Below are 72,089 nucleotides of genomic sequence, written 5' to 3' on the forward strand. Positions count from 1 at the left end.
AAACACAACATGTCTCCTGCTCTGAAATATATTAAATGGAGCAGTTTTACGCAGGGAAAGACTGTAATGTTTTGCAATGCGGCTGCCGAGCCTTTGGGATCAGAAATTCATATTTAAACAGCAGACTCTGTTATAAAGCAGCAAAAACACAGAAAACGCGTACGGAACTTAAAACTATAGACCAGCTACAAGATTTATGTGGTCACAAATCTCTGCTCTGCTTAAAATTCATTTAAATATTTATTACAAATTATTTTACAAGATGCGTTGCCGTAACTCAGGGGGTCGGGCTTGCCAGGTTATAAATTACAGTTCCTGGGGATAAACAACTGAAACTGGACTACAACTCCCATCACAACATGGTAGTCATGGGAGTTTAAATCTAGAGCCCCCTGAGGAGCTGCAGTGTGCCCTTTCCGTGACTTTGATTCCATAAGATCCAAGCAGAGATGAGTTGATGTCTTAGTTTCAAATTCAGGCACGTTTAACGCAAATGATGAGTTGTAAAAAATAGTAACCCTGGTAATCAGAGCCAATTTTCATCTGAATAAACCATCTGGTGATGATAGGAAGTCCAAATAGGACAAATAGTGTGAGCATTTATGAGACCATCTCTAACCGCAGAAGGACCAGCCATCACCTTCTCCATAACCACAATCCCCTCTACTGAGTCTAACTATCTCTTTAGTTTATTTAAAAGGAGAAATACTACCACAACAAGAGGACACAACCATAAACTAGAGGGGCAAAGGTTTAATGGTAACATCAGAAAATATTACTTTACGGAAAGGGTAGTGGACGCATGGAATAGCCTTCCAGCGGAAGTGGTAGATGTTAATACAGTAAAGTCATTTAAGCAAGCATGGGATAGGCATAAGGCCAAGCTAGATATAGGATAAGGGCAAGTACTAAAGGAAAGTACTCGGAGGTTGGGCAGACTGGATGGGCCTACTGGTTCTTATCTGCCGTCACTTTCCATGTTTCTATGTTTCTACAAGGACCTGCGCATGGTCAGCATCTCCTGCTCTGACATTTATATGTTTTCAAGAAGATGTGTGCACCAAGTTAATTTGCTAAATAGATCTAGCAGCGGCTAAATGACCCAAACTACCAACTTCTTTGGGAAATGAGTCCAGCGGGAAGCTCTGTGACAGTGATCAGTGTCTCTTCTTAACAGGAACAATGATTGAATTCTTCATTTCTGTGCACTCTTTGGGTAGCTCTAGAATTTGCTTTATTAAAGCGCAACCTTGGAGGCAAATATCCTCCCTACTCCCTAAAATATCTTTCCTCCTTTATGATTGCCACGTCTAAATGTTCCATCTATTAGAAGAGAAAATCCAGCATTGATTTATAGGAGACAACATCTTCAGGCCAGGGGTGGCGAGTGAAGGCGAACGTAGCCATCGACTAACATGCTGATAAAAGATGGCTTTGAAAAAAGAGAACTTCGGCTTGTTATCTGAAAAACCTTCAGTTATCGCGAGTCTTACACGTATTCATTGTCTGCCTGGCTCTTGTCAGACACATTAAGAAAAACCATAAAGCGCTTTCAGATGTTTAACAAGCGTCTTGATATTAAAGCGCTGCCTGTTCTGTCATTCGGTGTTGGCTCCAGATACAAAGTGCAAAATGTAACAGTGCAGGAAGAGTGTGAACGATGGCGCGAGTCTGTGACATCTCCCAGCTGCTCGTAGTATTGCGGGTTGGAAGGAACAATGTATCCAGACATTGGCGGATATGTTCTTCTATTTATATCGGCCGAGTGAATGAGGTAGATTTTCGTTCAGAACACGGTTGGGTGAATTCTCTAAAATGTAACTTTTTATATACGTTAGAAACCGTTTTAATTCTGGCTGATTTATGACATTTTAGGATTTTGGCAAAAGACTTTATTGCTGTTTGTGAAAAATAAAATTAGTAAATATTTGTCCATTTTCATTTTCTTTACACAATTAGAGATTTTTTTTACTTTTTTCTCGATTCCCTGAAATGAATAGTTTTTTTCCCTTTGTTTTGCATCTGAAAGGTCTTTCCGGATCGATGGGTTTTTGTTTTTTTTAAAGTTTGAGCTGATTCTGAACATGAATTCCCTTCAGCTCCATAGATAAATATAACGCCTTTTTTACCATGTTTTCATAGCTTTCCTTATTTAACCAATTTCCTCCTTTTACTTGCTTTTCCTGTAAGTTCCAAAACACCGGTTTCCGTAACTTACAATCCTTACGACTGCCCCAAAGACTTTTTCCAGGTCTTTCAATTGCCTTGCAGGCTTACCAGGCAAGATTTCATATGGGGCATATCAGCCCTCTTGCTCCGGGCTGTAGATACCCTTTGGGGCCGCTCAGGAAAGTTAACTTGTCGTTTATAAAAAGGAGAGAGGTTTATGGTTAAAGCTATAGCCCCTCTGCTAATTAACATAAAGCTGTTTCCGGGATAATTCCACTTTTTATATAGCAGAAGATTGAGAGGCCAAATTCATTTGAATTCCTAATATCTTAATGGTTTACATGGAGAAATTCCATTTGTTTCTTGGGCAACAATATTTTCCGCGCATGGAGATATTATTGTTAAAACGCACTGACTGCTAAGATTTGCCAGAGCTGCAGGCAATGCATGTACGATGTGCTTCCCAGGAAACCACAGCAAACGATCAAATCCTAAAAGTAATTAGTGAATCTGAAAAAGGTAAACCGACTATTTATGCATCCCCCGTTTTGTAATGATCACAGTAATTATCAAAAGTCTACTCATTAGCTTCATAACGGCCTTTAATTGAGAGCAATGAAATCTCAGCAGACATTAACCTATACCACCTCCAAAAATACAAATGCGGTGGGTCCAGACCTGACTACTTCATCTTAGAGTTCTAAAATCTAAAAATATGAAACTGGCTGAAATTGGCTATAACATCCCTTTATTTTTTGCAAGTTTTCTAATGATTCTTGGAAAAACATTGTAAATCTATCATTTTTTACATTCATCGGTGAAAGTTAAAGGGTTTGGAGCCTCTTAAAAGACTTTAGTGAATGATTGGTCATGTTCTTAACACTTCGTAGATAAGCGGGTGGGTTTAATTATCAGCCCTGCCCATTCTCTATAAAGCCAACATCCATCCAGTCCAAAGACGTATTTTCAGGGTTTAACATTTAGTAAGCAGCAGGGAATTAAGGTGAGAACAAAAAAAAAGGAGAACAATTGGGACATATCACTGATAAATCGACCCGAATTACAGAAAAAGAAGCAAATGAATTCACTCACTAACACAACTTTAGCTGATACCCCTAAACAAGCTCATGTGTTCTTTACAAGTTTCTGTTGGGCTGAGTTTGGTTGAGTTCAGTTGAGTTAGACCTTGAAACCATTGAGTTCTGTTGACTTGGACGTTGAGAGTCTGTTGAGTTGGGTTGAGTTCTGTTAACTTGGACCATGATAGTCAGTTGAGTTGGGATGAGTTCTGTTGACTTGGACGTTGAGAGTCTGTTGAGTTGGGTTGAGTTCTGTTGATTTGGACCATCATAGTCAGTTGAGTTGGGATGAGTTCTGTTGACTTGGACGTTGAGAGTCTGTTGAGTTGGGTTGAGTTCTGTTGACTTGGACCATGATAGTCAGTTGAGTTGGGATGAGTTCTGTTGACTTGGACCTTGAGTGTCTGTTGAGTTGGGTTGAGTTCTGTTGATTTGGACCTTGAGAGTCTGTTGAGTCAGGTTGACTTGCAACAGAACTCAAACAAAGGGTTAAGCTTTCAAATGGCATCTGTGTCTACAAGCATTTGATTAACAAGCTTTGTGTGTTATTTGCTTTTTGTGTTTTTTGCTTGCTTTTGTATTTCTATGGGATTATGACATTGACGTTACTGGAAATTACATTTATCAGCTAGACTTCGGTAAAATTTACATTGCCGTGAAAATCCCAAATCCATGAAACAATGTATCAGAGGGTGTGGTGTATATATAATCACACACCAGGTATTATAGGGTACAGTATATATATCATCAAAGACCATATATGATAGGGTACAGCGTATATGTCATCATAGACCATGTATCAGAAGGTATGTTATATATCATCACAACCCAACGATCAAAGCTCATATTACACATTTATCTTTAATATATTTATTATGGTCACACTGAGAAATCAACGCATGTTCTCTATGCTACAAATAGCCTCACCGACACTTACGGGCTGAACATTCTCCAACAGATCACAATATTTAGGAACTTTTAAGGCATCGACTCATAGCTCGTGTGTAATCGATAAGTTATAAGCAGAGGATGTTCACTTTAAGCTGATAAAAAGACCCAGAAAACATCCCCAGGTTTCTAATAAAGTGCTTAATATCAATCATGCTAATTAAAGTGGAGATGTAGGTCGGCTCCGTCCTGCAGGGCTCCGCTGCTCTGCAAGATCCGCCACGTAAATGTATCATAAGCAGAAATTGGTGACAGGGGCGATCAATCTGGGCTTTACTGTAAGTACATGCTGTTAACCAAACAATCGTCAAAAGGACGTTCTAAATAATCCCAGCGATTTGTGCGGCAGAGCGAAGGGGCCGTTATTTCAACTTCTACCTTAAGAGTAACAAATTCAGCAATTAATATCAAGACGGAAATCTGTTTATTCTGCGCGGTTTCTCCATGAAATATTAATGTTTGGGAGATAATCAGATTGTGAATAACCTAGCATTTTAATTCTAACTCCTTAGCCGCGCACATCTAGCCCCTGATTGAAGTTCGCATTACATGAGACGCGTGGATGCGTGATTCCCTCGTAGCCGGAATATTTCCCGTAACTGAAAATCTCGCCGGCGGCTTTAAAGTGTTACCATCAGGTTTATGTATATTTACATTTATTGTCTTTTTTTTTTAATCCAAATATATTTCAAACACACAAAATACTTTCTTTGAAATGTCAAGAGAGTTCAGTGAAGAAACCAAGAACATCTTGGAATAATCCATATTAACCCATGGGAAGCCAAAAGACGCAACGAGCCATTGATGATAACGAAGGCGGAAGGTTGTCTGCTGTCCGCGCTGATTCACAGAGGGAACACCAGAAACCCCGAGAAGGTTGAGTACTGCCACCCGCCGACCAGGTTCCCTTTCTCCAGCTTCAGGTACACCTTGTCCTCTTTGTCCAGATAGAGAAGGACCCCGTTGGTGGCCGCTTCACGAGTGACGTCTTTATCTCCAGCAAAAGCAGAAATGACTGGTTTTCCATTAAGCATCAAATTAACCTGAAGGAGCAGAAACAACGGACGGTTATCACTTAGTGTTTATTAATTTTACGCTGTGTGTGTGCTAATGCTTCTTTAATATCAATTCTTTGTGGCAATTGTTCTAGATTACTCAGGTGAATGGGAGGGGGAAATCAGTTAAATCTGCCCCTGGAGAATCTATGGAATCTGGCCCTTAAGGTTTGACCCCCCAGGTCTAAATAGACTAATTTCACACTGCGGAATTTACTATTAAATGGTTATATTCTATAGCTCCAACCTTTGTGATGCTTTGTGGTAGGTGCGGAAGGTTTGCCCTCCATCCTACCCCTCTGGAAAATGTAAACAATATACAGGGCAAACACTTCTTATGTGACACCAAGTTCTATGTCTGTGTAAACATCTAACGCTTCTTCAGTCCTCCACATAACTTGAAAGCATGATCAATTTCCCTAATTTGGCTCCCATTACTGCCCCAGTTGTGACATGGGTTGGTGACTAGAGGGTCAGAGGCTGAGATGGAACCGAAGTTTTACTTTACTGAGAGAGTGGAAGATAAATTCGAGGGCGTCCCAGCAGAGGTGGTAGAGGGTAATACAGTGAGGGGATTAAACATGCATGGGATAGACATATGGCTCCTTAATCTAAGACGAGACCCACGACTGATTTGATTCTTTACTGCAGGGAAAAATGGACAGACCAGATGGGCCGAAGGGGGCCGGTCTGCCGGCAGGTTCTGGGTTTCTATGTTTCTATTTCCCCAGGAATTGTTTGGTTTGGAATAAAATTTGCTGTTTTTCTGCATTCCCCCGTCTATGATATTTAGGAATGAGTGTCTTGATGCGTATAATGATCAATGATTAAAGTGCGTGGAGGCCAAAGATTTCCCAGGCACTCTGTCCTGGGGGCATTGTGTGATAAGACTCTATTATTAAGAGAATAGAGAATAGAGTCACTGGTTGGGCTCTGAGCTCTGCCCCGGGGTACGTTGTGTTCTTTATAAGATGTAATTGTTAATGGAGTCACCTGGCGGGGTCCGAGCTCTGCGGCACTCGGTGAATTCATCATAAAAGCAGCGGGGATGCTGTTCGGCAGCTTGGATCTTAAATTGTCAAAGCATTTTAGCAAAAAAGAAATCTAAAGTTACTTTCCCCGGGCCCCGGGTGCCTCGTTGGTTTCACGGCGCGGCGTCCGGCTTACCTGGATGGTCTGGCTCTGATAAACCTTTATGACGTGGAAGTTGAAGCTGTAAATCCCTTTCCGCGGAGCAACAAACACAGACTCCAGGGTGAAAAAGTTGCCGACATTCACTAAAATCTGTAAAACAATGAAAATCTGCATTTTAACTCTTTCATGGATGTGCAGTAAGCAGCGATGAGATAGGACTTGGTATCCCTGCTTAAACACAGGTGGGATCATCGTCGGCGCGTCTCCCTGTGACATTCGCTATCATGCGCCCAGCTGCACCGTGTTTATTAACCATTGGGATCAGCAAGGAACACACCACAAAATTATTTATTAACAGTTCACGTGTTTATGGCGTCTGAGTCCTGCACATGATACGAGGTTTATGGACGATTAGAGCCCCAAAAAAACATTATTTGCAGGAAAGGGAAAGAAAACATTTGTAAAATATTCCAGCAGATGCTGCAGAGCTACGGCGTGAAAATGTTAAAACTGACAATTTAAAAAATCAGCAATAACATTAAGACAGGGCCCTGTGTCTGGGAGCTTGCAATCTATTCGGAGGAAGGCGACAGAAGGAGAGGGGCTGCTTGAGTGAGGGCAATGCAGATAAATAGAGGTTTAATGCTCACATATGGATACTTTATAGAGGAGATAAATCTATATCATCCGTGGAAAATGTGGAGCAATAAAGAGAATATTCGCTTAACGAGTTAATCTATTAACACAAATTGTCACATCAATGGCGTTCATCACAGAGTGTACAACAAAGAATCTCGCTTCACCGACATTAGAATGAACTATTCGGGGGCAGTAAATCTTCCTCAAAACTTTTCCTCTAGGGAATTGAATTTCTCGTAGCCCCATTAACTACTTTAGTGCCAGAGCCCAGCTTTGATTGTGGTTATGGAGGCTGACAGCTGATATTGCGCATGACTTGCTGGATTTGTCAGGTTCCTGAGCCTGGGAATTTGGGGTTCGTGCTGGCAGACGCTGCCCCCCCAGATCCACAGAGGACACGTAGCTTCCTGGGTCCCTGTTAGTACAATCTCACGCTATCTTCTCCCAATAAAATGACACCGATGATGGGAAATTTATTAATAGATTCATTCGCTTTATTATCTTTTTCATGGAGTAAAAAAACAAAACCTGCCCTGAATGAATGAATGTTCTGATAATGTAAGGATTAACAATTAGCCTCATTTGAATGTGGCTGAATGTAATCAGACAAATACACGCTTGTGAACCCCATGTATATATTGTAGGTAAAAGCCCATAAACCGGGGGTCTTTATATTATTATTATTATTTATTATTATTGTTTTAAAAATGCGCCATCATACTCCGTAGCGCTGTACAATGGGCACTGATTTAATCAACATCGTTCAAAATTACACATTTAAAAAACATTTTACGCAGAAAATAAATCCTTCCAGAGTGTGAACAATTTACACGAAGTCTCCCGCGTGCCAAGGAAATGACTGAGAAACGATAACATCGACAATAATCATCTTAGAGACAAACGTCGGGGTCCGGGGCTCTCCCTGCGAACGTTTCAGCACATGCGGCAAAGAAAGAGCACAAACCTCTGTTACTCTTCACATAGAGTGATAAATAACAGAGTAATAAACAAAGAGAAATAAATCACTCATTAGTCCAATAATAAAGTTTTCTACAAAGTCAATCACTTCCGGAGCCGAGAGACCCCCCCCCCCAAGCCGAGAGATTTCATGGAGCCCGTTAGGACTCTGCCGCACTAATGTAGAGACTCTGTAACATGTTTATTTACAGCAAACGGGATATATAATTAATGAGATATTAATCGGAAAGTGTTTAATAAGGGGGGGGGGTTGCCTTCTCAGGATTCTCTTGTGCACCGGATCCCAGGCTCTTCCCATAGACGATATGCTGGGACCTGTTGAACCCACGGCCAGTGACCACTAATGATTCATTAACAGATAACGAAAGGTGTGCATTGCCCCATTTATAAGTCCCTGTGACTCTCTTCCCTCAAACACCTCGTCCCGATCCCTGAGCCCTTTTGCTCACCTGGTCAAAATATATAATCCTGGTTTTGTTGCTCATCTCCGAGGGTTCATGGTTGGTGCTTCTCACAGCTGAAAAAGCCACCTTGGAGTTGGCAGCCCTCACTGAGATGCCCAGGGGTGAAGAGGACGAGGATTTGGAGTCTGTGGCCGGGTTGGAGTCACACACCACCAGGCACTTGCCTTCCAGGACAATTGGCTCTGTGTCATTCTGTGCTCGGACTGGCCCCAGAGCCACCAGCAGCAGCACCACGGACAGCACCGTGGACAGCTCCCGACTCATGCTGCCACCTGTCTCACCCTCTGGCAGGAGCTCAGACCCTCTCCCCAAAATGCAAGAAAAAAACTCTGAAGCTCCTTCCGTCCACTTCCAAAATATTCTGAGCCCCGATTCCCTCCCTCTGCATCTAAAAGCCCTAAAGTGAATTATTGATGAGGAAGATCACAGATGAAGCCGGGATCTGATCTTGCCATGATCCCCTCTACCAGATGATCCTCTCTACCAGATGCTCCTCTCTATCAGATGCTCCTCTCTAGGTGCCGGAGTCCGGATCGATTAGAGAGGCAGCTCCTCGATGCTGCCAGGAGCTCAGATCCTGCGTCTGACTTCATTGCCAGAGAGAAACTGCAAATCCAGCCTCATCCTCCAATTCCCCAAAGCCTTATGTCATCACAGAGCAGCTCAGCCCCCAGCCGGGGTAACTCTCCCGCACTCTATAGTCTGCCCCATAATTAGCTGGAGAGGGGGAGCTGAAAGGACTTCCTCCCTATCAATTAAAATGAGATGTGTTAACTGTTTGTGAGCCTCCCGCACATTGCCTGCTGTCACACCAAAGGTTAAATCTCACATTGGTTTTGACTAAAAAACAGCAATAACGCAACAGTTAATGGGGGAGAAATACTGTGGGTGACAGAAAGAGAGCAGCAACAAAAGAGGGAGGGACACAAGTAGGCAGAGAGGCGAGAGGTGCGTGTAAAGACATACAGAGGGACAGACAGACAATATCACTTGTCACAAACACAGCAGCCCGGCCGTATCCAGAATAATGGATCGCGTTATAGACGTGCGCAGACATCGTCGAGTAAATTGAGATGGAATTTCTGCCGGATCATTAAGACTGATCATCGTAATGAAATCTGCAACGACCCCTCACAAAGTGCTGAAATTTAAAACAATTATCGGTGCTCTCGCTAAAACATTATTGACAAACTATCTATGAAGATGAATGGCCTTCGCTGTCATGAGCCAGCAGCCAAGTGGACGTTTCAGGGAACCGCTGCGAGGGCCGCACGGGTTACATGTTAAGACGCGTTCGCATGCTGAGCCGGGTCTGGGAAGAGGCTCAGGACGGAGGTAGATATTTCCCGTGATCCCGGTGCATGTTTACAAGTTATCGTGCGGAGAATGACAGCCGGTATGAGACATTCTTCTCTGATAATGAACGTGGAGCCATTTATCGAGCCGGAATCAGTTTGTTTTACGGCAGATCCCAATTTCACCAACTCTAAACGTGTTTTGGAATTTCTTCTTATAAATTAGAACAAGTTGAAGAAATTAAAAAGTGAAATAATATAAAGAGACGGAAACACAGAGGTGTTCCACTCAGTGACAAAGTCTCACAATCTGGCTCGATTACATGATCCTCAAACTGGGCCAAACCATTTGTTGGCCACAGGGAGAACATCGGGCCAAAGGCGGCCAACCAGATTCATCTATCTGTAATCCAAGAATTATTGTGTCTGCCGGATAGTGGTTGTCCCATGACTGACGACGTACATAACGCCAGCTGCCGGCTCCCAAGTGTTAGGAAGTTCTGCTGTGGGGGGGGGCTGTGATTAGAAAATCAGATTTTTCTGAAAAGGAAAGATGTGGAATTGTGTAAAAAGCCTTTTCCCGACAAGGCGTTAAAAGAGCGATTTTCTCTCTGCGGTAATTAATTCCTCCGGGGTGATCTTTACAATTTAGTTGTTTGAAGTCTCAGTGAATTATTTTTATTGCGTTGTCTTAAATATTTAATCAATTTTCTTTATTGTCAAAAAAGAGCAATAAGATACACAGATATCAAAACAGAGCACCAAGCGCACACATTACATGGCACATTGTGTTGAATTACAGGGACACATATTTAACACGTGGGTTATGATGCCATTACAGGTCCTATCTTTCTCTGTAAAATGATGCTTTAAATGCTACAAAGTATACAATTTTTTCTTGAATATTTAACCCCAATAAGACATTTGTGTGTAAAGGGGACGAACGAGACTCACAAAGAAGCCGACAGCACACGTTTCTTTTTATTAAAAACAAAAAAAACAAAATAATTTGTTTAAACATGAAATAATCAGAGATAAAGTCATTTATACATTTGCAGGAATCTGAGCCCAGGTTTAGCTCCAGATCCTGAGCCAGGAAAGGCTTTCCCTGGGGGCCGCTTGGCTTTCCTCATAAAACCATTAAATTCTGTGTATGGCTGTGGGATTTGTGGACGAGAGATTAACTCCGCGCATGATTCTCACATCGTCGCCTCGCCATCCGCAGCCAAGTCCTGGTTCGGGTTTTAGGGTTATACAAACTCATTTAATGGGTTAACAAACGGAAGGGTTCAGCAGAAAACTTCAGTTTACTGGGTGGTAGAAAGAAACACGAACCAAATGTATCCGTTTGATGGCAATTCTAGTGCAAAGCGTGACATTCAATTCTAATGGTTTCCATGGTGACTGCTCCACATTTTACATTTATTTTAGAATTACTGCCGTTTTGTGATGAATGTCAGTGAAACATTATTTCAATTTAATTATCTTTATTAATTCCACATTCTTCATTCTGCTTGATTCCCCGTCACGCGTTTAACCTAATGAAATAACCCCTCGCATGCTGGAGGTTCCTGGCTCACTTGAGTCTATTCAATCAAGAAGCAGAGGATTAGTCAGCCGCAGATCGTACATTAACAACGCTTCTGCCAATCCCGGGCTATGCAAAGGGTTCTCTCAACTAAACGGTATTTTCAGATTATGGATGTGAAGCTGGATCCGGCCACCGGTTTGTAGGAACCGCCTTTGATTTTGTTCATCTGTTACATCTTCGTATGACCATCTGGTAATTAACTCTACGTTACAGAAGTTTATTTGCTTACATTGTCTGCGATGATGTCACAAATGAGTTTAAACATCTCACAAAAACTGGGGTTTTGCACATTGTTTATTTCATGTTTGACATAAACAAGAAAAATAAGTAAATCTTTGCTGCTTCGGGAGTTCTTTGAAGAATTTGATTTACAAAAAACAAATGATATTAGAATATAAATGATAATAGGTGGAAGGGGCGAGTGGGGGTGCGTGTTAGACATTATTTTTTAAAAAAATCCTCAAAAAAGCAGGAAAAAAAGTAATAGATTAAAAAATGGAAAATGAGCTTAAAGGTAAAGCTCTGGCTTGAAGGGGCAAAAGAGTTTGCCACATGATTGAGACGTTAGCAAAAAACGAATAGCATTTTAAACATTTTTGTGAGATATTATGTTGAATTATCTGCCGAATCCCCCGTTTTGCAGATTGTTAGATATTTTCAGTCCCTGGTTGCAGGAGCGCACCCTGAAATTCCTTCAGAAAAGTGGAGATCCAGCCAAACAGCTCCTGGGAGTCCTGCTCATCGGCCTCCGCGAACGTGTGCTAAATTATAGGCATGAAAATAGTTACTAGAGCGGAAATCGACCCCCCCATTAATAGGGCATTACATAGTTTGCGTATGTCTAAGGTGTCCATTTAAATAGGAACTCGACATGGACATTTAGGACGGTTAACTTTACTTTCATAGATGACTCTTACTGTCCAGTTAAGAATTAAGATGCCTGAGAGGCAGAAGACTTCCCTCAAAGGCTCTTTAAGGGTTAACCTGAGGATGCAGATGCTTCATTTGCCCATCAATCCCCCACCCGCCGCACTCCCTACTCGAACTGTATCTAGTATGAGACACCTGATAGTTTGATTGATAGTTTTGCTTTTCTCTGCACTTTTCAGAAATACTGAATAAAGTGCCGTCCCTCCCGTCCTTGAATCCATCCGGCCCCTGCTGGGGAAAATGGCATTCTATTTGAAAAAAACGTGTAATTTATATACAAATTACTGATTTCTCAGATAATACATTTCCAGAACCAAAAATATCAAACTAAAACAATAGATGGTCCACAACTCCCAAGCCGTCGTGGGATGTGATCACTGGCGGCCGTCTGGTGAGCTCACCGGCAGCCGCCATGTTTATAAACATAGGTTCTGAGGATAGAGCTGCCGTAGGACATGGAAGCTACTCAGTTACACAACGTTTATATCCCGATAGATCTCCTGAGACCAAGCTAGGGTCAAATGTCCTGGCTTGGCCTGCACCACCCGGGTGCCAAAAAGAGCAAGGCTGACATCGCAAGCAACCTTGGCCGTAAGACATAGCATGTTAAATGTGGGGGCAGGGAATGGATAACCTGGATGGTTCTCAATTAGGCAAGACACCCCACCCCCCCATGGAACCTGGCGCTGAATGGTCAAGTTGAGGACACCCAGCCCTGCAGACAGGTTATAATAATAATAAGAGCGCTCACCAGAACATCGGCGTAGATCTTCTTTAGTTCGCTGGCCCTTTTAGCCAGTTTGTCGGATTCCTCCCCATAGTTTATCAGCACATTCTGTAAGGATTAGAATCTGTGAATATGGTGAAGGGTGAGAACACCCCGCAGAGGTGACACAGGTTACGGGAGAGAGTACGTCACCGTTACTCAAGGTGGAAACGGTTCGACATGAAGAGGCAGCCACAGAAGCCAAGGAATTACTGAGGGTTTTACTCATATTTACCAAAAATATTTTGGGCTAAAATCCTTACCATTTCCCCCAAATAAAACTCTGTTTAATGAGCGATAAATCTGTCAGTGGCCTGGTCCACGTACTCTCTACTTTCTTTCTGCAGGACGTACCTTAAGATCCTTCAGGAACTGGCTCTCGCTGATTGATCCTTTGCTATGTTTACTCTTGAATGTTTTCTGATATTGATCAATTTTTTCCAGTTCCTTGGCTAAAACTATAAAAATAACATGAAAAAGTTACCGAAGATTAAAGGAGAAGCGACCAACGTAGGAGATTCATGGATGGATAACGAGTCAGCGGAAGGATTAATAACGAGCCATTTTGCTGTTTATTAATTGCTGGATTATTGATGTCTTTTGTCGTCACGTAATATCTTCTCCCCTGTTCAGTGACTCTACCACGGGCTTATCTTGCAGCATTTTAATTTCAAACAGAGGACATTATTTTGTGACGATTCATACAAAAAATGCAGGGTCTTTTGAGGGCCTCTATACCTTGTTAACCCTGTCATGTGATTATCTATTTTCTTTGGCCCCCTGGACGGACAGTTTGCTTGGTTATAAGTGAGTTAAATACTACAAGTGGCCATTGTGTTCACTTAGAACATCGGACACTAAAGGTCAGAAGAGAAAAGACTCAACAAACTCCTACGAACGTCTCGACTCAGAACTAGAACTGAGTGTTTTCAATGTTTCAGTGGATACATTAAGCACATGCGCAGCACCGTAACCTCGGCATGATACTCCACCGGCAGAAAGAAGGGTTTTTTTTTTTATTGATTCCGAGCCTCACGTAATGCAATCAATAAACGTATTTTTTATGCCTGGAGTCAGCAGACTTTTTGCATCTCCTGTAATCAGATGTGATGCATGCGCAAGGATAACAGAGAGATACCCGAGCGGTGTCGAGATGACAGTAGACCCCCCCCCCCATCAGTCTGCATTCAGCACCGGTTACAAAGAAATCCCGAGTCTCCTTTGTGATGCTAAAATCGCTCAGAGCTGCAGGCTTCTGGCTCCAAGAACCTGTTGTGTTGATTAATGACTCTACAAATGATGCCGTAATTAGATCTAATGATGGTCGTGTTTTATCGACACGCTGATTCCTCGGTGGCCTCCCAGCATGCAGGGGAACCCCACGAACATCGCTATGGAACCACGCAGGCCTTGTGTTAATGTAATGTCCTAGACCTTGTGAGCCGTTGTCCTGTCGCCATTTCTGCCCAACCAGACTTCCAGATCTGAATCGGAGGTTTCTGGAAACCCAATTTTTTGGATGCTGTGGTTTTCGATAAAGTCACATCTCACCGGTCGGGGATCGGACCTACCCCTAATTTCTCTTCTCACCCACAGTGGTGTCAGTGTCATCTTTACTACCTATGTTACTATTACCCCAGCCACATCTCTAAGAGGCGGCATCTCCCATAGCGCCTGCAGGGAATTTATAACCAACCCGTTCTGGCATATTTTTTAACCCATTTATCACCAACTACAAGAGCAGCTCATTGTAAACTTGAGTTCCCTTTCTGCCTCCTCCATGGCTGCAATTACCCCACTTGTTGAATCACTTGAGTGTCTGCGTCTAGGCCAGTCCCTGGTCTTTAAAGCTGTCTAGTGAATAGCCAAAGAAGGATGAGAACCCAGGAACATGTAAACCTTAAGCTTTAAGGCAGGACTAATACTTCCTTGACATAATCAGGTCACCTTAATCTTAGGGATAAATAATGGCTTTTTATTCCCGACCTGCAGCATGATGTGGTTTCTCTGCTCGGTCTCTCTGGATTTGCACAGGTTTTATCTCAGAATTAAAGCGCCGGGGAGGGAGAAGCTAAATGTCCAAGTTATGGCAGCCGTGGACTTTAACAATTTTTTTTTTGATAAGGAATAGTGAGTGGATCATGTAAAGGGGCCGCTAGGCATAGAGACACTGGAAATATCCAACAATATCGATAGATAAATGATGGCTTCCACACTAGAGTGCGACATCAATTAATAAACTAATAAAGTGCTGTTTATTCCAAGCTGGACGGGGAAGCGATTTTGTTGCACATAAACACTGTCTGTGCAGGAGGATGTCGTAAAACTATACAGGAAGTAAACAGTGCAACCGATAACTGTTCCCCCAACCAAGGGCATCAATTCTGCTGTTGTTTGCATTTGCTGTCAGAGCCTTGGGGACATCATCAAACAACAACGTTTATATTCCTTTTTAAAACAGAAGGTTACGCTGCATTATATGACTACTGTAGGGTATAAACGTTCTACCGTCTACTCAAAAAAGAAACCTCTGAGGTGTTTCTGGAGTAATTGTGTTATTTTGCTTTAATTATAAACAAGTGTGTTTGTGATTTACATGCCAAGAAGTAAGAAAGAGAGTGTAATTAAATATCCATACCATTAGCGCATGGATTCTAGTTCCTATTAATCATCTCATTGGTCATTTCTTAACCATAACAAGATTGCGCTGTCTGGAGAAGAGCCCAAAGGACTCATGATTTACGTACCTTCCACCTCCGCATTAAGACCTTTGACGGAAGCTGCAAGGAAATGAATACGGAGAGAGGGGTTTCAATCAATGCTCTTCAGTTAAGATTTTATGAATGTGACAGAATATGGTTTTCATCGGCTTACCACCAGGAACAGCTTCAAATTCTGTCAACTCTTGAGGAAACTTGGCCAAATGAGGCTCCTGTAACAAGATCTGCTCCACAAGGGCATGTAGCAAGGTGAACTTCTTCTCTCTGCTTACGAGCTGGGACATCTAGAGGCAGGAGTCGGTGGTAATTGACAGGCCAGGCAATCAATTCATAAGTAATAGGAATATTAGAGAAGATTGTGTTCATCGGCCACAGCTCAGTATGACAGATACTCGCTGCTTACAATGATAGATACACACTCCGCGTCTCTCCTAAACACTCTTTGAGTTGGAGGTTAAACCTGAGCCTTCACCAGTTACATGGATCGCCGTCTCTCTGTCGTGTTTGTGTAATAATTGAAGGACATGCGTGTCTTTCATTTGTATGTGTGTCTAAAAAGGCAGGTGGTGGGGAGCATGTGATGGGTCTGTGCCCCTCCAATATTTTTTTAAGCAAATACATCCTACTTACTACCGATAAGTGGGGTACTGGGGTGTCTTTGCCCCCAAAGTTTTTTAAATGATTGTCAATCCTCCCATCACACTTAGCAAGGGATGGAGGTGAGAGGGGGGGGCTTTGGTCAGAAGGGGGCAGCATGGGATCTAGATGAGCTGCTTTTGGTGAATTTCTGGGTTTTTTGTGAATCTGCCAAAAATATAATCTTGACTGAAACTTCCCTGAATTAAATCTCAATCCCGATTCAGAATGATAAATTAAATCTAGATTTCCACATTGGCATAATGTGGAATATGTATAATATAATGTTATAATATATGTTTCCGCATAACCGGGAACTCCGCTCATAATTTCTATGCATTCATTTTCATTCCATTTTAACCAAATTCTCCCCAATTTATTCTCCTATTGACAATATCAGCACTCAGAGGTTTCATTTTCCTCCAGAAAACATTGTGAGGATATTTTTGGTGTTTTGTGGCTCTTTCTGCAATTCCTCTAAAGCTTTCTGGATCTTTGGAATAACTCGTGGAAAGAAATGACTTGGTCGGCATTTCACTTAGTGATGAATGAGGCATAAAAACTGAAATAACGGAGATTCTCACCGTGTTCCACAATCATTGCAGAGGCAATAAATCACTCAATGGCTCATAAATATTAGTTTCCTGAACACACACAGGAAAATGCCGTCCTAACACAGATTAATCCCTGGGATTAAAAGGCTTTTTGAATGAACCTGTTGATGCAGTTAGGCGTTAAAATAGACAGTAAATTGGGTTTTTGACCTTATTGATTTTAAATAATCGTTTATATCTACAAATAAAATATTTAACAAAACAGTTCTTTATCATATATTAAAAGAAAATGGTTCTGAGGGCCCTGTATAGAGTTTAATGTTGATTATGGATGCCTATAAAGTTCACTGCTGGTTCTAAGGGCCCATAAAGCTCCCCTTTGGATGTGACGGCCCCGTAGAGCTCTTTATTTGTTCTGATGGCTTGTAAAGCTCCCCTTTGGATGTGACGGCCCCGTAGAGCTCTTTATTGGTTCTGATGGCCTAAAAAGTTCACTGTTGGTTCTGAGGGTCTTGTAGAGCTATGGAATCCTGATTTGAAGTATCTTAATTATGTTTTTCTTGCCTTCTTTTGGATCAAGAGTAGGAAGGTTAGTTAGAAGGGTTGAATTTGATGGACTTCGGTCTTTTTTCAACCTTATGTACTATATATATCACCATGTTCCTTCACTAACCCAACAATCTCAGGAGCTCATGAAGAAGTCACTATTATGCGGTCATAGGGCTTCTGATACCTAGAGTCTTTGGTGCCCCATCCTGCATGTACTTTGGTTGTAGTTCCCCTAAACCCTGTTTGGTGCTCCTTTTTTATGTCTTTCTGCATTTTTATTGTCTAGCCCCTTTGGATTGTGCGTCTTTGTAGATAATTCCCTAAACCTAACCTAAACCTGCAGGATGACTCCATGAGAACATTAAAACATAAGAACAGCAGCATATTATTATTATTATGAAAATATTATTAAGAAGGCAGTAATTTCCCAAAAAGTAAAATGGCTCCAGACAACAATGAAACCAAACAGACCAAGAAGATAAGAGTTGGAAACTCAGCCAAATGAGGACGTTTTTTACCGGAATACGGCAGCCGTAAACATATAATTTCCCACAAATGGTTACCTGTATCCAACAGGCTCTTCCGAGCTCCAGGCTGCCTTTAAATGCAGAGTGGATTATATGAAATTATAGTGATATAGGCCTTTTTAAATAAATGCAATACTCACTTTTATCAGAGACGCTAATCGAAACCCCTTTGCTTTCTCTTTGCCAGCATTTTCATTCAGACAGTTACCGATGGCCAATACATAATGGAGAACGCCTTTAAAAGCCTGGCTTTTCAGCAGCTGATCACATGCTTTGATTTTCTGGGAGAGAAGCTGCAGACACGCACACAAAAAAATCCATTAAGTCACATTAATCATAGGTAACAATAGTGTGCGGGCGGCTTCATCCGCCGTGGGGGGCCGGACGCGTTTCCACGCCAGGAACAGCCGGGGCTAATGCCTCCATCAGCCAACAATTGTGGGGAGTGCGATAATGCGCTGGCAGCGGAAGAGTTACAAGTCTGAAAACAAAGTTACTTTGTAGCTAAAACTCTTGCGGTTCGGATTCCGAGTCATTTCAACCCAAACAACCAAAAGTTTTAAGATGAAAGATGGAAAAGTTATATGTAAGCGCACGCAATGTTCTTATGGTTACACTTCTAAAACTCACACATAGAAAGAAGTGCGTAAGGTTCCGCGGGAAGCGCGTCTCACGTCCTGCTGAATTTAAATGATTATTATAAAAGTATTAACCCCAAACTTTTTAAAGGAAAGTGGCTGCTTTATACTTTATTCTTTGTAAACTAAAAATGTTAAACTGGGCTTAGATTGTGAGCCAGGATGGGCGCCTTATGCGCATTATTGATGATAATTTACAACCTGCTTACTTGGGGGGGGGGTCAGAAAAAAACCCCCAGTAAAAATGTAAAAAATATAAGCAGCTAGCAATTACAGAATAGAAATAATGATAATTAATCATTCCGCTGAAATGGCTGGCGTCGACCCCCCCTGCGAATGATCATTTCAATGCATCTACCCAGAATTCCAAGAGTCCAGCCGATTCCATGGCTGCCTTCTATTACACTTTGTGACCTTCAGGTATTTTTCCCTCTGAATGCGATGAATAATTGTATAATATTGCGATTTCTGAGCAGAAAGTATTTCTCTTATTCAATGTGAGGGCAAGATATCAAGGCCAGACCGCAGCATCAATACGCGGCTGTAACCGCTTCACGCGACGCATGCTTATATTCACTCAATATTCCCATTTACGATGATTTATAGCCTGTTATTTACTGTATCTGTTTGCAAATACAGTGCTCAGCCGCATGTTTGGGGTCCCCCCCAGATTTTGTTGAAAATTAGATTTTAGAAAATAATGCTTTTGAGTAAATGATCTATTGTTTAAGCCTCACCTTTTGCAGATCGTCCATGTACGCCGGCAGCTCCCGGACGGAGATGATAGTGTCCAGTCTCTGACACAGGTCGGGGATTTTGCACATCTGAGAAAAATATTTTAAAAATTCAATAAAACAAAAAAGAAAAACAGAAGATGACGCTTGTAAAAAAAATTATATTATTGTTATTCACAGAATTGACAGGTTTGGAGCCGCCCCAGAATTGTAAGGGAAACAAATACATTTCTATAATTTTTAAAAACTTTGCTACGGACGTCACAAACTGGAAGATTTGTACTGAAGTTTTAAAAGAAATGGTTGCAAGAGAAAATACATAAATATTTTTAAAAATAGCATTTTTCTTCCTGCACTTTTCCACGTATAGCAAATCTTGTAACTATTCATGCGTGTGTTCCCCGCGTGACTCTGTTTTACATACATCGGGGGTCCGTTCACTTCATATTATTCTGTGACACAATCGTATTTTCTCATGAAGTGTCCACCAATAAAAACAATAACCTCCCGTAAAGAATAGCATTTTGAGATGTAAAATTGATTTGAAATACATATTTACCTCCAGCATGAACCGATCGACGATGTGCAATTCAGAGGGAGACCCTTTAAAACTTAGATACATATTTTTATCTTTCGGCGAAGGGACATACCTGAATAATAGAAGAACAGGAGACGTTTTATAAGATTCAGGTCTAGAAATATGTAAAAAAAAAAAAAAAAGACAGAGCCGTTAAACATCGTTTATATATTTATTTATGTGATCACGTTACAGCAGAAAATTCTTGAATGTTATTTTTTTCTCATCCACCCGCCGCTCACATTTCTGGTTTCTGGGACAGGAAAGCTTGTTTCAGTTGAGGTTGAAATATATATTTTTTACTTCTAGTTTTGTCCCCTCTGGCTTAATGTATGTACGTGGAGCAGCACTGTGGCGGAGCTAATTCCCTCCGTTTAATCTCGACGTAACATTTGGGAAATGCGGAAGTTTTCCACTGCAGGCCATGCTAAATGATTACGTTTACTTATAGAGCGCCGGCAGGTCACCGCATTCACCCCCACATTAGCATTTTAACGCGTATTAGGAGCGAGGGGTTATTGTTTACCATAATCAGAGGCCTGTGGTAATATTCAGCTCCTGCACTGTGATCTATAGTCGTTACGGCTCATTTTATTGTCAGTTAACATCGGAGTATTATGTTTTATGGATAACGTGATTCGGTGCGGAGCTGATAGATGCTCCGTCCTGCTCGTTAGGAGGAACCGAGCTGGAGACGTTTTAAGCCCCGCTCCACCTCCAGCTTCTCAAACGCATTTAATCCCAGGACCCCCCAAATGCAGCAGGACAGTTTGTCTCATAAGCAGCTCTCAGGATTATGATTGGTCTCGCAGTCAGCTGACCCATTGCTAAATGCCAAAGGGTTAATATAAATGCTACCTGTAGACCTAATACAATACAATAGAAAACAGGAACCTGTTCCCAAGGGCTTACATTCTAAAATAAATAAGGGGTGGGATTCAGGACGTTTAAATGCCACCAGAGCTTCCGACTTCCTCTGCCAGAGGGATGCCGAGGCATGCATGCGCATATCCAGCCACAGCTTGCAGATATATAAAGTATCCCTCACCTTCTTAGATTTACCAAGTGTTTGTCCTTCAAACCTCCGTCACGTTCGTGTAAAATTAATAATTTTTCTGTGAGCTCCGTGGGGTCCACGTGGAAACTTTTCAGAACGATATCTGCAGGAGAAGGGGTATCGGTGAGGAGACAGGAGGCCGTAAAGCCATTACCAAGCCTTGACGAAGACTAGTGAGGGGCCGTGGGCACGATGCCCCGGAGGAAGGGGAATCGCAAGAAGAGGGGAGCTTTAATGGCGGCACGTGCTGCTTCTAATATATGTGAACGTATTTATTTACTGTTTACTAATTCATTAAAAAAAAAATCTTTATTTCCACAAATAATCCTCCATAAACTCGGTTCATTACATTAGTCGTCGTAGAAGCCGGTGGACTTACTGAAATTGTGCGCAATTTTATTATCTAAGAGGATGTTTTGCTGTTTTGTGAAGTCGGAGTTTTCATAGGGAATCCCCGTTTCCTGACTCTGGAAATGATCCAGAATCCTTTGCCAATCAATCCTCTTCTGGTTCTGCGCAGCCCACATGGATTTACTAATCTGTGAGTAATAAGATTAAACCGGGTCAGACGCTCGTCGGGTTTAGGAGAAGGTATTTCATAATTAGAACCTCCATGGGGGTTCCAGGATCGGCTGCTGAATATGGGACGTCACTGAAGTCTCCCTTTCAGTCTGCACTCTGTGGTTTGATAATCTGCTTGCTTTTTTAATTGAAATGTTAATGGTGACCCATTTCTTGTTCCCAATGCACTAACCGCGTACAACAACCAAGACCCCGTTCAAGCAGAGTGTCTACAACGAGATAGACTCATTGGGTGACCGATCCACTTGGTACCCATAGGATATTTGTATCCCTGTTGTACCCCGGTCTACGTCACAGTCTTACTGCTTACCTTTTCTTGGGGCACTCTGTCCCAGTGGAAGGCTTTGGCCCTCTGTGGTGTTTTTGGTAGCTTTCCACGGACATGTGGGGGCGGCAGTGGTGGTGGTGGGGTCGGTTTGGAAATCATAAGGTATGTTGGAGACAGAGGAACGTTTGCAGCAGGGTCGAGGGTCTCCTGCTGGGTCGTATATGGGATAAGTCTTTCATATTTCATATCATTTGTAGATTTGGAGGCATCCTCCATCTTGTAAGTTGTAGAGGAGTCTTGTTTTGGGGGCTGTTGCTCTTTTTCATGGCCCTTCATGTGAAATGGCTTTACCCCGGGACTGAGCAGAGGACTTGCCAGTTCCTGGGCGCAGTGCTCCTGCAGGAGGGAGACCCAGTCATCGCGCATGCTCAGACTCTGGCAGGGGTTCCTGGTCTGCTCGTTCATGGGAATTCGGAATCTAGAAATAGTTATTGTCAATGAAATTAAAGGAGCTGTAACACTGGGAGACGTTTGTTGATGGGAATGCGATGGGATTCTGACAGTAGATGGGCCGGTGGCTCCCAACATAGTCCTGAAGGAGCACCAAACTGGGCAGGTTTTTACGAGCCACCACAATCGGTTCCAGTTCAGAGATTCCTAAAACCTGTATGGTTTCTCGCCTCGAGGACAGGGTTGGGGCTTGAGGACTGGGATTGCTGCGCATGACCAAACTGGGAAATAATTTTCTAATTTCTAATAAAGTACAGAAATAAGACATTCTGGCACAACGGTTTTATTAACTGAGCGGCTTATAAGTTATCTGATGAATTTAATTTCCCAAGATAGCCGCCCTGCCATACGTCCTTATAAAAGAGCTGCCTTTCCACCCCCATTTACCTCCCAGAAATTCTCATCTTCTGCGGAAGGATATTGACCGTTAATCCGATTGAATTTGCGGCTCCATATTGTTAGGTGTCAAAATTAACGGCGAGAAATGGACAGGACGGGAACCGTCTCCAGCTTTGTTTAACTGCCCGAGACGGGGACTCGTTAAAGTAAGACAACCAAAATAATGGGACTGGGCAATGCCCCTCGCAGGGGCCGCTCTGCTGGATTTGACCTTAACCGACCCCGCTAATTCCTCTACTCTGATCAGATGAACATGAAGGGACTGCAGAACCTGCGCAGGGAGCTGTGTATGGAGGGGCGTTTAGGAAAGATTAGGAGAATTTTTGAGTGGTTTTTTTTTTTTAAACAATTTCTGCCCCAAAGTTTGGCTATAGATCCCGCGCATGTTCAGTGCAATAAGTCTCGATACATACGTGAAGCTACTCCCGCCGCCTTGTAACGTGAAGATCGGAGAATCTTTATCATCGCTGGACGAGACACGACATTCAGACAGATTCAAGCTGTTCCTGACGGGGTCCAGCGTCTCCTGAGCGCGGAAAAACTCAAACTCGTCCTTCCTAAGCTTCACCAGGTACCTGAAACACGAGGAAGTCATCTGAACACATCCTTAGAGGGCTCTTCTTTTTAAAAAAAGGCCAAGTACATCCCCATATATAATTGCAACAAAAAGCTATTTACTTAGCCCATCTCAAGACAAAGCCGACGTTTCAACCCTAAAACGAATGGGTCTTCATGAGGGCTGTGAAATAAGGGCAAAAAACAAAAAGAGAAAGCAGGCCTCAGGTTTCAATATAAAGAAGAGACCTCTGAGGTCCTGAAAATTCACATGACATAAAATGTTTTTCCATAATTTTCAAATCCTGTGGCTTTGTCTACTAAATGCAGCTGGTTAGACATGGTCTGTCTGTGAAATCTAAAATTAAAAAAAATTACTTTTTATTATTATCACTTTTATTCTGCCCGATGTCCAAGTCAAGTAGGAAGAGGAGATGTAGTGAAAAGAAGCTCGTCCGACGGGGGCCAAACATTTCTCTGAAGATGAATAACCCTGGATGCGGGTTTAATAAGTAAATGGATCTTTCAGCATTATATGGATAACATGCAAGTGTCTGATGGCATTAGGAATCTCTGCCTCTGCTACATATTGCGCTATCAACAACTCAACTGTGTGTCCCCCTCTGCTTTTAGGACCCCCTGAAGCAGGTATTAAGGAAAAAGCATGTTGAGGTCTATGAATCCAGCGGGAGACAGACCTGTCCCCCAAATACATGCCGGCTGCACCTACAAGATCTGTAAATATGAGAATAATTAGAATTAAATGTTATAATAGGAAAAACTCTTGGGGTGTAACTTTCCAGGAATGTGTATACAATGTTTGCCTTCAAAGGTCACCTTATTCCATGTCTACAAGAGAACCAATATCACAGATATTGCGATCCTGCAGCCGGGTATATCGCCCATGGCTATTAATATAACTTTAAAAGGAAGCCTCTCGTATCACACACAACATGCGTGGATCACAGATAACACGGATCTGTCACCCGAATAACACCATTAATGGATGCCGCACAAAAAGCACTTTATATGGATTCTTTGAACTACCGTGTTTCCCCGAAAGTAAGACAGTGTCTTACTTTCTTTTTATCCCTAAAAGCCCCACTATGTCTTACTTTCGGGGTATGTCTTATATTGGGAAAAAATTGAGAGTGATGGGAGTTATGATGTACTTTTAGAGCATAATTAGATCATGAAAAAGACATTGGAAATGGTACAGCATAACACCCATCACTCTCACACACTTACCAATCAACACACCTACCAATCCACACGTATACCAATCCACACACATATACACCAATCCACACGTATACACAAATCCACACACATATACACTAATCCACACACATATACACTAATCCACACACATATACCAATCCACACACATATACACCAATCCACACACATATACACCAATCCACACACACATACACCAATCCACACACACATATACACCAATCCACTCTCACTTAATGCTTTCCTACCTTTCCTTTCTTCTTTCAGCTTCTTTTCCTCCTCTTCGCTCCTCTTCTTCAGTTCTTGTCTCCTTCCGGGTCAGAGGGCACGGACAGCGGTGGGCGCGGCTTCAGTGTTGTGCGCCGGGATCTGACAAGAAACCCCGGCGCACAACAGCTGTTGCCGCGCAGATCACAAGGGAGCGGTATCGGAGGTCATTAACAGACCTCCGGCTCCCTTGAGTGATTTTAAGCCGGGTTGAACCCGGCTTAAAATCACTCAAGGGAGCCGGAGGTCTGTTAAAGACCTCCGATACCGCTCCCTTGCGAGCCTGCTCCTCCAGCGGCGGACATTACTGTCCGTCTCTGGAGGGGTGCCGGGTGCCGCAGGTTGGCACCCCCTGGAGTGTGGCGCCCTGTGCGGTCGCACACCCCAAAGGTCGGCCCTGCTCTAAGGGGCCGGCCTTAGGGGTCTGCGGCCGCACAGGGTTTAAATAAAAACATCGGGGTTTTTTTTCAACTTTATTTAACATCCTCCATGTTAAATAAAGTTAAAAAAACTTTATTTAACATGGAGGATGTTAAATAAAGTTAAAAAAAAAACCCCGATGTTTTAATTTAAATCCTGTGCGGCCGCAGACACGTAAGGCCGGCCTTGGTGGGGACTTCCCGGCCCCTTAGAGTGGCGGACCCGGCAAATCCCCCGTGTTTCCCCGAAAGTAAGACATATGTCTTATTTTCGGGGTACGGCTTATATTAGCCGACCCCTCTGAAACCCCCGATACGTCTTACAATCGGGGGTGTCTTACTATCGGGGAAACACGGTAGTTCAGAAATGTAAGATTCCATGTAATGTTCCTGGAGGGGAGTCGTTTCAACACAAAACTAATTCTCCTCATTTTTGCCGAAATTCCACATAAATTTTGAGGCTTTAAAAAGCAAACAAACGGTTATTTTGGGGTTGTCAGATACATTTATCCCAAGCTTTACCGATTCCATCCAAACTTGCGCAGCTTCACCTGGAAACCCATCGTACGTGCATTTTAACTGATTGAAGGCAAACAAACTCTCTCCACAACATGAGCACAAAGGTCACATCCTCGCGCAGAATGTCTCATTACTCCATAAATCGCATTTAAAGATCGAATATTTCGCACAGAATTTTTATCCTCATTAATTCAGGAACCACGTCTCGCAGAGACACAGAACGCGTATAAATATTTCAGTCTCGGGTTTGCGTGGAAGGCTCACGATCCGTTCCATGTAACGAGATTGTTTTCCCGTTTGTAATTATGTATCATTAATATCCAGCAGAGTTCTAGTGAAACTGACGTTCTACAAGCTCTGGGCTTCATAATCAAACCAATTACTGGGTAAATGTTTTGCCATGCGCAGTAATGGCCTCCCATGTCCTACTTCCAGGGCCAGAGATATGGATATTACTTTGAATTGTAAAATCCCCCCTTACATTCTACTTTCAAAGTGTTTGTTGTCTGACCGGTTGTGTTTATATGATGAGAAGTAATAAAGCTCATACTTCACCCATGATTCTCCATGACACGTGTGTTCTAGATGTTCCAACATGCCATCAAGAATCACATCGGACTGAGCGTGTCTTCTGGCGTAAGACCTCATGGGGGACACTTGACCATTTCTCTGAATGATAAAGTTCATAATCCGGATTATCTAAATTCAGAAAAACAAGGAGTAAAACACTGTGTAAAGCAATATGCGATTTACTCGAAACCACAAGATGATGATGTCATCAATAATCACACAAACTGAGGTGTTTTTGTCGGATCCTCTGTTATATTTATCTTGTTTGGGCTCTGTTTGGCTGGTTCCACCAAGTGTAACTCTATAAAATTGTTTCATAATGCAGTCTGGGTCACTTTTATATTCTGGCTTAAGGGAGCTTGGTCTGGACCTGATGAAAGGAATGAGACCCCGAGATCCAGCATTCGGTGGAGAACGTCTCCAGGCGATTAGTTCCAAGGATTATGTCCAAAAAACATCACCCCAAGGGGCTTCTTCCCCAATTTGAACAAGATCTCGGGTGGAATGTGTAACCCGACCCCCGGGGAGACGGCTTGTAGAAGCTCAATGATCTGGGAAGTCCCTTAACTTACAGTTTCTTTGTCTTCCAGACAAGCCGCTTCCAGCTCATAATCGTGGTGTCCGTAAAACGAAATGAGAAACCTCAGTCCATTGTTGTTGTGACAAGACTTAACCTGGGCGAACGGGAACTTCCTCTTCAGGTTCCCCTTCTCGATGTTAAAAATCATTTGTGTGTAAAAATCAATCTGGAAAAAAAAACGGAAACCGCATCCCACTGAATGATTTCTCTAATAAATCCATAAAGTAAACTGAACGTGCTAAAATGAAATCAAATAAATGTTTTGTGACAATAACAAATAATAAATTGCGCTGGGGTTTTTTCCCCATTCAAGGTGGGGTTGGCAGTTCCGACACAATTTAAGGGGCAACCAATGGACAGATCCCCAGTAACTACAATCCCCACAATCCTTCTCTAGCTTTACACGGGGTGATAGGGGCAGGGGGTGCACCTGTTACCAATAACTTAAAAGATGATTTTATTACTGAACGGAAGAGGGACGCATCGTCAAACCAACAGACATACAGGACGAAACTATTGACAGAACATTTTATCTTTAATTGTGAATTTGTGCCGGAGTTTTCGGATTCCTCTAATTAACGTGTAAACAATTAATTAATGTTATCCCGAAGTCCTGGTGCGTCTGCTACCCCTCAAGGCATTTATTAAATGCTGAAGTTTTTCTCTAATGTGAGCTCCGTCTCTCTCTATCCTTAGCCCTGAGCCCCCGAGTCTTTCACTTGCCGGCCAAGCTGGTCAGTTGCCAGTGTTTGTATTAGAAGAATAACATCTTACCCCCAGCTCACTGTCCCCCCCGAGACGCCGCGGGCTGTGCTATTTAGACTTTAAATTTATGAATCCTTCCAGGTCTGAGGGATGGGCTGCCGCATTACCTGTAGTATGCGCTTCTGCCACCGGTACCTATGTTTATAGACGGTGAAGTTGTACTGCTGGGCAATGGACGGGTTCTCGGAGTCCTGTAACACATCATTAGACAGTTTCTGAGCTGGAGCTCTGAGCGTTATCACGACTGATGAATAGTTTATGAATGAAGGAATGGCCAGATCTTTTCTCAAACTAGGCAGCTAACCTCTCTGCTTAGCGCTTCTGGGCGAGTGCATGCTGCGTGGTTCATGTTTTTGTTAGACCCCGTTAGCGCTTCGTCCCGGGCCTAGAATCTTATAACAGTATTAAGGCTTTTGTGTTTAAACTGAAAAATAATGTGGTCTGGGTTTGTAAAATAAGTAGAAATAATATTATTCTTCTTATCGCAGAAGCGTGATTTCACTAAAGCCATTTCAGAGATATTTGCTTAAGATATTTGGTTGAACCGTGACCCGCGTGGCGCTGGAGGCGTCCCTTGTGATTTATGTGTTGGTCGTTTCAGTTTATATCAAGGGAGTGAAATGAGTTTCTCGAACTACTGGAGAAAAAAGCAATAAAACACTCAGACAGGACGTTATCGCTGGAAATATCTAGAAGATACCAAAATGTCTTGTTTTTTCTATCTTCAGGAATGACCAGTCCCAGATTTGGAGTCCTGTAATTGGGAAAGGACCACAAACTGGGCTTCCGAGTAGAGATGGCCAAAACATGATGTCATTTCCAGGAAATGGGTGGTTTGTTTAAATTTCTAATGAAGACATGAATTATAATGTAGGCTTAACTACAGTTTCATGATCTGACTTTGTGTGCCTAGCAAGTCCACCCAAAGACCTGTTTCAGCTGGCACATCAACAGTGGGAAACCGACAGGGTGAGAGGTAAGGGGAACGTTCCCCTCCATAGAATATCACAATATCAGACTAACCGTGTTTTGGGATTTCACATCTTCGGGTTTCCTGTCTCCCCCGGAGAGTTCTAAAGCCTCCTCAATACTCAGCTCCTTCTTTTTGACCTTGTTGAAGATCTTTAATATTTCCTCCTGGCTCAGCTGTAACATACAATGACAGAAGTGACCCTGGGTACAGTCAGCAAAATAATTTGGTATCTTATTGACAGGACTGAGCAATAACCTGACATTTCTTATCTCAAAATAAAGCACATAATAAGCATTTTAATAGAACGGAGAATGAAATGTTTCTAGTTTCCAAAACAATTCAGTTCTGCCGTCCTGAGACCTGAAGATACAGCCGATGGATTTTGGATCTATAATAATAATAATAATAATAATAATAATAATGTTTATTTATCTTCAGTCGTATCTACACAATTCTCACCCTTTTAGGTCTCATGGAAAACAAGACAAATGTCTGGGATTTGTTACAAAATTACAGCCAATTCCATAGAACATCTTCTTCCCCTTAGTCTGGAATTTTATTTGTTTCCTTCCGACTCATTTTCTGTGTTTGAGAATAAGATTCAGGAGGCCCCCAAATCAGTGGTCCACATAGGACCCAAGGGAACCAAACAGCACTGAACCAAAGACGAGGGACACGTTCCACTTGGTAATTTCTGTTCACACCTCATTTACTATTTCACTTGAATTGAGAATTAGAATGTTGGAATTGAGTAATATTATCGCAGGTGAGTGAACCTGACAGCAAACGATATTATATCGACCCCATGTCCTGCATCTCCTTCCACCTTTAAAATCTTTGGAGATATTCAGGCGGCAGAAGACAGGGAGACTCGAAGTGCTGACTTCTCAATGTACAAACTGGAAGAGAAACCTCTTTCCTTCCATAAGCCAAGTATGAGATGAGAATATCAATTGTTTGCTGACTGCTCTTTGTGGATTTCTGCCAGAGATGGTGCAAAAATGATTGTGTACTGGAAAAAAAAAACGAGTTGGGGCAAATCAATATAATAATAACAACCAAAAACCTCGGCGTAAGCAGCGGCCTCTAACACTTGGCACGGGAACACGCAAAGTGTCCGCGTCTCCTGCCGCTCAATACTGCGGGCAACTTATTACACAGAGAGCGGATAACCTTTTATTCCAGGGACTAAGGACAGAGAGACAACTGGATGCCCAACCGAAGAGAGGAGGAATGTCTCAGGGCTGCGAGGAGAAAAACAAAGGGCAAAAGGAGCATGTCATGTATAGCCTCATGTAATGCTAGGACCTTTTCCCGCCTCTTTTCTCCTGTGTCATCCTCTCCTCCCCTGATGCCCCTCTCTCCTCCACTGATGCCCCTCTCTCCTCCACTGATGCCCCTCTCTCCTCCCAGATGCTCCTCTCTTCTCCCCCTGATGCCCCCTCTCTCCTCCCCCTGATGCCCCTCTTTTTTAGGAGGTCAGAATGTTTGTTGGGTATGAAGGTGTCACAGGGTCCTAGAGCTCTAAAAGCCCAAATAATGTGAATAGAAACAGCAGAATGTGGATTTAGATAATTAATTATTCATATTAATCTTAATTACCATCTTGGAAAACTTTAGAAGGTTCTGACATTTTTTCACTGACAAATAGAATAAAGATTTTCCGATAGAAAAACAGCCCCCACATTAATGAAACTCCAGTCATATGATTTCTGTTAAATCACGAATTGGAAACAAATAACGTCTTAAGATCATATAATGAAAAAATGTTCATTACGTAGATTCTGGCCTCTAATCTCCGAGGCGTCTGCAGCGGGTTAACAGCCTCGTAGAATGAAGAATTTTATTAGAAGTTATCTCGATGATAAATGGCGTATGAGAATATTATATGTTTTTGAAGCTCGCAATTTATAGTGAAGATTATAGATTTCGTTGGGAGGAAAGCGAACAGGTCAGGGCAGGAGGTGTCGGTTTATTTGGGGGAAAGGAGGCTCTGGTACTTACACCATTTCTATATTCGGGCAGTTTGTTTTAGGATTACAAATACCCCAAAACCCAATCTCAAGGAAGGAACTCATGTTGTGGGGTTGATGGTCTCCATGTGGGGTCTCAGAGCCCCGGGCAGCGAGTCTGAAATCCCAATCCTCCCCCTTAACGGGTAGGTATGGCGCATGTACCTCTGTGTGGGCTGTATGGATAACGAGGGTTCCCAGAGGCTGAGATGGAATGGAAGGAAGTCTTGCTTTACTGAGCGGGTGATAGATAAGTGAAACAGCCTCCCAGCAGAAGCGGTAGAGGGTAATACAGTGAGGGGATTAAACATGCATGGGGTTGGCATATGGCTCCAGAATCTAAGACAAGACCAACAACTGATTAAGATTTGAGTCTTTACAGCAGGAGAAAAGGGTGACTAGACGGGCCGATGGGGGCCGATCTGCCAGCCAGTTCCAGGTTTCTTTGTAACGATGTGCAGGGATCTCGACAGGTTTTCATCCTCCGACTGTTTGGCTCTCTGTCTCTTTCTCCATCTCTCTTTACTTCCTTCCACCTCCTTCTTTCTGTCTTCTTCTTTCTGTCTCTCTCCCTCCCTCTTCTTCTTTCTCTGTCTCCCTTCCCCCTCCCTCTCTCTCTCCCTCTCCCTACTTCTTTCTCTGTCTCCCTTTCCTCTCTCTCTCTCTCTCTCTCTCGTCTGCTTTAATGAAATATAAGACCTGAATCTAACATTTCAGGGTTCGCCATCTCATCCTGTAACTTGCCCCACGCAATGGCAGCGTCTTTCCTTTCTGCAAAACGGTGTTTGTTTTCTCCACGGAAACCTGATCCGATCGGAGAAAGCCGCTTTTAACCCTTTCACTCTCAGCTGGCCCAGAAAAGTCCCTGTTCCCGTTACTACAGCGAATTCCCAGATTTTTAAACATTACGCTGCACGTCTAGCCTCGGTTCTCAGACATGTAGATTTATTATTATTATTGTTAGTATTATTATTTTGTCATAGCCCCCACATATACAGCAAATCTTACACTGTATATCTCTATATTACACAGCATATCTTACACTGTGTATCTCTGTATAATACACACCATATCTTACACTGTATATCTCTGTATAATACACAGTATATATTACACTGTATATCTCTGTAGAATACACAGTATATCTTACACTGTATATCTCTGTATAATACACAGCATATCTTACACTGTATATCTCTGTTTAATACACAGTATATATTACACTGTATATCTCTGTATAGTACACAGAGAAAAGGGAAGAGGCTCAATGACTGTAAACAGAAAACAATCATTAGCCAATCCAGCCTAGGGGCCCTCGGTGTCTGGAAAACCAAAAAAAGCCCAACCCATTCCGAGCCCCTCGTGCGCTGCCAAGACCCCCGTTTGTTTTAGACAAGGCACGGTTTGTAAAATGTGGGCCTTGGGGTCACTATTTGCAGCGAGATCCATGTTGTGGATTATTTTTCAGAGATATATCCATCAGGAGTCACATTCAGGTCTCCAGAACACGCCTCGTTCCTAACGTGTCGATTGCCCCCCCGGTAAAATGTCTGCCGCGCAGACCCTGATGAATCCCTGGGACTGAGAAGTGTGAGGGACGCCATCGACTAGTTCCCTACAAACCGGTTTCTGAAGGCAGTCATTGCAGCCGTAGGCTCATTATCTGTGTTATTGGGGCAGAAGGATGGGGGTCCTGCAGAAGAATTGCCCTGAAATCCAGAACCATCAGAAGCTGCAGAAAATAATTCTGCATAATCCTGGGTTCCTTCCAATAAATTCTGCTCTCCTTAAATCTGCCCTCTCGATGCCAAACCCCAGGTCCAGGTCCTCGAACCCTCAGGACAGGAAATCTCTGCTATAGATAGGATAGAATAACGCATATGATGTTTGCTTGATTTATTTAAAGAAAAGATTCTGAAAGTAACATCAGACGTCACGTACCTGCTGGGGCGAAGGAGGTTTTGTAGAGGTCATGATGTCGCAGCCGATGTGTGTGTTTTGGGCAGAAATCTGAAGACAGATTCCAGGGATCGGCTCCGCGGACTCTGCCGATTTAGTGACTGTTACTTCCTCATATCACAGAGAGTCACTTCCTCGTTACCTCTAATAACAGGTGAAAGCCGGCCGACCCCATCCTATCTGTGTCACCGCCTGCTGTATACCGATGTGAATATAAAGAAAATCCAATTATATGCATTTATAAATGAATAACGATCAATAGAAATTCATCACTAGACCCCCTAAGTGCCAATTATCTGAACTGAGGGGTAATTTGTTACTCGTGGGGCTTCATCTCCCCCAGGTTGGGGGCATTTACTTGGCCTAAGCTTCAAAAGTAAATATGTCAGGTTTTTATTAAAGTTTTATAGGCGATCAAACAAACGTTATCCATTGTATAGAACAATGAAAGAAAAGCCCCGGAGCTCCCGGACTTCTGCTTTGGGATTTAAGAGATGGATTTATCAGAATAAGAGAATAAGAGGCAAGGAGATCATCTCACAACATAAAGCAACGGGGGTCCACAAAACGGCTCCCTCTCTTCCCACCTTTACTGATGTTTGGTGTCGTCATAACTTTTTAACATCTTTGGGAGACACTTTCAGAACAAAAGCTCTGCAGCCTGCGAGAGATTATCTGAAGGGCACAGAATTCTGAGTGTGAGAGATTATTGGCAGGAAGAGACATCAGTGGCTTCAGACAAATGGGGATCGGCACATCATGCGCAGCCAGCGTCCATAGCCGGCGCGTTACAGAGGGGTCTGGTGACATCTTATGGTAGAATCAGGAAGTGCAGCACAATACACAACACTAATACACAAATGTTGAATACACAAGTTCTTTTTACCCCGAGTCGGGGTACAGGGCTTTATCGAAGGACCTGTTAGACCGAGGACTAAAAAGCAACATAGAATTTGATGGCAGATAAGAACCATTCAGACTATCTAGTCTGCCAATTTTCCCTGATGTAAGCGATTCAAACCCAGTCTTTGGTCCCATAGTGAGGAAAACGTTATCCTATCCCATGCCTGTTTCATTTCCCTTACTGTGTTAGCCTCCACCACTGCTGCTTGGAGACTGTTCCATTTATCAACTACCCTCTCAGTAAAGTAAAACTTCCTTCCGTTACATATCAGCCTCTGGTGTTAGATTCCGGTCTCTTGTAACTTTTTCCTCCCCTCCCTCTTGCCACTAATGCCCCTCGTTATGCACCCAGCTTGCCCAGGAATGGCTACCCTGTTGCTAAATTCCTGTTGCCTCATTGTTAAAACCTTCTGTAATATCACTAATAAAAATATTTTAAAAATTGGGTCCCAGCACTGAGTGGCCCAACTAATAACAAGTCCTTTCCCTAAATTAACCCCATTAACCCCCGACATGTCACCATCGCCTCATCCATTCAACTATTTACCGTCCACAGCTAATGGAACTTTACATACATGTAACTGTTGGCGCTATATAAATAAAAGATAATAATAATAATACCATAACATCTATTTCTATGCACAAAATATAGAGAAATGTCAGCCCCAAAGACATAAAGAGGCAAAGCTTGTTGGGGCTTTCACTTTAATGAATTCATGTATAGTGATAAAACAAGATGAAATATTTGCTCTCCTGGTTTAGGAAGCAAATCACTCCCAGCAGGGAAATGTTTAGGGCATGGCATTCTCTAAATATCCAAAAGGGCATTTTATCAGAGGCCAAATAAATCCTTTCCTACCGAATTAACCATCAAATGACTCCCCGATACTCTGCGAAAAACAGCAGATCAGTGTCATCTCTCCTAAAGCCAGCGGAGGGCGCCTTCTGCACACAAAACACACACTGTGGGGTTTATAGAGTTTCCCCAAATCTTGTGCCATGCGCGACACGTCCCACGTCGCAGGGTTCAGCATTTCAATTGTTTCTGTTGAATTTTTTTGTGGGAATATTTTCTCAGCATTTCCAATAAACCTGCCAAGTCATTTGGGTCTTTTCACAAAGAAGTTGAGTGGTCCATTAAGTTAAGGGTAAACTTGTCCATGATGAGTGGAGGGCGCACGCTCACCGCTCAGTGAGTAGACCTCATTATCTTGCTGCCAACTGCTGGGTTCTCACTGTAATAATACTGCTGGGTTTGCACTTTAATAATTAGGGCAGAACCTGCACGTTCCGGGTCAGCACTAGGAATTCTCTGCAACATGAAGTAACAGAACCGTTCATTTAATGATATGTTGTGCGATGATTAAAACAACAAAAATTATTTTATGGGACTTTCCCTTCATTATTTGTTTTTGGAGGAAATGACAGAAGAAATGCAATTTATGTTGGGAGATAAAGAAAATGATATGTTACAGGCAGTGGCGTAGCAACCACGGTCACGGGTGCCAACTGCTCACCGTACGAGCCTCGCTTCTGCCTCTGGTCTGCTGGGTCCCTGCCTCCACGTGTCAGTCCGAAGTTATTCACAAAGGGCTGGTCTCTCCAGACACGATCTACAGGTAAAGTATGAGGTGCGAGAGAGAGCGAGGGAGCTAATGAAAAGAAAGTAAGGGGTACATGGGAATGAGAATCTATGGTATATATAAGTGTGTGTTAACGTGTATGTGTGCAGACATTTGTGTGTGTGAGCATGAAGTATTTGGGAGGCATAAATGGCACAGGCAGGCTGTTTGGGGGCACCCGCAAGCTGTGGGATGGCACTGATAAACTACTAGGGGGCTAAGGTGGTATTTACAACTGTTTGGGGGCAAAGTTGGCACCATGGAACATGTTGCTTGTGCAGGAGCAATATTCACACTGCAATTCCAAAATAATGCGGGGACAGGGGTAAGTTACAATTAAAAACAAACCAATCCTGTTCCCGGGATCAAAAATACCCTTATTATTACCCCACCCTAAAACATAACTTTTATGAATATGTTTGTTAAAAGGTATAACCAAAGAAAGATGTTTAAAAACACCATTGTCACCAGTCCTACCATGAAAGGCATTACGTCACTGTAACATGAGGGCATGTGCCCACAGCTGTGTAACACTAATAATATTAGATCATATATACTGTTGATGGCTGCAGTCCTAACAACAGAAATAATTGAATTATGACCAGTGACACAGGCTTATTAAAAACTCAGACAAATAGCCCCCCTGACATGTTTCGCTCCTCAGAGCTTCATCAGAGGTCTGGGCTAATAGCTTCCAAAATGGAGACTGTTTGGCCTTATATCTCCTTTGTTAACGACATCACGGATTAGGGGAGGGAACAATCATATCCAATGGTTACCGATATATTAGATGTGTTGCCAAACCCAGCCAATTGCTTTAAAGGTAACTAAGCATGACATCACCCACATAGTCCAATAGAATTCCATAAACATGATGGGCAGTGGTTCTCTCCAATTCCCAAAGGTGAACAGTCAAAGAAATTGACTGACAGTTATTCTCACCAATCATTGATGTTCCTTTCCGCTCAGAACCACTCCTATTACTAGATCTCCTACCCGTTGTAATTCTTATTATTCACATTACACCCAGTTCACCAATGAAAATTGCTGGGCAGCACAGTGGCTTATACCGTTGCCCTGCAGCTCCAGGGTCCACATTTCAAATCCCACCAAGGACACCAAAAACCATCAAGGCACCATATCCAAAAACACCAGTGCAAATTTGCATCATTTTAGCATATTCGCCATACACAGTTATATGCATCACAATTGAATAATTCCCTTCCCAAATATCCCTATCACAATATAAGTGATCAAAAAATCAATATTACAAGTCAACGAGGGTCCCATTATTTAGAATCTACAAATAGGCCGAGAAGGAGAAACCTTCATTTAAACCTAGAGGACTCAGACTTTTGAGTCTATAGAGCCACTTGGCTTCCTCTTTTAATAGTAAAAGACCAAGTTTAAGTTGGGAGATACCCCAAAACCTCAGAGACTCTAGATCTCCACCATGGAAAAAATTACAGGCCAAAGATGTTTCTTCTTTCCTCCTAATAGTGCCCAAATGTTGGGATATATGTCAATGGAACTCCTGGATGGTTTTCCCTATGTACAATTTATCACAGCTACATTTAGCAGCATATACAATTCCCTTACTTTTACAATTTATGAACTGTCTAACTTTATAATTCCTACCATCCACGGGATTCCGAAATGTTTTTACAGTAGGTAGATGTTTGCAAAAAGTATAATTCCCACATGAATGTGAGCCAACCAGGGATTTCAGCCACGTTCCTTTCTCTTTTTTATCAGTCATGTCTTTAAGATTAGGGCCACGTCTGTATGTAATCATTGGTCTATTTCCGACTACATCTTTTAGGCCTGGATCCATGGTCAGTACTCTCCAGTGCCTCTTAAAAATTATTGACACCTCAGTAGAGTAGCAGTCATAAGTTCCAATGCACCGTATCACTCGCGGGGAACCATTGTCTACCTTGTCTTCATGGAGTGCCCGATCTCTACTGGTATTCACACTGGGACCCTATGGCTTCTAGTGACGCCCCTGGTAACAGGTGCGAGATACATGGAACGGATTCCCAGTAGAGGAACCAAAATCACAAATCAATGTCTTCATGAACACTGCAAAGAAGAAATAATAGTACTGCTTGGAAACTGTTGCAACAAATATTTACTAAACATCACGTTCCCTGCCTGTGAAATGTTTTCGGAAAGATGGAGACTTCCGACTTTGGAGTAAGGGCTTCTTTGGAATTAAGTCGGCCCTGGACTGAGACGCGCAGGATGATCCAGGCTTGCAACGTCATTTTATGTCCTCCCTGCTGCCCAGATGTCTTCGTTCTCTCAGCAAATATTTAACTGCTGTAAAGTGTTTGCGTGACGCCCGTGACACGTGTGCGGTGCCCTCTGCAGCTCAGGGTAATCAGACGCGTGCCACACAGAGAGGGAATCGGCATCTATAAACAGGACGCGGCCGGGGAAGGCAACACAGGCGGGACTCGCTATTTACAGTATCTGAGACGTGCCTCGTTTACAGAGGGATTCATTATTGTAACAGACCGAGCGCCGATAAATACGGACAGATAACGGGTTTCTCAGCCAAAAAATTAGGAAGAAAATTGACAGTTTTTGTTTCTGTAAGCTGTGTGCTTCGTCCACACTGTAACTCATCAAGGACAGCAGTGCTAATAAACCCTCCTGTGGCTGAGCGTGATCAGAGTGTGATATAATAAAGCCTGCAAACACAGTATGTGCCCATATATATATATATATATATATATATATATATATATATATATATATACACATACATACATACATACATACACACATACATATACTAGATAATAAAGCCTGCCGGACCACGGACACAGTGTCTATATTTACCGTATTTATCGGCGTATAACACGCACTGGTGTATAACACGCACCCCCATTTTTGAACAAAAAAACTGAACAAAAAAAACTTCATCAGAATCACTGCTATCTGGGAAACCACACACACACAGTAAAACACACACAGTAAAACACACACACAGTAAGACACACACACACTCAGACACACACACCCTAACCCCCCTTCTCAGGATCTCCCCTCTCTCTCCCTAACCCCACCCCGGTCACTTACCTTCAACTCCTGTGTTGGAAGCGTGAGGCGTTTGTCTCGGGTGCCGGCGCTTCACTGCTGAGCGCCGGCACCCGAGACAAACGCCTCACGCTTCCAACACAAGAGTTGAAGCGCTGAGGCAGGCGGCGGCGGAGGCTGAGGCAGGCGGCGGCGGCGGAGGCAGGCGGCGGGTGGCGGCGGCTGAGGCAGGCGGGCGGCGGCGGCCGCCAGCAGAGGAGTCCTGGATTTCTGTCAGTCAGGGGGGCCCGAGAGTTGCCGAGCGGTCGTCTTCAGCAACCGCTCGGCACCCCTTGGGCCCCCCCTGACTGGCAGAACTCCAGGGCCCGGTCGCAGTTGCGACCCCGGTAGTTCCGCCACTGGCTCTAGGATTTATCGGCGTATAACACGCAGGTAGGGTTTCAGCTTCATATTTTAGTTAAAAAAGTGCGTGTTATACGCCGATAAATACGGTATATATATTCACTAGACAATAAAGTCTGTAGCCCCCAGGGACACATCGTGTATCTATCTATGTATATATATATTGTGGCAGGATGGCCCGGTTACAAACAAGAAGCTCCAAACTCCAGCAGAATAAAAACAAAATGTGGTTTATTGTAGCTTCACAGTGTAAATAAACAAAACAAAACAAGAAACAAATCCTACTCCATCTTGGAGACTTTCTATACAAAATGATTCTCTCCCTAACCAACTGGCCGGCTGATCCAGTCCCAGTCCCAGTCCCAGTCATAAAGTAGTTGCAGCACAACACAAGTTTGTTTGGACCGTACCTTTTCATACAGTCTTCTCTGGCTTACCTGCCTCTCTCCCTTTTTCCAGACAACTAATGCCTCTAATGGCTGCTCTTTAAACATCTCAGTGCAGGTTTATTAGATCCACCTGCTGACTTCCAGCAATTAACCCCCTCATGCTGGGAATATAGAGTGCTCCAACCTGCCACCGATATAGACAGACTCTGTTACCTTGCCACAATATATATATATATATATCAATCAATGATATTCAGCAGTGTAAGGTAAGTGGATGTTTTTCTAATAATTTAGCTTTAAAAAAGCCATTGCTGAGCTACTCCATTTGAAAACGACATGATGGCTGCATTCCTCACTGAGTTACCCAAGTCTATCTTATTATTGAGACAAGTCAAATTGGGACCAGAACCATGGAAGTTGCCAAAAAACTCCTGTAACCCATTCTCTGCGCAGATTAAGATAGAGAGGAGACATGAAGTGATTGCAAATCGTGTTTAATCATTTCTTGGTCTGGGAATGAATCATGAGCGAAGCAGGAAGACTCTCCTATCATTTCTACTCCGTTCTAATCAACGCATTAAACATCAAAATAACAGGATAATCAGGAAGCCCTGCACCCAATTTAACCTTTTCAGAATCTTATGGGGTTAGGGTTTAAGTGGTTGGGGCAGAGCCACCGTGTATTGATCTGGAATCGAGCTTCAACCAGACGTCACAATGTCAGAGGAAACTTTGGGCTCATAAATGCAAAGAAGCTGAGCCGGGAGCTCGATATGTTTAGGGAGATGCGTTGCTGGAAGCTCAATACATTCCAAGAGACACGGAGGTGATAGCTTGAAACATTCCGAGAGGTGCGGAGCCGGGAGCGTGATACATTCCGAGAGACACAGAGCTGAAAGCTTGATACATTCCGAGAGACGTGGAGCCGGGAGCTCTATACGTTCTTAGAGACGTGGAGCCGGGAGCTCTATACGTTCTGAGAGACGCGGAGCCGGGAGCTCTATACATTCCGAGAGACGTGGAGCCGGGAGCTCTATACGTTCTGAGAGATGGAGCCGGGAGCTCTATACATTCCGAGAGACGCGGAGCCGGGAGCTCTATACGTTCTGAGAGACGCGGAGCCGGGAGCTCTATACATTCCGAGAGATGGAGCCGGGAGCTCTATACATTCCGAGAGACGTGGAGCCGGGAGCTCTATACGTTCTGAGAGACGCGGAGCCGGGAGCTCTATACATTCCAAGAGATGGAGCCGGGAGCTCTATACGTTCTGAGAGCCGCGGAGCCGGGAGCTCTATACATTCCGAGAGACGCGGAGCCAGGAGCTCTATACATTCCGAGAGACGCAGAGCCGGGAGCTCTATACATTCCGAGAGACGCAGAGCCTGGAACGTGATACATTCCGAGAGACGCGGAGCCAGGAACGTGATACATTCCGAGAGACGCGGAGCCAGGAGCTCGATACGTTCCGAGAGATGCGGAGCTTGATGCGCTCCAAAAGACAAAGAGACAGTAGCTCGATGTTTTAACCATTCCATTTATTTCATTTTTATTACCGGGTTATTGGGGTCCAGCATGGCTCCACAACCCAACTGTCTTCATAGCAACCCTCAGCCGAACCCTCTCTCCAACACTGGAAGGGATGCATTTGATTCGTCACACGAGCTTTGGGGTCTCCTTTTCACTTTTTCCTTGATAAGTCATTTTTCCCCTGGTCAAACTCATGAGGCCTTTGCTGGTACTGGCCCGCGGGGTGCTTTGTGAGCCGTGGCAGACGACAGGTTCCTTTAAACGCTGGCCTCTTGCCATTTCTTTGATCACCTGCCTCTCCCGTAAAAACTGTAATTTACAGATATTCTCCAGATCTCTACGCGAGTCGCCACTAATCCCCCTGCGCGCTCGTTCACATCCTCTTAGCTGGCTCTATCCTCATTGAGAAATCAAAAGCCATTTAATGCCTTTACCGGGGCCGGTCTCTGCCTCCACTTCCTTTATATATAAATGCGTCGGAAGGTCGTCCCACCGCGGCGTTCTCAGTAATTAGCGGCATTATTAGACACAATGAGACCGGCATCTTAGGAAAGGAGCAGATGCTCAGACTGAATGAAATTAAAGGAATCAAATATTTACGCCAATTAAGCAGGTGCAAGTACCGCACGCCCCGTGTTTCTATATTTCTATTTATTGCTGCAGCCGCTTCACCCTCAGCTTGTGCTTCTGGGGGAATTTATGCACCTCCTCTGCAATGAAAAATTATTTTTACAACCTCCACTGGGTGGCAGTTCCAGGTATCTGCTTTACTTTTACATTTGCACATTATTTGTTTTATTGGAAAGGATCCTGAATTTCCTTGAACCTCCCAGAACATGCGCAAGTTGCTATCGTCTCTCCCTCCTCTCCCCTCCGAGGATTAGCGGGGTACAATGTGAGGTTTTTATCAGCAGACATGGCAGGAGCCTCACGGGAATCCTCCGCAGATATATGAGGCGGTTGTTCTCCACCGTGATAAATGTAGTTATTAAGATTGGGTCTTCTTCTTGCCGCTCCGCGGTACTCGCTCTGCACTCCGTGTTCCAGTAACACAAGGCGATTAATATAAGGTCTGTGTTATTCCTGGTTCCTGTCCCGACGCCGCCTGCACTTTGATATATTGGTCTCATTACCCTCAGCCGGAATTCAATCGATAATATCGGCTCCTTAATAAATATGAGCGTTGAGCAGGTGGATTGGCTGAGCCGCAGCCCAAATAAATAAAGCGGTAATATTCATGCTTTTGCCATCGTTTCCCTGCTCTCCGCGGGACCCTGTGGCCCCTATAAATATTTACATTTTTAGATAAAATCTCCATATTCAGGCTCTTGAAATTTATGATTAAATCTGAATTCATCTGATCTGTAACAGAGAAAATAGTCTGATGGTGAGAAGTGAGCGTCTGCGAGAGCCCGACGGCCGCCATACAAACTTCAGATGCTTCCTGGTGGGTTAAGTATTAGAAAGGCTTGGAGGTCCGAGGGGCCACCCCACCCCCTCAGTTAACACATTCATTACAGGGTTTGGGGGTCTTCTCTTAATGTCCTGTGTTTAAGCTGCTTTTGGGGTCCTTCCAGGGTAAGGGACGGTGTTTGAGCTGGGATTCCATCATAATAATGAAGCCTTGTCTGAAGAGACGGAGTTGGATCGCGCATGCGCTCCAAAATATTAAATCAATTCAAATCATTCCATTTTGTAAAATTTTGTGTAAAATCAAGCCGAACCTTGCAAACCTCTGACGTCTGTCACTCGTTTCTGGAATTATGAATCTCTGCAGGAGGAACTCGGGCAGGATGTAAAGGGTTAAATCCAGAATGTATGAAAGCTCAGATTGTTTGCGGAAATAGGCTGCTGCTGCTGTATGGGTTAAAATGCATATATTTAATGAAATAGGGGTATTCACGGGATGAGAGAAGGTAACGTGTTGTAAAGCCTGAGGACGCCCGAGCAGCTTGTGCCCAGATGAAAAGTTATTTATGTAGCCTTTGTGCGTATCAGACTTCCCACGGTCAGACGCCTCCGCCGCTTCTATGTGAATTAAACAAACCCCAAAACCTGCCGTGGCTCCGGAGAAGGTTTTTAGTTGTTATGGTGAGCGTCTTTGATCCAACGAGTCGTAAGATTATCCGGTACGGGGCCAAAATCAAACGGTCACAGAACCCCTTCAAAGATTTATTTAATTACTAGATACGTGTAAATGTCGGCAGGAAATCCATATCAATTTGCTGCTATTTATTGCGGTTTTGGTCCGGCCGGGGATCCCCGTATCTCAGTCGGAATATTTTGCTTCCTTCTGGGGGAAATTCCCAGGCGAATTATCGACTCGTTATTTATAGCGAGTGATTTATTAAAATTAAACAAAAAAACATGAAAATAAATGATGCCGGAGATGCGCGTTTTCCACGTTGATTCACACCAACATCTGTATCATACGATTCATCTGCTTGCCCTCGTTACTATTCCTTCTCACATTTTCAAACCCCTCTACGTTTCAGGCTCCGGAGTGGGACGCCCTCATGGGGGTTTCTTTCATACTAGGACCAGGGGCTGATCCATAAAAAAAATCCATTAAAGTCCTTGTTTTCAATATGATGTCATCGAGCACGTAAGGCTGATTCAATAATACCACATGCCTGTGGCTTAACTATTTCAGTACCAGGGAGTGGAAGCAATGTGTTTCTACCCCAGGGGACTTATCTGCATAATGTTTAGAAAGAACACCCCATTATTCCTTTCAAACATCCAGTTAGTCTGATGGGGCAAATCTCTGAGATGCCCAGAACTGCCCCACGCGGGTACTTTTCCCTTTTCCGTAAATCACCTGCACAGGACTGGGAATAAGATGAATTGCAGTTAATGAAGCGGAGTCTGCAGAGGGCACCAAAACATCTTGAAGAGCTCCGGCTTTTATCTACCAGCTCTGGCTGATATCACTCGGCTGCCACTCAGAGATCTGTCTCTGCTCCAAGTGGCTGCTCCGTTCCACCGGAGCCTGAGGAGGAGTCTGATCCATCAAAGCATGTGAAAACCAAGAGTTTTTCCCGATCGCGTTTAAACTGCTGCACACAGTCTCCAGAGGTGCAGCCGGACCGAAGGATGGAGGGAAATCAAAAAGGAACACAGATTTACCAGCCTCATAAAGACAACACGGAGAGCGTAGGCGAAAACAACATGAAATGACAACTTTTATATGAAGGCAGCTGGTTTACAAAATATAGAGAAAATCCTGCAGTTGCAGAAAACGGCACAAGAAACAGAAAAGACGACCACGTTAAAAGCAATGCTCCTAGCTCTCGGCTCTTGCTGACCCATGGATGGTCTGACGTTCTCCACAATGAATTCATCCAGCTACATCTTCTCAGTTCAGTCTCTAAACTTCAATGGCTCTTTGGGCTTTAATGACAGCCGCTTCTTGGCCAACGTCACCACGAAGGGATTCTGCGAGCAGATCTTCATAAAGTCGGAGGTTTTTCTAACCCTTGGGATTATTAGTTTGCTGGAGAACATCCTGGTCATCCTTGCAATACTCAAGAACAAAAACCTCCATTCGCCCATGTACTTTTTCCTGTGCAGCCTGGCGGTGGCCGACATGCTGGTCAGCGTCTCGAATGCCTTGGAGACTATTGTTATAGCTTTTCAGAACAAGTACGTTTTCATAGGAGAACATCTTCTCCGGCAGCTGGACAACATCTTCGACTCACTGATCTGCATTTCTTTGGTGGCATCGATCTGCAACCTGCTGATTATTGCAGTTGACCGGTACATCACGATCTTCTACGCTCTGCGGTACCACAGCATCATGACGGTGAAAAAAGCCTTGGCTCTGATCATGGTAATATGGGTCTCGTGTATCATTTGTGGCATTGTGTTCATTGTCTACTCGGAAAGCACAACTGTGATTGTGTGTCTCATCACCATGTTCTTCACCATGCTTGTACTCATGGCCACTATGTACGTCCACATGTTCTTGTTTGCTCGGCTACACGTGAAGCGCATTGCTGCCCTCCCAGTGGATGGCGTTGTCCAGCACCGGACGTGCATGAAAGGAGCCATCACCATTACTATATTACTCGGTGTTTTTGTCGTGTGTTGGGCACCGTTTTTCCTCCACCTGATACTCATCATCTCATGTCCTTCTAACTCCTACTGTGTTTGTTACACCGCGTACTTTAACACATATTTAATCCTCATCATGTGCAATTCTGTCATCGACCCGCTAATCTATGCTTTCCGCAGCCTTGAGATGCGTAAAACTTTCAAAGAGATTATATGCTGCTACGGGATGAATTTCGGGAAATGTGGCTGATACCGGCCATGGTCGAGTGCCGCGTGTAACTACTTGTTTTAATAAAATCAACGGAAACAAAATAACCCTTCAGTGATCAGAACAGAGCTGAGGAGCAAAGAATCTGCAAAGATACAGATTCAGACAAACTTCGCGGCTCTCATTTATCTTTGCCAAATAAAGTGGAATTCAACCCGATTTTACACCAGAAAGAATTTAGTAAATTGTTCCAAAAATTAGTTATTTAACTTCCGAGCCCTTTGGTTTTTGTAAGAATCTGTAACTTTGATATGATATTCATTTTCTCAAGGACTTGCTGTATATTTTCTATCTGTATGTAAAAGCCGTGAAGAATCTAATATGTTTATCAATGGAAAGGTGAACACTAGATTTTAACCCTAGATGTGCCGGAGGGTAATGCAAACAACTCTTTAAATAATCCGCCGCACTAGGTTCTCGAGCACAAGTGGTTAAAATGCCGGCCTAATAAAATAGGGTCCCGTCGGAGGGGCAAGGGGAGGGGGCTATTCCCTTACCCTTATTCATTAAATAACCCAGACAATGTACAGTAATACTCGGTGTTAAAATACTTAAAATATGAAGGGAATTATATGAAAATGATTCGCCAGAAGAGCCAAAGTCCTCATACTGTGTCCTCGGTGTCCCGAGGCACTGAAAGTGTTAATCTTGCACACCCATATCATGTACCATTAAACAGAGAAATGCATCAAACTGGAACGTCCGAGCCATCGATGTCTGGAGATCCTCAGCGCGTCGGAGGGAAGTAAACTGTAGAAACATGAATGAGTTTGTAACATGGAGCACTTGGCTCCGACGTCCAAGTAAACGATGTAAAGATTTAAAGATTGTAAAAAAATGAAACATTCCCAGTAAAAATCTCTATATTTATAAGTCGAACTCTGAATCCAATCACCTGCCAAGTGCCTACTGAATAATGGGAGTAACATGTCCGTCCATACGGGGGGAACCTCTGCCAAATGTTTATGTATAAACCTCTATAAGGCAAATAACCACCCAAAAAGACTCAAAAACACCCACCTTCTACAGACATCAGCCCGTCTCAGCGGGTCGGCGGAAAACGTAGACCGTAAAAAGCCATAATCTCATCTGTGACACCCACCAGCATCTCCCCCGGGGCATTGTTAGGAGGTCCCCTGGAAATGGTCAACATTTATTAATAGGTTTATTTCTTTGCCCAAAAATGTCCAAAATCACTCAAAAACTCTGATGAAGCTGCAAATACCTCGGATGCCTGCCGCCAAGGCGAGCGCCGGGGAGTAAATCGCGATCTCCATGCGCAGAAACGCTGCCATATTGAACATTTTTACATGCTGCAAAAGGTTATTTTAAAAAAAAGTATTTACAAACTTTTCAAACGGGACCGAGGGGGCATTACGTAGAGCTGCCCGTCCCCAGCCTTAAAACGAGACCCGCGTTATTGTGTTAACGTCCGTGTTATGTCTCCCGGGTAAAAACAGGGCAGTTTTGTTTCATAAGGAATAATACAATTTGTTTACTTGAATATTATATTGTTTGTAACAAATTCTCCTCTAAAAAAACACTCGCCGCTGCATTGGGCCCCGTGGACGGCGGGAAAAATCCCATTCCTATGAACCATAACCCCGCCCGGAGAGGTCTGCTCTTTATCTGAGAGTTCCTGTTATTTTGTGATTTTCAGAAAAACCTAAAAACAAGTGTGTTCTCCACATACAGCCGCCAGTTACACGCGTGACATCGCTACCGTCATTTACCTTTTCAAAGGTTTTAAGCAACTCGCTGACAGTTTGGTTTTCTTTCACTGTATTTTCCACATTCTGTCTGTTTTTGTCCGTGAGGAAATATTCTGCACCTAAAGGATTTCAAGCGGCTCCCGCGGCCGAGGTGAAACATGCGCCGTGTTACCGTCACCTGTGTGCAATGTGTTTAATGGAGCTTTTATTCTGAAGGCTTATTTTTTGTCTTGAGTTTATTCTTTGTGTTTAATTAAAAGCTGTGAATGTGATTTGACCAAAGGCTAAATGTTGTGATGTCTTTCAAACATTATTATTGATGGTTTTATATAGCGCCATCATATTCCGCAGCGCTGTCCAATGGGCAAACAGGACATAACAATAATGGATCACAAAACAATTTGGAAAAAAACAAATGTGTAACACCCCGACCATAGCCAGACCCATACCCACCAACCCCTAACAATCTGCCATTATACCCACTCCCACTAACCCTTCCCGATCTGCTCCTATACCCACTCCCACTATCCCTTCCCCATCTGCTCCTATACCCACCCCCACTAACCCTTCCCGATCTGCTCCTATACCCACTCCCACTAACCCTTCCCGATCTGCTCCTATACCCACTCCCACTAACCCTCCCCCATCTGCTCCTATACCAACCCCCAGTAACCCTTTGCGATCTGCTCCTAAACCCACCCCCCAGTAACCCTTCCCGAACTGCTCCTATACCCATTCCCACTAACCCTTCCCGATCTGCTCCTATACCTACTCCCACTAACCCTTCCCGATCTGCTCCTATACCCACTCCCACTAACCCTTCCCGATCTGCTCCTATACCCACTCCCACTAACCCTTCCCGATCTGCTCCTATACCCACCCCCCAGGAACCCTTCGCAATCTGCTCCTAAACCCACCCCCCAGTAACCCTTCCCGAACTGGATCACAAAACAATTTGGACAAAAACAAATGTGTAACACCCCGACCATAGCCAGACCCATACCCACCAACCCCGCATAATCTGCCATTATACCCACTCCCACTAACCCTTCCCGATCTGCTCCTATACCCACCCCCACTAATCCTTCCCGATCTGCTCCTATACCCACTCCCACTAACCCTTCCCGATCTGCTCCTATACCCACCCCCACTAACCCTTCCCGATCTGCTCCTATACCCACTCCCACTAACCCTTCCCGATCTGCTCCTATACCCACTCCCACTAACCCTTCCCGATCTGCTCCTATACCCACTTCCACTAACCCTTCCCGATCTGCTCCTATACCCACTCCCCCAACCCCTCATAATCTGCCATTATACCCACTCCCAGTAACCCTTCCCGATCTGCTCCTATACCCACTCCCACTAACCCTTCCCGATCTGCTCCTATACCCACTCCCCCTAACCCCTCATAATCTGCCATTATACCCACTCCCAGTAACCTCTACCAATATGCTATTCACCCCAGACATCTCCCTTATACAATAAAATTGTAACTGTGTTCTACAAGAATGAAAGATAATATAAAAACAGGGTACTTAGCTTTTTAACCCTTCTATTCATTCATCGGAACACATATTTGGTAGCTTCCTCAAGGACTCTTCCTTCAAAAAGCCCCTTACAACAGATATATGGAAAAACAGAACAAATTCTGGGGATACAGCTTTAAAAGTACTCTGTAAAAAGAATAAAAACCACAAATGGTGCAATAACGTTAAAAGGTTTAAAACAGCCCCCACTAGTTGTGCCACACTCACAAGATTGTAGTAGGTATTGCCTTTAAGATAGCCTGTATCTTAGGAACCACCTCAAAGTTTTAAAAACCGGTCATCTGCTGGATACAAACGAATGGCAGGCAGGGTATCTCCCAAAAGTTCTTTATTTACAATAGCCCATTAAAAACACCCTTATAACAGCTCATTGGTGTCAGTGACATGTTGGGGCATTACGCATGATGTGCCCCAGAGTTTGTGGCAGAGACGCCACCCTAGGCCTAGGTCAGAATGAGCCACTGAAAGAGGAGATAGTAGGGGAAGGAGACAGAAAAGGCAGGAAAGACATCTTCAGGACAAAATTAAGGGCAAAATGACTAGCACTGTACTTTGCTGTTTAGTTACAAAGCAGAGTGATAAAGGACGGTCCGGAGGGACCAGGCTGGGTTTGGGTTCAGTTCACAGGCTGAGTCTATATAATGATATTTTTCCCCCTAGAATTCTGTGGGTTTCACGCGTCTTCATGACTTTGTACTTAGTGGATCCTGGGCTGCAGGTGAGTTGCGCAGGAGAGATGGACATCGGGAAAAACTCTCAAATGCCTTCTGCGTTGTTGTCTCCATTCATCATAGGCCGAGGCCAAGCATTTACCTTGCAGCTCCATTCTGTGGGTCAGAGTTCAGTCCGCAGGACTGAGTACACGGCTGGGAAGATGTAAGAACCTCATTTAAAGAAAGAGAGCGGCGTTCGGCAGCAGATTCTTCTTAATTGTCCGACCCCTGAGGTTACGCAATAAAACCAATACAGAGCTACACGCACATTCCGGGGGTTAATGGTGGCCCCGTCGCGCTGAACCATGAAATCTAATATCAGAGCAACACTAGAGGAAGATGTTATGGGGGAGCCGGCAGGTGATAAGAGCAGATCAGTGCTGGAATTATCTGGAGATATGACGGGTTTCCTTATACTAACCAAATCTGTCACATTAACACAACAATATCCTATAAGGTAATAGCGCCGTCTCCAATTTCCTACACGAGGTTTGTCTTCCGACCTCTCACCACTGACCCTAAATACCAGATTTTATGCCCATTCCCATTCTGAGATCTTTCTGTGATTTTAAACCATGGATAATGGCTGTGAAGCCGAGAGTCTCTCCTCAGTTAAAAGATCTCGCTGTCGGATTCCAGCGCCGGTGAGGGGAAAAATGTTTACTAATGAAGAAGAAGCTGGTTAGAAGAGGCCAGATACCTGCTGAGAGTATCATAGGAGCACAGAGGATAATAGCCCAACACAAAACCGTTCAATGGCGGTTTATAAAGTGAATGTACAGTGTACCCGACTTACAGAAAGTCATGGTCAAAACGACTAATAAAACAAGAGACTCCAAACCTCACGCACAAGAAGGAAGGAATCAAACACTTTAGCCTCGGATACATAGAGAGGAGACTCCCCACCAGGTAGGGTCCAGATCACACCAGAGAAAGAAATGCTGAGCATGGAAACTGACTTTAATGACTATTTACTAAAGACCCCAATGATTATAAATATCATTGGATGTTACAGTGAAGTTAGCTGATAACATCTCATTCTAGGTGAGTTCTTCTAGTATTTCTAGGTTTTACTTTATTTTTGTGCCTTGAACCCTTCAGATGCTTCAGTAATGATAAAAAGCCTCTCGTATTTGGGCTCATTTCTTGTCCAGACCCACAAGATGCCCGATAAACAGTAATTAACTGCCCCCCTTCCCTGTGGCCTCCCCCCATATGTCCAAATTCCCCATAAAAGTTGACTCAATGCTCTAATACATGATACATGATGAGACTGTCGCCAGCTCTACAGATCCAACCTGGCTCTGTTGGTTTATGACTGGGTCTATTCACAAAGTTGAGTGGTCAGTCACGTGAGCTGGATGGTAACGCACATCCTCTCCCGCAAATTGAAATTACAGCAATGCATTTTTTTAAATATGAAAATAATTATAACAAAAGGCGCACCCCATTAATTAAGAGAGGATAATAATCACCTTCCCTACCCAATGTAGGGTGGGGTAGAGGATAAATTAACCTGGACGGTATGAAGCCCAACTGTACTTCTGTCATCCCCATTCCCTGGGGGGGAGTAAAATATAATAAATCTAAGGGAGGCAGAGAGTCCATCTCATGCCTCCCCCCATTCCATGCCTGGTGGTGTGGGTGGGTAAAAAGGATAACTTTAGCTTTGTGGGGGGTTGCTTTCATTATCATCAATGGGGCAGTTTTGTAAAGACAGGCCCCTTGATAAATGAGCTTTATACCTCCAAAGGTTTTGTCCATTGCATCTACATATAATAAAACACCTTAATAAAGAAACACAAACACAGTACATATTGAATATAAATGGCCGTAGCTTTATTAAAGGGTTTAAGAGGCATTAACAAATAACCAATTCAAATAACAACCAATATTATCTTTCTTCAACATATAACCAGCTACAATCCGCCCTTCCTTAGCCAGATTGTATCACCACCAAGCCACTGTCCACCTTAAACCAGAGGCGACCATTACCCTTCTAAAGACTATGACAAAATTGAACCTATTAAAAAGGGGGGGGACGCTCGTGCAGCACAGCTTTTAAGATTTTTTTTAAATGAGGTAAGCAGAGACTTTGTGCTCAGCTATTTATTTAAAATGAAAAACATCTCACGCCGCGAATGCTGCTGAATTTTCCCGCCGCAAAGACACTCGCGCAGACGCTTGCACTGAAGCACAGGTGATTAGCCAATCACCTGAGGTACCTGATTTTCCCTGCCTAACAACACTAAACTGGTTTTAGCTGACCAAGCCCGCCAATATCTAAAGCCACTCACCTAACCTGACCTTTAATAACCCCTAATGTCCAGCAATGGACAATTACGGCGCCGTTTAGTTAACCTGCGCCTTGCAATTCTGCCTTTTGAACCCTCCATCCAGCACTGTCCTCCACCGAGCACTGAATGGCATTATGGAGGGAGGCATTGGGCACATTGTGTAAATACCGTCCATATGGTTTTAAATTATAGTTTAACCCATCCTATTGAGCATAAGAAGGGCATGAAGATGGGTTATAATATACTCTTGGTGGAATCGTGGCCAAGCTGAACATCATGCGGACCCTGTAACCGGCTCATTCCTTGCGCGCCCGCATTATTTCAGAATGTACATTGGCCAATTTGTCACAAATTCAAGAGGGCGCGTTTCCAAGAAATCTGCCTTTTCGTTCTAAAAATGCAAATTATAGTGAAAGAGGAAAGTAATAGAAAAATGTGGCGCTGAGCCGGTCTTTAACAAGAAGAACAAATCCCGACTGCAGAGAATCAAGGTTAAACATAATGACGTCATAGCTCACAGGGAACAATGTATTTATTTATAAAGGAGCCATTAGTGTTTATGGCAACGCTCTGCTTTAAATGGAGGAATTAATGTTCTATATCGACCTTTCCATGTAAGAAACCTGCGCCTTTACGGCCGATGCGGAAGGAGGTTGAGGGATTTTCTTCTGGACAAAGTCTCTGCTCATTCTTATTGGTAATATTAGGAAACAATTACAGTTCAATGACACATATTGGGTTATTACCCTTTAAATAGGATAGTTGTCCCCAAATCTCCTAAAATCTCAGCGAAGGAATCTTCATCAGACTCGCATAACCGACAAATGTGCGAACACTCAATCAAGCGCTAAAAGTGTGGACTTTGGGACAATAACCGCTAATGTACAAAAACCAGCACGGCCACACGTGTCATACTGAGAATTATTAATGTCACGCGTCACATTCTGAGGATTATTAGTGCTACGTGTCTCGTTCCAAGGATTATTAGTGCTACGCGTGTCCTTCTAACATGGCACCTAACACGTAAGTACTGGAACACAGAACCTTATAGAAAATACTGGAACACGACACTGGGTGGTTTATTTGGCTTTGGGCTAAACTGAACCCGGTCTTGGATGATGGACACTGAAGGGTTGCAGACGCATCGTCTCATCTGAAGAGCCATCGCCAGCCATCAAAAATCTCCTCCATTCATTAGGTCTACAACTGATTTTGGACTACAACTTCCATTATCGTGACTGATGGAAATCATAGTCCTCCCAGCAGCCTTGGTCACAAGTGAAACGTGAAGGCACTGGGGGCTCCATCACACCCGATTCTAATAATTTATTATGTCCTCATAGTGCTGTCTCCGTGCCCCCCCGGCGACATTTACCCCAACATATCACCTTTTAGCTGAATGTATCCAGATATGGAGCGGGTGGAGATGGCACGGTCTTTCCCCCCTTTTTTTCTGGTTTGTTTTGTCAGCTTCTGTGTTTTCTCTGTCATTTTCTCCATTTGATCAGAATTCGGCGCACATTAAACAGGCTCCTTGACATTTCCGTGAAGCGTTTCTGAGTACTTTTCTTGCCTCTTCGATTACTCTCTTTCATGGGCGGCTTCCATCTCTCTCTCTCAAATCGCTCTCAAGAACTGTTTTGCTCAGAATTCATTCTTGTTTTTAAAAACATTTTTCTAAATTCACAAATTAAAAAAAAAAACCCAGATTCAATTTGGTTATTTAGAAAGGAACATGAAAGCTGGATCCCCAAATAAAAGATAAAAACAGCAACCTAATTAGTAAACGATGAGCTCCTGACTTGTGCGTCATTAACAGGTCTGGATATTTTATAAAACATTCCTTCATGAAAAATAAAATATATTGAGCATAAAATACACCAATGAAATTGGCATTGAAAGAAATCATTTTAAAACAAAAAATACAACAGTATTTTCAAAAAACGGTTTCTAATGCAAACATGAAAATATTATGAAATATATGAAATATTTTGGCGGGAGTTCTATGTGAAACGAATTGGTGATAGGTTAATGGTTATGGGAAGCGGGCGGGAGAAATGGCTGAAATATCCGTCTGTTTGGTAAAAAGGCTGAATTTTTTTGCGGTATTGTCGGGCTCGTTATAAAGCGCGCAGAGGAGACGATGGGCTGAAATGTTACATTGTGGCAGCACAGATTACATTAGCCGTGAACCTTTATCCTGGGATCATTTAGACTCCTCGGAATCCATGAAACCAAGAAAATCAATTCCAATAAATATACAAAGACTTTCCCGCGGCTTTATTGCCACCCGCCACGTCCATCCATTAATCAATAATGGATCCTCACATTACTGATTTCAGCTTCCCCTTGATTAACCCTATCTATGACTATCCAATGTACGGATACATTATACTTACATATAAGTACATACATATGTACTGTATATCGGATCTGGTGCTGGTCCGTTTGGGTCAGGGGAAACTCTTCAGAATAAAGAGAGCTCTGGCTCGCGTCTCACTGTATAACCAGATGCAGACCCCTAACGGAGTCCCTGGGATTATCCTCTGAATCCCTAAAGGTAAATCCTATTCATAAAGTTACTTTCTTTTTGCCTTAAATGCCAATAACAGCATTTCCTGTAGTCATAAAAATCCACACACCCCTTACAAATAATACTAGTGATAAAATAATATTTAAGTTCTGTTTATGTCTTACACCTCCTTTATTACAGACACATTATTATTATTATTATTATCATTGACACATCATCATTATTTATTTTTATTATTATTATTGACACATTACTGTTTTTATAATTAATATTATTATGAATAATATTCTTATTAATATTATAGATACATTATTATTATTGACACATTATCATTATTTATTATTATTATTGTTATTATTAAGGATACATTATTATTATTAACACATTATCATTATTTATTATTATTGTTATAATTAAGGACACATTATTATTATGATTATTATTATTATTATTACGAACACATTATTATAATATATTTATTTTATTGCACACAGTTTATTTCACCGAATACATTTTGCTGGGTACCTGGAACTTGCTGGAATCATATAATTAATGTCCGATATTTCATTTTAAAATTTAGACCTGCTTAGCAAAGGGGTGCATTAAAAATACAGCAGACGGGGTGAAGGTCATATACCGGGGGGTCTCTCCCGTAACGGTACAGAACTGTTATTGGGTCTCATTTCCCATTCATCATAATGAATACTTTAATTCCTCCATTTGATTTATTCTGCATCGGACAGGATCAGACGGTAATCACTGGTATAGATGACTTACATTACCTTCAACATAATAAAACGTGGCATTGTACCGTATAGAACGTGACAACATTAATCAGCCTCTTACAGTTGCCATAGGAACCTGCTGTTTATGTTTATTGTAAAATGGGTATTTTTCTGTCTGTTGACTGCGCGTTCTCTATAAAATGTCATGTTATTTTCACATGGACTGGCTTCCCCCTCAGAGGGAGAAAAGAGGGCAGCTCTTAGGTGGTCCGATGCCCATGGGGTGACCCAGCCAGGAGGGCTAATACCGAAAAGGTAGCGTCCTTTCTATGATCAGTTTTCCATGCAGGCCCCTTTAGGGCATTGATACGGGATCTCAGTTATTCTACATAATCACCGGAGTCTTCAGAGATCATCCAACCTCCGACTCTATGATCAGCAGAAGAAACCAGCGCTGGTCCCTCCACAGGCAATAAACCTGAATAATATCAGTCTTACACAAATTCATACGTTGTCAAATCTGACCCTTAAAACCTCTGTTTCGGGCAAATTGAACTTCAAGGGCCGCCATCAGAAACGTAGCAGAGGGGGGTGTTTTATTTCTTGAACATGGAAGCCTGGTTGGGAGCCTGGGCTCTATTAGATGGCAGCCATGTTCGGGATTCTTTTTATGTAAAAGCCGTTAGCGTCACGTCGCACTCCACGATGCTGGGAATGAAAATAAATCGATACTTTTTTCAACAGCTTCCAGAAATTCTTTGCATTGCAATGAGTCGTCCAAGGCGCGTGTGTGCTGAATAAATAATGCAAGGCGCATGTAGCACCTCAACTTCCGATTTTATGAGAAAAGGCTTCATTTTGTGGGTTTAAAGTATCACTTCATACATACTCAGAAAATTTTTCTGCCTTTAAGGGAAATGCTGACCGGTTGTGCCTGCAATCGGATCCATAATGTTTCTACTTCAGATGTCCAGCAGCTTAAGGCCGGTCCCGATATGGGCTCCTTGGTCTCCATGTGTTGGGCTCAGTCCAGCCTGTCTTTTCTTTGGAATATCTGAGATGATGAACCCCTGTGGGTCATTACTGACAGCGGAGTCCAGCTGCGTGAGGGCAGTTTATCCATAATTTGTGTCGCTCATTACTATGCCGCATGTCCTTGGCAGTCCCCAAGCCATAAGATTTGAGAACCGGGGTTCAGAACAGAAAACCCCATCCTGGCCACAGACTCTGTAGAGGATCTCCCAATGCACCTTTTTGTGAAAGTCGTGAAGTCAACGTTTCAACCTTAAAGGGTCTTTGTCAACCCCTGAAGACATTGTGTATCTGTACCTAAAGGCACAGTAAAGGCTCATGGTCCGTAGGGTCCTCAAACCAGGACCATATACTGCTTCTCCAGCTCAAGTCCATGACCACGAAGAACATACGATCCACTGAATGGTAACGCTTGGCAGCTCTTTAGCTGTAAACGGGTTAAATTTGTTCCACAAACCGAAAACACGTGAAGGCCGTTCCGCAGTAGCAGAAAATGAGATGAAAGAGTAAAAAAATGCGAAAAATAGGTACGAACGACCAAAAGAGGTCTCTCTAAGTGTTATCACCTCCGGATACCTGCGTCACTGAAATCCCCTGGTTATATGATCATTGATGGACTTACTAATTGCTCATTAATGATTAATGATTGCCCGTCAGAATAGCTAAGAGCTACCTCATAATATGGGGGGGGGGTCCAGAGGCCGGTGTAGTATTATTGGGGAATGTTTTATTTTTTAACGATTTGTGATGTCTGTGTGATTTCCGTTGCTGAGTGAAAACTTTTTTTAAAAAAAATAAGCTCATATTTTATAATTAAATGGGACCCAAGAAACTTAATGCCCTCGGCTCGACTCATAGAGAACGGATGAGACGGGAGTTGGGGTTCGTTGAGTTTGATCATGTTTTCTCTGTATCTTCAGTGAATAGGTCAGGGGGGCGGGAGCTTTAAGGGACCCTAAAAAACAAACCAAAGGGCCCCTGTTTTACACACACACAGGGAATGAATGTATCTGTTTACTACATTATCGAGGCTGTTATACAGAGCTCTGTTACTGATATTCACATCTCCAGGGAAGGGGAGCCAGACCCCCACAGCCTCTACCCCCAAATGGTCTGATTAGTGGGGTCTCCACTCCTAATAGTTAATTATTAATAAGTAATCATTCACAGGTAATTATTTTCATATTTCCGGAAATGTAAGTGGGTGTTATTCAGGCTCTAACCAAATGCCTCGCGCTGTATGAAGATCCCCCGCAGCCGATGTCATCGGGAGAAAAGAACACCTGGGGTGACCTCATCCACCGACACACATTCTCAGCCGCCATCAGAAAAGGTCCGCCACGGCCCAAATACTTTCAGTCCGAGAAGGCGGACGAGCGCCGTATTGTTTATTCAAGGTTTGTCATTTCTTGTTACTGCTTAATGCACTAATCACAGCAAATAACGCTCTAATTGGGTGCATTAAATCTGCACAAGAACCCAGGAAATGGGGGTAATTAAAAATAAAAATGTTTCTTTTTTCTGTTGATTAAAAACATCGCCATTTGTTCAGGTTTTTACAAGTTGAGTGCTTTCCGGGACAAGCGAGTGAAGATGCGTTAAGAGCTGGTGCACTAATTGCAGTCGGCAGCGCTCGGCAAACAGACATTTCCTGTGATGTGTGGAAGGACCTGAACCCCCCAAAAATAAATAGTCTGGGGCCGAATCTGCCGGAGATCTAGTCTACCCTTTTCTCCTGCTCTAAAGACTCAAACTTTAATCAGCCGTATGTCTATCCCATGCATGTTTAAATTCCCTCACTGTATTACCCTCTACCACTTCTGCTGGGGGGCTGCTCCACTTATCTAGCAACATTTCATTATTCCATCTAAGCCTCTGACACTCTTGTTTTAGACTTTGACCTTTTGTTCTGACATTTCTTCTCTGCTACCCCATTTCCAATCAAGATATTGGGGAATCGTTCCTTTTTCTGAACGTCTTCTTCCGTGGCCTCATTACCGCTGACAGACTGCGGACAGGCCACGCAGGTAGCCACTCTCAGAGGCACTGATTCAGAATGAGTTCTAGATTCATGTCTGCAGTAATGTGTGTGATATTTGGATCTGGCCCAGAGCACACACGTGTGGTCCGTGTTAGCAAATAATCCATCCTGTGAATAACAAAAAATGTTTTCCCCGCCTCTTCGCTGAGCAGAGACCAATTCAGACGGCCGAATAGATTGTAGTCCACGACCCCATTCATATCGGCCCCCGTCGTGGCAGATTGACATGACACCCCCTACGTCACCATAAACATTAGCCCGGCCTTAAAGGGTTAATCACCAGCTACACAAACCCTTTGCCTCCTTATTCCCAAAGCCCAGGGGTCTGTGGGCTTCAGAGAACACGCTAACTATGTGGAAGGCGTGTAATGAAGTCAGTGGCCCAGCGTTCATTACGTGTAAATCTGCTCGTCATGTTTCAGCTCATGATTCCATATCATGCTCCGAGCTTCTTAATTAGGGTTACGGCTCTGCATTCACTCTGCGCCGAGCGCAACGTCTCTGACGGTAAACAAGACGGATTCAGCTCCACCAACATTACGCGCCTTTATTAATGAGGGGACGCGGCAGCAGATCAATGTATCTGAAACAAAGCAGCTCCTCCGTTTAACCCTTTGTCTGTCACGACGCTTCTTTTCTATTACATTGTATGTGTCCCTATACACGCGTTGATAGGTAGATACACAGATACTATATACCGTATTGGCTCGAATATAGGCCGCACTTTTTTCCCCCACTTTAAGTTTTTAAAGTGGGGGTGCGGCCTATATTCGGGGTCTAGCGCCCGACGCCCGGGACATGCAGTCCCGGGCGCCGGGCAGGCAGCGGGGTTAAGATACAGATCCCCCGCAGCGGTGCAGGGGACCTGCATCCTTCTCCCCGATACGCTCAGACAGCCTCCCCTGCCAGCACTTCCCACGGGGGGGGGGGGTGCCGGCACGGGAGGTTATCTAAGCGTTTTACCTCTGCCCACCCCCGACTTACCGGAGCAGACTCCCGGGTGTCTTGCGGGGCCGGCGGGAGACATTTACGCAATACGCAAATGCAACTTCCGGTAACGGTACCGGAAGTTGCATACGCGTATTGCGTAGATGTCCCTCGCCGGCCCTGAAGACACCCGGGAGTCTGCTCCGGTAAGTCGAGGAGGGGGGGCAGAGGAGGACAGCGGCAGCGTATCGCGGGGAGGGAGGACAGCGGCAGCGTATCGCGGGGAGGGAGGGGCGGCAGCGTATCGCGGGGAGGGAGGGCAGCGGATCTCGGGGAGGGAGGGCAGCGGATCTCGGGGAGGGAGGGCAGCGGATCTCGGGGAGGGAGGGCAGCGGATCGCGGGGAGGGAGGACAGCGGATCGCGGGGAGGGAGGACAGCGGCAGCGGATCGCGGGGAGGGAGGACAGCGGCAGCGGATCGCGGGGAGGGAGGACAGCGGCAGCGGATCGCGGGGAGGGAGGACAGCGGCAGCGTATCGCGGGGAGGGAGGACAGCGGCAGCGTATCTCGGGGAGGGAGGACAGTGGCAGCATATCTCGGGGGGGGGGACAGAGTGGCAGCATGTTTTTTTTGGTGCTTTTTTAAAGAAAAAAAACTTTTTCTTTAAAAAAGCACCAAACTTTTAGGGTGCGGCCTATATACGGGGGCGGCCTATATCCGAGCCAATACGGTATATGTGGCACGTATACGAACATATAGGAACCAGTGAACACCAGGCTGAAAAGAATCGGTTTCGGAGGAATATGAGGGTCTACAAGGCGCACGCCCGTTTACCGTTCCCACGTAACACGCGTTTTCCATAAAATCCGTTTGCGGGTCTCTCTGTTTCGGGCAGTAAATGGCGCCTTGGGGTACGGAGACATCGCTCTAAGCGCAGAGCATTCCATTCGTATGCTGCCAGATACAAAAGCCGATGAAGCTGAGACTTTTTGTCCTGTTGGAGCCACGTTTTCAAAGTAATTCGCAAATGGAATGGGAAGAAAGTCACCCGGAAAAACCAAAATATCTCTGAATAAAAAACGGTAACAAAATAATAAGAAATATTCCAGAACGGGAATCTCGTCACGGAATCTAAGATTACATCAAGTCGTTTCCATCTCTGTTTATTAGTATCTTATTACAGAATAAACACATTTTATTTTTAAACCATTTTAAATACTTTTTGATATTATTGATGAACAATATTATATATTGATTTGGTAGAATACGCCTGCGGGTGGTCGGCGGCCCCTGCCTTGGTCTCATGAGCAGAACATTCACCCGAAGTTACTCCATGAGACAAAATGTATATTAATCCCGATGTATTTCATCCCCCCAAATCTTCTCTGTGCATTAAACGTTTAATTTATTCCCTCCTCCACCTACTAATTAACTATCTCGTTTCAGTGCAATGCTTGGTGCTAATTTCTTCTTCATTTAATAAACCATTAACTTTGGATTTTAAGTAAGTGTCACGCCATCACTGTAATAAACGTCCATATTGCAAGTAATAATGGGGGGGTAATGCTGTCTGCATCATATTAACTACCTCCTTCGGTGAATTCCACATCTTCCCTGCCTTCCTGAAAATGAATGCAATGAACGTGGAACTTTCTTTGCTGAGTACCAAGACGCTTCGTTTGGACACATCTTTGTAAAATAACCCAAATGTCCAGTCTATTTCCAAATAAATCTTCAATTCTGTATTTTCACCTTGAATCTCCTAAATTCACAATTATTCCAAAAGGAGGTAACTTCCCTCTACAGCATGCAACCGTTTGGGGCAATTATACAGTGGCTAATACACTAGAGCTAATACAGAGGCTGTTATGTATATTGGAGATGACCGAGAAACCACAGGAGAAACATGGAAATGTTTGCGCAAAATGACCACTCAGCCAGTGGACAAAACCCCTCACGCATGTACTGGGATCCCCTTGTTTATTGGGGTGTCAGTCATTTTGATATCAACACGAGCGAACAATAGAGAATAACTTCACGTCTCGGAGAGATAAGCACAGGGTTCGATCAAAGTTTCATTGAGCTAACGATGTCGTCTAATCTCTTTTTCTGTTTCTCGAATATTCTCTATCTGCCGAGTGACAGAGATTCCGGCTCTTCCGGAACCCTTCCCTGTTAAGTTTGGATTCTATCAACTTTCCGCCAGAATCCAATCACATCTTCATACAGCGACTCAAAGCCCTTGAGCTTCTCATCCAAATGAATCATGTTTCTGGAAGCTGCAGAGAATACAATTTCTTGTTGAGACGTCGTGTACGTCGGAGAGCGAGAGGAAGATGACTTCCCTCCGACCGCTGCGGAACAGACCACTTCATTTCAAACATTTTGTACGGAAACCACATCTCGAGTTCTGAAGACTCTGTAACTGTATTAGTTTGCCTCCAGATAAATGGATTTATTTCAATTGGCGCTGGAGACGGAGGAAACAACATTTTTTATTTGCCAGAGGACATAAGGGTACATGAGGGGCAGTTTGGGCATGAAGACACCGTAGCATACAAGAGGAGCCCCAACCTTTTGAGACAGAAATCTTTTTTTTTTTATAAATAGCTTGAATCTGGTTAAAAACACACATAACAGTCGAAAGGAGAAGGACATGTCTGGTTTTTTTGGATGTTTTTCTGGGGCCGGAAACATGAAGGTCACCAGAATAATATTTCGGGCAGTCGGAGAGAAGAACTCCATAATGTTTAGGATAATGTACAGGATTGAATGTTTACTGTTTCACCTAAGTTTTACCCGCTTTTACTTTGTGTTAATAAAAAAACATTAAATGAAATCATACATTTTTTTTAACAATGTATAATAAAATATATAATAAAAGTGAACAATATTTATCAATGATATATATTAAACACTTTGATACAAACCTTGGATGGAGGGATTTCAGTTCTACAAAATTCAGAAAATGGGCACTTGTGAAAACGGGATGCCTTTTAATCATAAGCTGCTCACACCAGACAGAATATTTCATGGGAAAGGATATTTGGGGAAGAAAATGAGGCTATGAGGACTTTTTCTTTTATAAAGTGATTAAATTTATAGCCCGCAAAAATATGACAATGTCTTAAGCGGAGGTGGATGTATTCATTCATACTGTTAATAATACAAAGTACATTGTTATCTATTTGACGAGAAACAAAGCCACATAATTATAGATCCACAAACCAACGACGTTCTGATGTACAATGGAAGTTCTGCTGCCGCTGCACTTCACGTAATTTGATGTTAACAGGGTAATTAAGTGTCAGATATAGAATTGTATTGAATCTAAATGATTAGTAGGGCTGTTTTATAAGTGTGACAACGGAGATCATCCATCAATTAATTAGAGATTTTGCTACTTTGGAAGTGCAGATTATTAAATGCCGAGTTTTATCTAAAACCTGTAGAACCTCATCTTTTTTGTAGCAGGTATTATGGCTGTGGAGAAAAATGCCCAGGAATAGTTTTAAACTGTTAAATCAGTCAAATTTTGGAGTCATATAACACAGACACGGGTTGTGTTTGATGCCAACAAGGGCCTATTAGGATTTAGCACCATTGACCAAGTGCACCAAGAAACTGCCCTTAGGACAGCTGAGTGAGCAGTTAGTGCATAAAGCTGGTGTGAGGGGGGGCTTTTTTTCCCATTAAGGAAACAAGAATCGTCTGTATAGACTCCTGGGGCGGGCAAATGAATCCCACCACCTTCATGAAAGGCCACCACTGCCCATTATCAACAATTTGATGGCGTATCAAAGATTCACTTTCATCAAACACCCGGAGGCCGACGATGCTGAGAAACGCTGTGATTGCAGCACAAGAAGCTAATAATGAAACCGCTGGTTAAATGTTATATATAAGTAGGTTTCACGTTCTCTCTATTAATGTATATTAATGGCTTTGGTTGTCATCCATGTTATATTTACCGGTTTGTATGACTTGTTCATAATCCTTGGCACTGCTGGCAAGCTGTGGACCTTCGTGTTTACCCCTCAGTTCTTCCTGACGCTGCCAATATCCACATAATTAGGCACAGGGTTGGTGTCTAATTAACTCTAAACATCGAATTTCTTGCTGTCATTACCCATCGGCAGAGAAAAGGATTTAAAACATAGTGTAGCTTCGGGGCGGAATTACAAAAACACATCTGAAAAGTGTGTGAATTAGTAGGAAATTCTAGTTATATAATAAAAAACAAAACAGTGCAGCCCAACCGCGAAATACACAATGGAAATAATCAAACATCAAATGTGAATTGCAAAGTATCGAAAGTATTGGTCTTAGTTCATGAAAGAATCTCATCCAAGTATGTGTTCTGTTTATGGAGAAGCACTCGGGAATTTTCTTAATCAGAGTCTAAGCCACAGGCTCTTCTGGAGCAGACGATAGCGGCCGATGCTCTACAGAGTCTCACTGAGCAGACCCATTTATTAGCTGCTCCCTTTTACTGGCGCTTTCACCAGCCTCATCACTCAAGGGAATCCGTCTGCTCCGAGAACATCCATAAGTAGACCAGAAAATCTGTACATTTATGAAGACTACCTAAATGTTTTTTTTTGCTTTTCTGCACTTTGGGCAATAAAAGATGGAGTCACGACTCGGCCTAGCCAATGGGAATCATCATAGCCCACTTCATGATGAGTGTTTCTTTTATACAAGTGGCCTAATTCATGTAATTCATGCTCGATTATAAGACGACCCTGATTATAAGACGACCCCCCAAAATCTGAATATTAACTTAGGAAAAAAAGAAAAAGCCTGAATATAAGACGACCCCAAAGGAAAAAAGTTTTACCAGTAAATGTTAATTCATGTAAACTATTTTTTTTAATAAAAGCTATGATTGAGAAAAATATTTTTTTTTGTTTTTATTTCTTGTATTTTCCAACCTGTCCCCCAGTTACGCACATCTGCCCCCAGGCTTGCCACTCCAATATGGCACTGTGGCCCATGATATGCCTTTTAACCCTCTATATGCCACTGTGCCCCATGGTATGCCTTTTGACCCCCTATGTGCCACTCTGCCTCCAGAAATGCCTTATACCCCTATATCCCATTCTGGCATTTAGGGGGTTAAAATGCATATTATGGGGCAGAGTGGCATATAGGGAGGTATAAGGCATTTCAGGAGGCAGAGTGGCATTAAGGGAGTTAAAAGGCATTGTATAGAGCACTCTGTCTCCAGAAATGCCTTATACCCCTATATGCCACTCTGGCATTTAGGGGGTTAAAAGGCATATTATGGGGCAGAGTGGCATATAGGGAGGTATAAGGCATTTCAGGAGGCAGAGTGCTCTATTAAATGCCCCCTTAACGCCACTCCAGAAATGCCCTATGCCCCCATTTAACACACACACACACACACCCTATACCCCCATTTAACTAACACACACACACACACACACACTCTCTCTCTCACCCCTCTTTCCCCTCTCAGCCCTCTCTTACCGGTGCTTCCAGCCGGGGCAGCGGGTTGACGTCGCCTTCCGCGGCAGCAGGAAGGAGGTGGAGTTGGCAGCGGGGGTTTGTATGCATCCGTCGCGTATACTTTCCCCAGATGTCAGAGATCAGAGCTCTGATCTCTGACAGTCGGGGAAGGTCTTTGCGACGGACGCAGACAACCCCCGCTGCTAGCCACACCTCCTTCCGGCTGCAGCGGACGTTGTCTACGCGGATCGCGTAGACGTCAACCCGCTGCCCCGGCAACACAGCAGGAAGCACCGGTAAGTGTGTGTATGATGGGGAGGGGGGGGAGACAGGAGGATCCAGGTCCCCTGCAGCGGTGCGGGGGATCTGGATCTTAGTCTCCTAATCAGACCTCTATTTGAGGTCTGATTAGAAGACGACCCCGATTAGAAGACGAGGGGTATTTTTCAGAGCATTTGCTCTGAAAAAAACCTCGTCTTATAATCGAGCAAATACGGTAATATCATGCTTCCCATGCCAAGAAACCAAACTGGGGTGGTGATGGACCCTAGGAAGCACTAGATCCCCGCAAAGCTCCCTCTGGGGAGTGGGACATCTGACTTCAGCCGCTCAGCCAGTGCCATGGAGTTCAGAGAAATACAAGTGAGCGCCATCCTTCTCATGACATATATTTTCACACATTGGCATTGTCTACTTTACAGACCTAAGAAAGGGTTCACTCTTTAAACCCCATAAATCAGATCCCGTAAGGGTAACCGTTACAATGAACCTTTGTTAAGAAAAGAAAAGGCCGAGACAGTAATTGGTTTGCATGCTTTCACTGAGTTTAAAATCATACTTATTAACAGTTTCTTAAAGAAGTTATGGTCAGAAGTTGTTAGTTTATGTCCGTATCCTCATATAATTACAAATTACGGGGCCTATGTCCCCGGAGACATCTGAATTTGATTTGTCTTCAATAACATTCCCGGAACCGATCTGTTACGAATTTGTCACGAGACGGCTCATTAACTTGTCTGCTCCCAGAAACCTGTTTTATCTCTGAAGGTGTCCAACGTGCCACCACAGTACCTCATTACTGATTACTACTGAATCCACGAAAGATGTCTACTTTTATTTTGATGGATGCACTGTGAATACACTAAAGCTGGGCGAGCGTGCAGATCCTGCATTATCTCTGGCAGTAACAGACACTGCACCGGATTGTTGAGCCACGAAAACCAGGCAAACTCTGGAGAAAGACTCACTTGACGTCCCAGCTGATTTACCTAATCACGTGTTTTAGGCAACATAAGTAATTTGTGAGAAAGTGCTCTGATAAACAGTGCGTTGTATGTTAAAAATACTTTAAATTGTGCCCTGGGAGGTTTTGTCCTGCCCGGATGGTTACGACCGGGAGGCATTGCTGCTCCTCTTCTTTTTATGTTTGATTACCTGTTTTTTTTTCTCTTTTCTCCCTCTTTTTCTTCTCTTTCTCTCTTTTTTCTCCCCCCCCCCCGGTCCCTCTTATTTTTCCCCTTTATTCTTCCTTGGAGATGTTTCCCATTGCCTATGCAAGGTTCTTCAATGGGATCCGCTAGCTTCGGCATGCAATCGGCCTTCTGTTCTACGTTCTGGGCCGCGGATTTGATAGCACCATCGCTCATGTCGTATGAATTCTTGAATTTGCTGTTTCATTCCTGTTATTGAGCTTATGTATTTTGACAGTGTGGGCTGCGTAGTTTAGTACGTATATCCTGCATTCCTTCTGATATGCCTGTCTTTTACTGCGTCTTTGGAAATCATGTCCTGTACCAATAAAAACTACTTTCGATTGCGAATTACAACTTTTAAAAAAAAATCAGTTGTGAATATTAATAAAACACCACTAACCCCTGTCCGTTCTCATAACAAAGTGCCTCAGATAAGACGCAGCAGGAATATTTTTAATAAAAATTTCAGCAGAATATCTTTTACATCGCTATCAGCCAAGGTACATGCGGGGGCATCGCACCCCGATCCCGGCTGTAAATGGAAACTGTCATCAGAGACAGAATAATTGTCTATTAAACAGAAAACTGCAAAAAGGTGAAAAAAGAAAAGTCAGGCGATGACATCCTCACATATAATATACAATAAAAGCATGTCTTCTGATCCAGGGCAAAGAAACGCCAAGATCCACTATGCTTTATAAACACGTGGGCAGCTTTCCTTCATGTCCTAGTTAAGCCCTGTTTGTGGGATCACTACGCAGCCTAATATGCAAATGCTCTGTTGTACCAATGCTTTGCAGGTGAGAGCGGATCCCCGGGCACTGGATGGGTTGGGGTTTCCCAGTTACATCACCGTTAATTAACTAATTTAGTGGGGTTTGGCTCACTTTAGGTCATCCCCGTTCTGTTTTTCTTTAGGGGAAACTCAGAGATCCCACGGCGTCAGGATAAATACTTACATCAGTGTCCCTAAGGTCTCCCGCATTAAGATAATCTCCCACGGCTATTTCTAATTCCTACAAAGGGGTCATTTGATTAAAAGCAAAGAGAAAATCACCCGGTCTGCTCACACATTCACAGCTCGGATAGAGCCGCCGTAACATGCGTCAGGAATAGAGAATTTGCAGCAATTTTATACAAAGGTATTATTGCTAATTATGATAATAACGACTTCTCTTCTGCTGCCATTTTCCTCTATTCTTCGCATTTAATGGTTTAATGGGGGAAATGTCTTTTTCGTTGATTTAAAGATAACACATCGGGGGTGTAAATCCGAGATGGGTTTTAAGTTCCGAGAAAATACAGTTTACTTTGATAACTTTGATCCCTTGCTCTTGACATGGTAGCTGTTTGGGTGGGCGCATGGAGCAGGGCCAGCCAGGGAGGCAATTGGCTAGTGAGGGATGGCCCTGCTTCTTGTAACATGGTAAATATGTTTGGGGTAATTGGAATCCCCGTCCATAACCCACCAGACACGACTGCAAAGACTCTTAATGTATAAAATAAGAAAATTCTAACTGTTATTTCATCTTCAAAAAGCTAAAATTCAAAAAAAAAACTGCTATTTTCAGCAAATGGCGACATATTGTAACATTGTGTTACTTTTAATACCATAACTAGCATAATGGTTCATAATCCTAGTAAATACGCTGCTTCTAGATTGTAGAAACCTTTTAATGTGTCTCACCGTGAAAACTACTGACAATTATGAAACTGTTTTTAAAATTAATGAGGTAAAAGGCTTTAGTGATATTACAAGGAAGATTAATTTGTTGAGGAAAATGTATATCTAGATAATTATAGCAGACATGAATTCTTGCCCCATCTCTGACAGATGCATCCCTTATTAGAAGCCAAAGTGTGGCTGTAAGGGCTGTTACTGCTGCGCGTTAGGAAGATGCCCCCTGGTCCTGCTGTGAGGTCTCTTCATGAGAAATTACAAGAAAAGAACATGTAATACCAATGACCCCCTACAGGTGGCACCAATGGTCATAGGAACCTTTCCCTGACTAAATCGGCAAACTGCGCCCCCCAGTATGGAAAGGCTGGAAACGGTACTGCAGCAACACACGAACCACGTTAGAGGTGAATGTCAGGGGCAAGACGCATCCAAGGTGCTGCAAACGATAACAGCAGGTAAACAGCCGTCAGAATGATGGGTTTTAGAAAATCCAGCAAACTGAACTTATAGGCAGCTTCTAAATTGGTAACATTAAGAACAGAAAGGTGGGGCATCTGGTTACCTACGCAGTGGGGTTTGGAATATGTAAGGACACCGTATCCCTTAGAGCCGAATTTCTGATCTATAAGGGGAAAGTCTGCGTTATCTGCACTGAAAAATCTGTCAATCACCTCGCAGTAATTCCTCGTGGATTCCTGTCATTCCCGAATGAACCAAGAAAATCGGCCAGAATCCAAGCGGTTCTGAACAGAACGCGATAGGGGAGATGCAGGGAACCCGAATCACTTAGTGTCCTGCAGTTTGTGCTCCTCCGGACACCGACCCTGCGCCTGAAAGTACCGGCTCCACAGGCTTAGTGATTTTAGTGTAAAAGTTTATAATTATGTTAGAAGACAGTGGAGCCGGCCATGCACCCTGCACAGCCCGCCAGCGTGTTCACAGAGGAGATGGGGAGAGAGGGCCAGGAGTGCCAGGTGGAGGGCTCTGGAAGGGATTTGGCCCTGAGCTGCGTGTTTCTGTCCAACCCTTCTGTTCTACATTCCCAAATTCTTTCTGGGCAGAGGGATTTGTTTTTTCTCTGGAGCCCAAGTCACTGTTTATACTGAGCCTGCTCACTGTAGGGAGTGAAAATGTCATTTGTTTCAAATCAGAAGGAAATAACTGATTGAAAATGGGTTATTTCTAACAAACGACCTCAATCAGAAGAGACAGGTGACAGTTTTACAAAATCTGCAAAACGTTATGAAGATCGAGAGCTATAAACCAAAGGTAATCAATAAATCAGCTTCTTGCTCAATCATTGATTCTGACATAAGGCATTGACTCGGGTGTCAGGAAACGGGGAGGTTATTATTGAGGCAACCGCCAGCTGTGTGATGCGCCTCTCGGAAACGCTCATTACCGGCACTCAGGTCCCAGGAAAATATCCACTGAAAGGGTTTGGTTTAAGTCTCGTCGGCTGTAAAAGTCTCTAAACGGATTTCTGCACAGCCTGGGGGAAACATTTGCTTCTGTACTCCTCACCTCGTTTGCCCAAAAGGGTTAACAAACTGAAAAAAATATTATTATTATATATTGTTTTATATAGCGCCATCATATTCCATAGCGCTGTATATGTAAGCCAGATAAATTTGCATCAAATATTTTTTTTTGTGAATGCTCTTCTGCACTCACACTGTGGAAATTCTCTGCTCTGAACACGCAGCGTTTCTTCTACCAGCTGCTTCCAAACATCGTGACCTACCCGGTGCCCCTTTCATATAGCTCATAGGGTCTGTTCCACGCGCTCTAATCCATTTATCCAACATCAAATGGCTGCACTTATCTCATGTCCACCGCACCGACCCTAAAGACCCCTGGCTCAAAACACAGTGTTCCGGGTCAACATGGACCTACAGCACGGATTATCGCTGGCCGGGCTGCATTTCATAGACTGTAAACTGTACTCCGGGCTCTCTGACATCCGCTGGTAAACAAAAATGTAAAATTACTTACCCTGAGAAAAAGCAAAAAATGCTCTCAAAATACATGATTTTTGGAATTGAAGGTCAGTAACAAAAGTCAGATACTATGGAATTCATTCTGTGAAATACCCAGAGAAAGCCTCATATTTTTAATTAAATATATCTGTAGATAACCCTGAATTTTAACGTTCTTTTGTAACAAACATTTCCTACTGTTTTTCAAATATTTCCTAATGTTTTTCAAGTATGAAGGTTGCTTAGAAGGGCTCACCAAAAACATAATGTGACCAGAAAAATGCGAGACCCGCATGTGGGTTAGAACGTCCCTCGAATGACCTTCTGCATGAACAACAATGGCGGCCAAACTCATCGCTGTTCTAGAAATAATATATGAACCACTCATGGATCTTTTAAGGCTTCCAATGAAGCTGGATATCCGATTATTGGTTTTTATAACGCAATAGAACTCCCAAAATTACAGAAATAAGATAAATATCCTTTAGCAAACAAGCATTCTGGTTTTCCTCTGATATTCCATTAGGCTGCTACAGGCCATGGCTCTCAGAAACAAGACGAGGCATCACTCCCATGTCGAATCCTTTAATCACTTTCATTCTTATTTCATCAGCAATGCATGCAGGTTTAAGAACATTAATAAAAATAGAAAAACCTGCCAGAAATTCAGCCACCTTAAAATCAGATAACTAACGTAGCCATAATTAATAAAATCCCATTGACAGCCAAATGGAGTTTTTCAGTGTTTGTTTTTATTTCATTAAAAATCTGGAAGACAATATTTATTTTGTAAGAACTCCGAGGGCTAAAAAGTAAAACGCGGTTTCTGAGACCCCCAAAGAGTTGTCACCAGTGAAAGAAGGACCTTCTTCCTCCAAAGATTCGTTATAATTTGTAATGGTGCCAGTTACTCATGGCGCACGCTTCCTCCAAAAACATTTTCTGGGAAACTGTATTTTTTTTTCTGTTTATGATTTATCTCCTCTTCTAGATCGCCAGATAATTTCCATTCAGGATTTGTCAATGAGATTTGGTTATATGTATCACACAACATGATCTTTTTTTACACAAGCTTCTCGATGGAAATGCTGGACGAGCTCGTCGAACCCCGAGAGACAGGCAGACATTCTTTGTGATTATCGCAAATTGGAGATGCGATGGGTCATTACAGATGGGGCAAAATGACCTCAGTATTTGGAACATTAGATTTTAAACACAATGTATTTTGCTCCCAAGTTTATCTCGTTGACGCATTCATACAGTATATGAAAAAAAAATACATGTATTTTATTTAATAAATACATTCCGAACACAGAATGAAAACATAAATGAATGCACATTATTCCTTAATATTGTCAGATATTGTCAGAATTTCAGGGAAAAGTTTCATTGGAATCTCGGAGGAATATCCATAACTTTATATACATTCACTGAAACTTCACGATTTGTGATCACAAAAATTATTATAGATACATTTATTAAAGGTTCATGAATATATAAAGAAATGATATAATATAATAACATTTTTGATTAAGTTAGTTTATATTTTTTTTTGCTGATTCCAAGGTGATTCAGGAGCTTTAGACATTTTAAAGGTAATCGTATTTAGACAACACTAGAGAACAATTAAAAAGGGTAAAAGGCAGTAACCAGACAGAAAAGCTTTTGGGAATAATTGATTACCAGCCGGTGTTAACCCAGCTCTGTTCTGCGACAGCCTGGCAAGGGTTGCATTTGAACCCTGAGAAGGGAAAATATGGAGAACTTAATGAAACATCTCAATAACCTAAACATATTACGCTGATTGCCACCCACACAAAACAAAGCTATGCTGCTCAGACTATGATTAAAGCACATAGTACCGTACATATCAAGTGATGGCACAATGTTTTACTGTAAATAAAATCCCTTCTCCATCAGGAACCAGTCACCATAACAACAGAACCTCTGTTTAATTAAAGAGCCAAGAGTCATGGAGATGACACCAAATCCCAAGGTTATAAAATACAAGCGAAACAGTCCAAGACACGGGCAGCCACATCAGGGCTTCGATAAGAAATCATTCCAGCTGAATGTTTAATGTTGATGGACCTACGGAAATGGCGATTCCCAACACTGCACCCATTACCTCTCAGCTTCCACCCGTCAACAGCGGGAATTGCTGCGAAGGAGAATTCTGGACATTTCATGAAAGGAGGTTCAGTGACTGAGCTTCAGGGATGGGGTCGCTGAATACGAGTTTCTAAATGAGCTCCATTACTCATGGGGTTTGACCTGGCTGGGCGAAAGACCCTTCTACATATAGTCCCACATAAGCCATTCCTACCAGCCATTTGACTGCTCTTGTGTATGCGATGGGTTCTTCTCAGGGGTAAGAAATGTGTCTATGGCAAAGCACTGTTGCCTATGGGGCATTTAGCAAAATGTCGGTTGCTGATCTACAGTTTCCTAGCCCTGGTCTGAATTTCCAGCTGATTCCCTCAGCCATGGAAAACACAACTCACTCCTTTATTCTAGAAGCAGCTGTTGTCATCGAGAAGATACAATGGGGGCCACGTTCAGACGCAGCTTTGTGTTTTTCCCAAGGCTTAGCATATTTTCAGATGATGTTTTTATCTCTGAAATAAAAGACCTTGCTCTGTACAATGTCATCCTGTATAAAGCAGAACATTCATCGTCTATCACAATGAGTCCAACCAGCAGGAGCTTCACGGACGCCGCAACTTCAGACAAGACAGAAATCCAAAGCACCTCTGTCTGCCCACCTGTCTGTCTGTCAATCGATCCATCTCCTTCTCGGTTACTGTTTTCCGAAATTATTTGTCTTTTGTCAGCAGAGCCCTCTGTGTTACCGGGCCACAGGCCGTGTGTGTAATGGCCTTAAAATCACCCATCTGGGGTATCAGAGGACACAACTGGTCATGGGGCATCCATGGCATCAGGTGGGGTGCAGATCAATCTGCAGTTTGCAGCATCACGTTGTATCTGCAAAGAACCCCACAACCCTACTGACTAATCTCAACCAGGGCCGGCAGCCTGGGCCCCCGGTCATCGGACCACCCTGTGAGGCCAACTTCCTATCCTTAA

At 43.3% G+C, this 72,089-nt stretch overlaps 3 protein-coding genes across 3 annotated transcripts; 1 reads left to right on the forward strand and 2 right to left on the reverse strand.

The window, feature by feature from the left end:
• Window positions 1-4,102: 4,102 nt before the first annotated feature.
• CBLN4 (cerebellin 4 precursor) lies at window positions 4,103-8,774 on the reverse strand. The gene is made up of 3 exons (XM_053453830.1): window positions 8,452-8,774; window positions 6,419-6,535; window positions 4,103-5,239 (listed from the first exon to the last, which is right to left on the reverse strand). The coding sequence occupies exons 1-3, from the start codon at window positions 8,728-8,730 to the stop codon at window positions 5,042-5,044; spliced, it is 594 nt and encodes a 197-aa protein (XP_053309805.1). The 5' UTR covers window positions 8,731-8,774; the 3' UTR covers window positions 4,103-5,041.
• A 2,854-nt stretch (window positions 8,775-11,628) lies between these two features.
• On the reverse strand, window positions 11,629-32,763 carry LOC128471962 (protein diaphanous homolog 3-like). The gene is made up of 17 exons (XM_053453953.1): window positions 32,640-32,763; window positions 28,737-28,859; window positions 27,821-27,904; window positions 26,941-27,114; window positions 26,349-26,497; window positions 23,213-23,374; window positions 21,933-22,368; window positions 21,420-21,579; window positions 21,032-21,143; window positions 19,966-20,056; window positions 19,410-19,496; window positions 18,175-18,327; window positions 15,923-16,052; window positions 15,796-15,828; window positions 13,403-13,506; window positions 13,034-13,117; window positions 11,629-12,113 (listed from the first exon to the last, which is right to left on the reverse strand). The coding sequence occupies exons 1-17, from the start codon at window positions 32,670-32,672 to the stop codon at window positions 12,000-12,002; spliced, it is 2,229 nt and encodes a 742-aa protein (XP_053309928.1). The 5' UTR covers window positions 32,673-32,763; the 3' UTR covers window positions 11,629-11,999.
• Window positions 32,764-43,879: 11,116 nt separating this feature from the next.
• MC3R (melanocortin 3 receptor) lies at window positions 43,880-45,424 on the forward strand. The gene has a single exon (XM_053453640.1). It carries the CDS (start codon window positions 43,880-43,882, stop codon window positions 44,849-44,851), a length of 972 nt encoding a protein of 323 aa, XP_053309615.1. The 3' UTR covers window positions 44,852-45,424.
• Window positions 45,425-72,089: the final 26,665 nt, after the last annotated feature.

Source organism: Spea bombifrons, chromosome 13 (genome assembly GCF_027358695.1).
Source record: "Spea bombifrons isolate aSpeBom1 chromosome 13, aSpeBom1.2.pri, whole genome shotgun sequence".
In the NCBI taxonomy this organism is placed as follows: domain Eukaryota; kingdom Metazoa; phylum Chordata; class Amphibia; order Anura; family Pelobatidae; genus Spea; species Spea bombifrons.

Coding starts and splice junctions, on each gene's coding strand:
- CBLN4 (XM_053453830.1), bottom strand. CDS start 8,730: ATGAGTCGGGAGCTGTCCACGGTGCTGTCCGTGGTGCTGCTGCTGGTG. Junction 6,536..8,451: donor GGATTATATATTTTGACCAG/GTGAGCAAAAGG, acceptor ATTGTTTTACAG/ATTTTAGTGAATGTCGGCAA. Junction 5,240..6,418: donor ATCAGAGCCAGACCATCCAG/GTAAGCCGGACG, acceptor CTGCTCCTTCAG/GTTAATTTGATGCTTAATGG.
- LOC128471962 (XM_053453953.1), bottom strand. CDS start 32,672: ATGACCTCTACAAAACCTCCTTCGCCCCAGCAG. Junction 28,860..32,639: donor AACCTCCTTCGCCCCAGCAG/GTACGTGACGTC, acceptor TGTATGTTACAG/CTGAGCCAGGAGGAAATATT. Junction 16,053..18,174: donor GATTAGCGTCTCTGATAAAA/GTGAGTATTGCA, acceptor TCCTGCCTCTAG/ATGTCCCAGCTCGTAAGCAG.
- MC3R (XM_053453640.1), top strand. CDS start 43,880: ATGAATTCATCCAGCTACATCTTCTCAGTTCAGTCTCTAAACTTCAAT.